The sequence below is a fragment of a genome, unplaced genomic scaffold (assembly GCF_019419815.1).
Source record: "Pyrus x bretschneideri cultivar Hongxiangsu unplaced genomic scaffold, Pyrus_bretschneideri_v1 Contig8, whole genome shotgun sequence".
Classification (NCBI taxonomy): domain Eukaryota; kingdom Viridiplantae; phylum Streptophyta; class Magnoliopsida; order Rosales; family Rosaceae; genus Pyrus; species Pyrus x bretschneideri.
The window spans coordinates 7173198-7235575 of NW_025999820.1; the positions used below are offsets into that span (position 1 = coordinate 7173198).

Genomic DNA, 62378 nt, shown 5'->3' on the forward strand with positions numbered 1-62378 from the left:
TCGAAACGACGATGGTGCTAGCTTGGTTTATGGGTTTCACTGAGAGGAGATGAGAGAAAACTAAAATGGGTTTAGAGGTGAGAGGGAGCAAACCAAGATGGATGAGAGGGCGGAAGAGTGTTCGAGAGAAAAAGGGAGCAGTGTGAGGTGATGATCTGGGCGGTGATGCTCGCCGAAGTTGGCGAAATCGACGGTGGGTGTGCTTCACAGCTGGTGGGAGGAGTCCGGTGCGAGAGCTCTTCAGGAGAGAGAGAGAAATGAGGTGGCAGTCATCTAGTGGGGGATGAGATAAGGGGATTTGAAAAATGAGAGAAAGAGTGAAATGAGGTGGCAGTCATCTAGTGGGGGATGAGATAAAAGGATTTGAAAAATGAGAGAAAGAGTGTCCCGAGAGATAGGGAGACACGTGAGTAGTGAAGGAATGAGGCGTGGGCCCCATATGTCTCACAAAATAATTCAAAATATCTTTTAAAATGGAATTACTAATACGCCTTTACAATCGTAGTTCTGTAAAATTTTAACCTAAGCTTCGATTTCGATTCCGCTTGCGTCTACGTGTTCGTACCATCGAGAACTTTAAGAATATGGTAAAATAGTAGCTCGTACGGTCACGAAATGACGGTTAACGAAAGTCAATAGTCTCATCACTAGGGGTATTTTCATCACACATTTAAAATTACTAAAATTGTAAAATTAGGAACAGGTTGTCACAAAAGTGACCGCTACGACCTATAACTACAAACACTAACCTTACACAATCAACACCATCAACACCACCACAACCATAACCACGACTGCCATCACCGCCCCATAACCACAACTGCCACTACCACCATTGTCACCACCATCATTGCGCCACTGCCACCACCAGCATTACCACTGCCCCTACCACCATTATTATCTCTACACCCCAACCACCACCATATAACCACAACCACCACCACATGTGCCACCATTGCCCCTAACACCATTGTTACCTCTACAGCTCAACCGCCACATCCCACCTCCATTGCAACCACCATCACCACAACTGCCATTACACCATCGTCCCCACTACTGTTGTCGTCTTTACACTAAAATTTATTAAACGATTTTACATTACTTTTCTTGTGCACATCACTTATAAAATACAATTAACCAAACACTCATCGAGTTTATTTTACAACTGATTATTCTTAAAGGATGGCAAAAACAGTTTTTCAAAAAAGCACATCAATCCCAAACTAACCCTAAGGCTCCCATAATGATATACATACTACATGGTCAAATATTCAAGTGGTTAAAAAGTAGAAATATTAAATCCCTCTTTCAAGAGATGGCCATTTACATAATACAGTAATGTTTAGTGGCACTTTTTCCTCCCTCATAGTTCTTTTGATGTAGTTTTCTTCCAGAGCCACGTTCTTTTCTATGCTTCCTGTATTAGTTTATTTACTTAAAAAAGAAAAAAAAAAATCTCAAGCTAGCAAGATCTCCCGGCTGCTATTAACCATACTTACATATAATTTTATAATTTCAAGTACAATTTTAGTCCTGGATCTTAATTAGATTGTTGACCAAGCTATATATAAACTGCTTATGGCCTATTTTTTAAGGAAAATTAATAAAAATGATTCGAAAACTTTAAGTTTTAACGATAAGGATAAAATAAAGAATAAAATGAATAGTACCAAGATTGACTTTTTAGTGTAAAAATATGAATTTTTTTTTAAGTAAACAGTACCGAGAGCTTTTCATTAAAGTTCCTTATTTTCTAATTAATAAAGTTGATTAACCTTAATTAGTATTGATTTAATTTCCACCCTTTATGTCCTAAGCTACTGACATCTTCTGAAGTTGCTTTAGGCAGATTCAACTGTGCAAATAACTCCTATTCAAGTGATCAAATTGCCCATTAGAAAATTTTAAGTAATATTTGCTTTTGATGATTTGTAAAGTCACACTTAGTTTCTTCAAATAGGAAAAAGGGAGTTGGCATGCATCATGAAAGGGTCTCCATGAAAAGAATGATTCATGTATCACATGAATAGCGTTTATTTGAAAAAATTATTGTGCGCATTGGTTATAATTTTTTTTTTTATCAAATCAGTTGAACTTACATGCACATTGATTCATTTGTGCCACATGTATAATGTTTATTTAGAAAAGTTGTACGCGTTGGTTATATAACTTTTTTTTTTCTTCCAAACATGTTGAACTTACATGGATTCTAATTTTGTGAGAAACACTTTATGCATAACTTGTGCATACAAGAAATTTTGGAACTCTAAGTGAATCATGAAAGCATATATTTCAGGACTGTCACTCATTCTTAAATTTAATATTAGGTTGATTAAGCATTCATACGTTCTAGTTTCTTGGGTGGTCAGTGTTTAGTGAATTTGTTTAACAGATAAGCACTTGTATATCCATCACATGTCCAAACACACTTAGCATGACACCATGCTAATCTTAAGGCGATATACACCGGCCTTTTTAGATAGTCAATGTCGAGTTGACTTTCCAAATGGCTAGAAACTTTGTTTATGGACTAAATGACTATGGAATACAAGTCTCTCCCCCATAACCTTGTTTAGGACATTACTTCCATACCTTGAATCTCATGGACTCATTCATAGTATATTATATCTATAATATAAAAACCAAACTTATGAATGAATTAATCTTGCCCTATATTAATTAATTAATTAAAATTATTTTGTTATATAATATCCAATATTACGAATTTGGCTTTAGGGCACAACTCTAATAGGTTAGCCAATCCCAATTCGTGTTTGGGTTGGGTTGGGTATGCGGGTTTATTCAGGTTCGGGTTCAAAATGAGTTCGATCTTATTCGGGTTGAGTTCGGGTTTGTTCAACTTTATCAAGTTTAATCTTGTGACACATTATTTTATAAGATAAATCTCGAAATTTGAAGCAAATAACGTCAAAGCTATTTAAAATTCAATTTTACACATCATCACTCATATTAAAGGTAAATCAAATAACATGGAACACATTTCTAAACCTTGAATCATGCAAGCTTGAAATTAAATTAAAAGACAACACCAAAGTTAAAAAAAAAAAAAAAAAAAAGGGTAAACAAACACTATCTTTCATTGTTCAAATGAAACAAAAAAACAGACTTCAAGTACAGACCTCTCAAACTTGTACCTAGTAGATAAAATATAAGTGGGATGGGTAATCTGTGCATGCAATTTAGGCTAGAAATCGGATTGAATTTGGGTTGACATAGGTAAGCAAAGCATCAACCCGATCCAATAAATAATTGGGTTGAGGTCGAGTTGGGTTTGAATGAACTTTTTACTTCATTATAACCCATCCAATTAGGTTTGAAATTGGTTGAACAAGAACGGATTCGAATTGACCTAATCCAAATTGCACCCCTTTCAACAGGAGTAGGATTATTTCCTTTTTTTTTCCCTCCTCTTCTCTCTCCTCTTATCTGAACGGTCACAGTTAAGCCACATTAACATCTTATATTGATTTTATATAGAAAGAGAAAGAGAAAGACAAAATAGAGAATGTGAGAAGAGGAAAGGGAAATGAATGAAAAAAGGACGAAAGAGAATCATAGTCCTTTCAATAACCCATTAAAGAAAGAATTTACTAGGAAAATCTTGTTTATTCAATGAGAACTGAAGCATTTCATACGCCATTTATTTAATAGGCAATAGGTAATAAATAAATGGTGACAGATAAATCTAATATAATAGGATACTCTCCAAATCGTTTTAATGAACATCTTAGGAATTCGTGAATTATGTTCATTTATCGTATATTATGCGGTCAATTTTTGACAAGTACAGTTTATGTTTAATTTTAAATAAAAAATTAAAATAATTCATGACCGCACGATGTACGATGAACGGACACAATTCACTGATTTCGGGATCCTCATAAAGAAAATCCAACGAGGATCTAGATTCAAATCTAATCTAATCTAATCTAATCTAATCAACAATTAAAACTATGGAAAAGGATCCTTTCCGGATCAATTTTGTGGGGATCCTAGGATCCTCACATCGTAATCATTTATCGTATATTATGCCATCAGTTTTCATCAGATACTATTTGTATTTAATTTTAAATAAAAAAATCAAATGATTTCTGACCGTACGATACACGATGAATGGCTACAGATCCCCACAAAATGGATCCGGATGGGATTCATTCCTAAAATTGTAATCTAAACTCACGAGAAGAGATCCCCTCCGATCTCTCCCACCAAAGCTACACAATTAATTAATCCGAACCCTTAAAATTTAATTCAACGGTTAAAATTATTATAATTTTTAAAGAAATTTTCTATTTTTAGCTATTAAATTAAATTTTAAGGGTCGGATTAATTGATTGTTTAGCTTTAGTGGATTGAGGGGAGATTTCTTACCTATAAACTCACCAGCCACACCACCGCTTCAAATTTTAACTTTTGAACCAGGTGGCAGTGGCGCACTACATACGACACTAATTGCCTTCACTTGCATGTCGTACGATGCGCCAACAGCATACGCACATCGGGCAATAGGATATGAAGTTGACAGGTTTCGCAGACCTTTTCTGTTTTTGTGCAATTCAGTCCAACGGGCGGTCACGATTTGCTTTCCCCTTTCCCAAAAAGATCAGCCCCCGTGACGTCATTCCTAGACGGTGACACGGACGCGCCGTTTCGCAATTGAGTGGCGGCATGTAAGGCCCACATTCCTGAACACGGCGGGAGCAAAATAATAAATTTAATACGTGGACGTTCGTGACAGGCTGTTGTTGAGTAGCCGGGTCCCATGCTAAAAGGAGGGTCTAGGTTTATAGTAGGGTTTTTCTTTCCTTCAAGATTTCTAATTTTCACTTTTACTTTTATAAATTTGATAAGTCCCACAACTCTCTATTTTGGAAGGGAAAGAAATTTTAACCTGGCTTTGTCACGATTATTCATTCTTCATGAGCCGAGAAGAAGTTTCAAGAAAACTTGGGTTTATGCCTTTAACTTTAAATTATGTCTCGTAGTATTAATTAATTTAACATAATTATCTTATTATTTGTCTGAACTTTAAACAAAAATCACAACTTTGAAGCTTTTGATTCAATTTTTGTTAAGCACCTCCAAGTCTTGTGTTTTGAATATATTTGACGGTTAAATTTTTGATTAAATGATATAAATTAAGTGACGACATAGGTTGGTACTATAACACCCGTAGGCACTCTTGAAAATTACTTTTTAGGTCATCTTCAACCGAGGGCTGGCAAAATAGCTTGTTTTAACCCTCTGGTCCTCCAATATATTAATATTTTAATGAACAGCACATGACCATATTTGCCTCCATCTCCAACCGAGGGCAATAGCGTCCGTTTTAGCCCTGTTACAAAAAATCGTCTCCAACCGAGGGCCAAACATAATTTATTATTTAAATTTAAAAACTACTACAACTTAAATTCAAATCCAACGGCTAAGTGACGTCAAAAAATATAGGAAAAAAATAGAATTTAAAAAAAATATATGAACCAAATTTTGTAAAATAGAAGTTATAGGAAAAAAATAGAATTTAAAAAATATATGAAACAAATTTTGTAAAATAAAAGTTATAGGAAGTTATAGAAAAAAAATAGAAGTTATAGGAAAATTTTTGTAAATGAAAAACATTAAATAAAACTGTAAAAAAAAAAATTCAAAATTAATGGCTAGCTGACGTCAGCTAGCCATTGGATTCAAAATTTTCTTTAAGGATTCCTGTCGAATATAACCGACAGGAAATCCGACAAAAAAATAAAAAATAAAAAATTATGGCCAGCCTAGGGTTGGCTGGAAGGGTCCAGCCCTTTGGCCCTTTGAGATTTCGTTGGGCCCACAAGCCCTTTGGCTTAGCCCTCGGTTGGAGACGGTTTTAGATTACTTAAGAATTTCAAAATAACGGAATTTTATTTTTTATAATTTGTGAATTTTCTTGATTAGTTAACTTAAAAGAACAACAAAATTTGAATACGAATTTTTGACTTTGGAACTATCACTCATAAAAATTTAGAAATGACACTCATTTACATGAACTTAAACTTCGGAATTAGAGATCCCAAATTATGAGTTTTTTTTTCCACACTAAAATTCTAATTTTTTTTTCCACAAGAAAATTGATTAGAAATTGTTTATGAAATAGACAAAAATATGGTCCCCCAACAACTTTTCGAGTGGGGAAATACATTTATCTAACAAGTTTACCTCACCGTAGTGTCTTATGTCACTGAAATATCATAAATGTCTGTGGATAGTGTAATAAATTGTTTCTTATAAGTTGTAGAAAATGTTAAGAAAACTATCTATTTGAATTATATAACGTGATTGTTGAATAAATTATTACTTAAATATTCATAAATATATTTATTTGATCATATAATTTACAACTATAAACTAAAAATTTATCCATGTAACATATTCTCTTTGAGATTTTAGCTTCTCCTCCTTTCCTTCGTTGTATTTAAAAACAAACAATAAGAAAAACAAGGCCATTTTACACACTTCACGCTCGTAGTTTACTCTCCTGTCTCTCACACACACACACACACTCTCTCTCTCTCTCTCTCCCTCTCTCTCTCTAGCTCTCAGCAAAAACCAAGTTGTGATCCCGTTGTTTCTGGACCTCCAGTGTTGTGTATGCACTCCTCTCTCTCCCTCTCACCTCGCACTCTATAAAGTTTCAGTCTTTCACACCTCGAACTCACTTTCCTGCTATTTTCTGATCCTGGGTTTCTGTTTTTGTAATGTGAGTACAGTGATTTCCGGTTCCTTTCGGCCGGAGAATGGCATATATGTGCGCGGACAGTGGAAATCTAATGGCGATTGCCCAGCAAGTCATCCAGCAGAAGCAGCAGCAGGAGCAGCAGCAGCAACAGCGCCACCATCACCACCAGCCGCCGCTCGGTGCTTTCTCCCTCACTCCATGGCCCAACAACAACCACCACACTCTCACTCAAAGCCCCAATTTGGGCTTCGGGTTGACCGGGTCGGGGTTTTCCGACCCGTTTCAGCTTCCGGGAAGTTCCGACGCCGGTGGGGAGCCTGGGTTTCCGTTTCCTAACTTGGATCACCACTCCGCCGGGTTTAGGTTTTCGGATTTGGGCGGCGGTGGCCCGGCCGAGTTCGACTCGGACGAGTGGATGGATAGCATAATAGGCGGTGGGGATTCAACGGATAGTTCTAACCTGCCTTCTGCTTGCGACACGTGGCAGGGGAGCAATTCTGATTTCGGTCTCTACGGCGCCGATCCGTTTCGACCCCACTGCCCGAGTCGACTCAGCAATCCCTGTTCTCCGCCGTCAGATCTCAACCGAGTCATATTCTCCGAGACTCAGAACCAATTGCCAGCGTGGACTTCACCGCTGCCACAGCAACTACACCAGGTTTCGGTAAAGGAGTCCAAATCAACCGACCCTCAGTCACTCCCAAACGACGCCGTCGGAGTGTCGTTAAGGTCGCCCGAGATCGAGTCAGAACCGCCGCTGCTAAAAGCCCTCCTCGAATGCGCCAGGCTAGCCGAGTCCGACCCCGACGGCGCTGTCAAGTCTCTGGTTCGACTCAGGGAATCGGTCTCGGACCACGGGGATCCAACTGAAAGAGTCGCCTTTTACTTCGCAGAAGCGCTGCAAAATAGAGTGTCGTTTCTGCAATTAGAGAAGAGCTTTACGACTGCGTACGACACTCCTTGCGAGGACTTCACGCTGTCGTACAAGGCCCTAAACGACGCATGCCCGTATTCCAAGTTTGCCCATTTAACGGCGAACCAAGCGATACTCGAAGCGACGGAGAGAGCTACCAAGATCCACATAGTCGACTTCGGAATTGTCCAAGGGGTCCAATGGGCGGCACTGCTGCAGGCTCTCGCGACCCGGTCCACCGGAAAACCGGTCAGTATTCGGATCTCCGGCATACCCGCTCCTTCTCTTGGGGATTCTCCGGCGGCCTCGCTAATTGCTACTGGAAATCGACTCCGAGAGTTCGCGAAGCTTCTGGAGCTCAACTTCGAGTTCGAACCGATTCTGACTCCGGTTCACCAGCTTGACGAGTCGTGCGTTCGGGTGGACCCGGACGAGGCCTTGGCTGTGAACTTGGTGCTCCAATTGTACAACCTGCTTGACGAGAAACCAACAGCAGTTCAATCTGCTCTGAAGCTGGCGAAGTCTCTGAACCCTCAGGTTGTGACTTTGGGCGAGTACGAAGCGAATTTGAACCGGGTCGGGTTCGCCAGCCGGTTCAAGAACGCATTGAAGTACTACGCTGCGCTGTTCGAATCGTTGGAGCCGAACATGATCCGAGACTCACCGGAGCGGCTGAAGGTGGAGAGGCTTTTACTGGGTCGACGAATTGGCAGCTTGGTGGGGCCGGAGCAACCGGGAACCAAAAGAGAACGGTTCGAAGACAAAGAGCAGTGGAAGTATCTGATGGAATGCTCCGGCTTTGAGCCGGTAGCCCTCAGCCATTACTCCGTCAGCCAAGCGAAAATCCTGCTCTGGAACTACAACTACAGTTCTTTGTATTCTCTAAGGGAATCTCCACCTGGGTTTCTCTCTTTGTCCTGGAATGAAGTTCCTCTCTTCACAGTTTCTTCATGGCGTTAATGGGTTTTGCTTCGATTTCGAAATCGGGTTATGGGGTTTTCGCCAGGTCTTTTTGTTCTGGGCCGGAGCCTGTTAGTTTCAGTACGCCATTGACGGAAATCAGAGATGGAACTCAAGACTCTGCCTTAGTAAAAACCTTAACAGTTAGTAGTTACCATCAGTGTTAATTTTGAGCTTTTTGGGTGGCAAATTGCTTGTTAATTTCGTAGTTTGGTTCTAGGTTTTTTCAACTTCCTCTGTTTTTTGGCTTCTTGGTTGGGGCTTTTCTTACAGGTTTGACGTTTAAAACTATGAAATATGACTAATTGTAAAGAAAAAAAAAAAAAAAAAAAAAAGGGTAATTGAAATGAAAGGGTAAAAGGTTGTTCTCTGTAATTCTGTCTGTAAATTTGAAGCTTGATATTGAGTTTAGTTTCCATTTGATTTCAGCTTAATTCTTTGAGTAGTGATTTTCACTCTCGTTTTCTCGTTTTGGACCCGTTTAATTTATTCAATTCAAGACTGGAAAATAACGACTAATCATACTTGTACACTCACTAGTGAGTATTTATTTTTTTAATTCGCTCAATAATATTTAACGCTTGTATTATTGTTTTAAAATATAATGGACATGTTTAATTTTTCTTAAAGACTTAAAAAACAAGGAACATGCCAGCGGACAAGTTTGAACCGGGGAGTTGAGAGTCGGTGATTTTATTGATAATAATTGTTGGGATAGAAATCATCTGATTGAAGTTGTTGATCAGGACATTGTTAGAAAAATTTGTAATATTCTTTTATCCTATGCAAAATCCAAATGATAGATTTGTGTAGGGTGCGTCAACTAATGGATAATTTTCAATTAAGACTGGAACTTGGTTAATGGTTACAGAGTCATAACCGACGGGATGAGAGTGGACAGAAGTTACTAAAGAAAATGTGGAAACTATTGATTCTCCCAAAGGTGAAAATGTTTCCTTGGCTTCTAATTCACTTATTTCTTAACAGCCAATATGCAAAAACTGTATGGAATTCATTTGGAATTCTACATAAAAGGAGGAATTATGTACCTTAAGTAAGGTTTTCTTTAAGGGAGTAAATTTGGAATGCTCGATGGAACCTGAAATCCATTATTGAAGACATAAAATGGCTGGGCTCTGAGTTCAATTGTATTCAGTGGAACCATGTGAACAGAGAAACAAATTTTGTAGCTGACGCCTTGGCATACCATGGTCTCACCTTATCGTACCTTCACTTTTGGGAGCATTGTTTACTGGCTTTAGCTCATATTGCTTTTAATTTTTATTTTATGGGAAACGGTTGTACAAGAAGTTTTAAGCTTTGAATGTAGCTCATATTGGTTCCTTAACTGTTGGATTATTGGTTGCTTATTCCACGCTTCATTCATCCAGCGCATGTCATATTATCAAAAGGTATGGAGTTGTGGTGGTATCCTAAACTAACATCACCCTAAACCCTAACTATCACCGCGTTGCTCTATGTCTCAACTTTCTCACATATATATAGAATTGCATATTAATTTGAGATACACAACGACAATGATTTATTCGGTGTAGGTAAGTCTCCCTCTCACAGTAGACTCGATATTTTACCTCCTTAAATTCTTAACTGGTGTCCACATTAGGGTTTTTCAATGCTTATGCAATAAGGCATCGGATTTTTCATTTTTGTGACTTGCAGAAGAAGTAAATGATCAAATCTGACAGTTTTAATTGCTTCAGTATTTACCAGGTTGTGCCTGTAAAGTGTCCTTCCGAGGAGGACGACCTGTAAGCAAAAGCAATCTGCTACAAAAACCTTTCTTCTCCTGCAGCGGAAACCTTTCCATATTCAGAGGCTGTTGCTTTCGGGTTTTGTAATCAATTTTCTTAAACCAGCGCAAAGACAATGACTTGGACTTCAAACTTCAAATCCATGGGTCCAAGTTATCTTCTCGATTTTAATATTAATGGCGGTCCCTTATAGTCTCCGATCAATCCCTCTCTCCCTCTAGATCTCGACCTCTCGAGCGAAGAGAGAGAGGGGGATTGAAGCAGCTGGCGAGGAGAAGCATTGCCTTTCCTGGTCAGTGTACAAAATCAATGGGGCCAAAAGCATGACAAGGAATGCAGTGGACTGCATGACAAATAATGCTGCTGCTTATGGTCCTAGCGATTGTGACAATTCAGGACTCAATTGTAAAAGGAAACGTTTGAGTTTATAGAAATTTGATATTTTGCCTTAAGTTAGGGTCCTATTATTGCTAAAAATCACAAATGTGGGGTTTGGTATAAGTCTCTTTCAATCTTTTTGCTCAGTTTACTTGTAGAACACGAACCCCTTCTTGAATTGTAAAAATGGACCCTTATTAGCCCGTCCACCCTGCCACTACAATGTGACATATCATTCTCACAAGTGGCGAGGAATGATCAAATGGTTGTTTGAAACTTAGAATTTGTATCTTCGAGCAAATGTGAGCCAGACTAGTTGATCATCAAAGTAATGTGTCAGTTTCGTAGCATTCAAAATACGATTGGTTCTTTTTGTAAATTCAAATAGTTTGAAATATCGCGTTATAAGTAAAACAAAAATAAGCTGTTTTTTATCTTTCTTAACTAATTAATTTAATTAGTCCAACAAATTGCAAATGTAGTGGCTCAACATAGTAAAATTTTTGCTGTTAATTACTTGAAAGAGGTATGTGTTCATCACTAATTGTCCCCAAGACCACCTGATTTGGTAACTTGACAGCTAAGGCACTGGTTAACCCAGTTATAATCTGAATGTCATGAACTAATAAATGGTGGAGTGGAAGTAATTGACAAGAGTTACCAGAGGTTATTTTTTTGTTACTCTATAGTTTATACAGTAAAAGGGGACTGGTGTGTGCGTGTCAAAGAGAACTCTTCTTGATATGCCGTGGCCGTTCAAACATTGTTATGTGACATGTGAATTTTCCAAAACGGCTAAGTGAAAGAACCCAAAACTTGGAAATTGGGGGTGCAATTTCTCCAAGAAAATGCCATGTGTGTATATTGTATATTGCACCTAGACATATTTACTGATTAAGTACATGTCGGAAGAATGCGTATACCTTATTACTATTGTTTAAGCTCAAGTGATATCGTCGTACAAACTCTCATAAATGTTTGGCTTCATGTGATTAGAATTTATTGTCTTAGCACAATAAAACATTGAATCTAGTATTTCAATCTATAAATTCTAAAGATTTATAAAGTACTTTAGTATTTAAAACAAAAAAATATAGATTTTTTTTTTTGAACAAAGATTTTTTCTTTTAGTTGGGATATAGATATAGTTGGGTTTAAAAGTTGAGAACTTTAGACAACGGTAATGGAATAGTGCAAAGAAGATTGAAGGGTTTAGTCAAAACCTTGACTGGTCTTTTGCAGCCAACAGCTGTTGATAATATAGGAAGCGTTTGCTTTGCAGTTTGCAATTGCACGACTCTCATCCGATCAAATCATACTTTTCACTACCCAAATATGAATGGAACTTCGTTGCTGAACAGATCAACAACAACCCCTTACAACCAATCACAGTCGTTTACAATCAATCACGGTTAGATATGTATTCAAGTTTTATTTTTAATCAAAATTTGAATACGTGTCTAGCTGTGATTGGTTGTAAGCAACAGCCAAGTCCAATTCCTCAAATATTTTAGGGTTTGGTTGGTCGTTCGCAAGAAGGATTTTCTTCCTTCTATTTTTTAACTCATTTCCTCTCAATTTTTAACACTTTTTTGTTTTATTTTTTTTTTTTTTAAAAGAAGTTAATACAAAATGTTAATGTCTGAATCTTATTTGTTCGGTTATGCCTTTGCTTACTCACTCACTGAATTCCAACTAAATTTTAAATTAATTATGACCTTTTAATTGAATGAATAGAGAAGGTGAGAAGAAAAAAAAAATGAACTCGACTGCTGCTGAAAGATCAGCAGCAGCGAAGTTCGATAAAAAAAAAAAAAAAAAACGAGAGAATCCTACTTCGTCTTGCCAAGGCTGGATTTTAGAATGTGCGGAGATGATGACATCATGCATGCTGCAACGGTCGTATGGGACCACCTTCCTTTGCACTTGTTGACTTGTAGTAGCATAAAAAAGTGACATGTCATCGATATGCATTGGCTTACTGGATCATGACTCATATTTAGTACCACTGCTGCCGAAAGTAGAGAGACTAAAAGGTTGTCATCGACGATATCATCTTACGTTTGAATCGACTGCAAATTGTAGTTGAATTCTATGGAATGTCCACACGGCATGTCTCATAATTTCCCTCCCTTTCCTGTAAAACTAGGTAACCCAAAGATTGTGGCTCTACTATTTTGCTGCAGCTGTGACGTAAAAAGTTCCCCGGTGAACTATTTGGTCACGTGAGTTTTTCGTATTTTGATCTCTTCTGATTTCACGATGTTCCAACTGTTATGAGAAAGTTGTTTTTTGTGGCAAACCAACTTAAATCTTGTGGATGAGAAGACTTTACGTGCACCTTTCAAGAATCGAAAAGAAGACCAAAGTTTTGAGTAAAATCTCAAACAAGGTGACACGATATAATTATTTTGGAACACTACGGTGACAATATGACAGTAGCTGGTTTACGTAAATTCTTAGTTCTGGTTTACACTCGCACACTACAGTGACGCCAAGGCAACGTAATAAAAAACAACTTTCTGTTGGGTTTAAAGGGTCCAGTTGGCGGTAGCCCATAGTTGTCAACAGTGGAGGTTATAGGCTGCGTTCTGGGCTGGAAAACATTGGGCTTTTTATCCTATAGAATGAACAACGACACCGACTCGTCTAAGCCCATACAATTTGTGTGGGAGCAGTTTTTTTTGTTTGTTTGTTTGTTTGTAGGCATGGGTTTGTTAACATGATAGATGTGAGCCACTTAGTACTACGGTCTCATAATATTTTTCTTCATTTGTAAGTGAGAGATTTTATATTCGATTCTCGTCAAAGATAAATTTTAACCATATTATTATTAGTCTATTGTGAGACTAATACTACAAGACTGTAACAGTATCAAAAGAATCAACAACCCAACTATGAGCTACGTGGGTGAAGTGATAATTCAGTTGTTGCTTGTATCATTAATTATTTCATTTTCTTAGGGTACGAGGAACTTAACATGAATTCATTGATTCCTGCCGCTTCTGTTATTGTTGCTAGGTTGGCTGCCGAGCTTGCGTTTGGCGGTATACTCACTGTAGAAGGGATCGCGATATAATTAGAGGCGGTGGGAAAAATCTGAGGTACTTTATTGCTTATCCAATAAGATAAAGCTACGCATGCTATTTTTTATTATTTTATATACTGTGGTGTGAAACCTTTCTTTCAACCAATAAAACCTGCCCATGTCGTTGCTCGTCCGTATCCCTTATCTTCTCCCGGCAAAAAACTGTGTCAAGATTCAAATATGTCAGTGCCGTGCGCACTTGAATGGCTACGTAAACACTTTTCTCTCCAAAATTCGATACGTGTCCCCACATCACCACGTACCACGACGTAAGAGTAAAGCTTCTGGTAGCATTCCTACAAGAGTCAGAGAAATCTAGTGACTTCCAAGATTTTTACACTGCGTGAGTGCATAAAACAACTCAAGTTTCAACCTCTGTGTCTAAATAGCAAAGGAGCGCAAATTTGAAGATGCAGAAGATGATCACCGCGATCAGATTAATTAGACCACAACCGCCAGGTTTGATATTCACGCCACCGCTGCCGTCAAACTTTGGCCGGAAAGCTACTGGAGTCCGATTCAAGCAGGCTGCAAGTGTTCACGTTTCTAGTGAGAACAGTAACATGGATGAGCAGCAGGAGGAACCTACTCTGAAAACTGGGTTAGTATATTTTCTTTTCTTTGACATATACTTGTATTTTTTTCAAATTCATGACTAGAAAAGATAGAACTTTGTGTCGATAACGTGGCTAATGTATCAACAATATGCCGATTATATCTTGGTTGATTTTAACATATTATTTATGGAAATTTTGGTTCTCGTCTTTTGATAGACTAAAATTTTAGGTTGAAAACTTTGTTAATTTGAATACTTTGATTAAAATATCAAATTTCAGTATTAATTAAAATTTTTAATTTCAGAAATTATTAAATTATTCTTAAAATCATGCACAGGTTAATACTGAATATGAATGTTTAATTGTTAAAAGTAAAATGTTTATTTTTATTTTTAAATAGTGGTGTGTGTTAAATTAAAAAAAGATACATTTCATTTCAAAATATGCGTATATAAATAAGAAAAAAATGAATAGATTCACTTTCTAAAATAATAAAATAGGTACCTTTTACATAATATATTTTACGTATATAACAAAGTGGTACAGTCGGTAAAAATAATAGAATATTGAGTTTGCTGATTGAAAATATTTAAAAAAAAAAGTCCAAAATCAGGAGAGGTGTACGTTCCTCAGTGGCAAAAACTTTGAGTGTCAAAATTGGTGGTTAAATCTGTTGACTAAAGTGTTTGTATATGAACACTATCAGAGACATTTTGTTGGAGTCTTTCGGGGTCGGGTATGCATCGAGGTGCGAGGACGAAGGATTTGGTGGGACATACGGGGCTAAAACGGAGCAGGCTCAGCTGATCCATGACGACCATCCGGCCAACGACAAGTCGCCGGGAAGTGAAGTGAAGGAGAAGGAGAAAGCCCGACACAAGACGAGTGCCTCTGCATAGATAAAATACAGCACGCTGCATCTGCATGTGTCGTTTGTTTTTTGAAGAGCAAATGCCAGACTCGTGTGAGAGTCTGGTTCGAGTGGTTAACTACTTGTCCTCCTTGTAATTTATTACTCAGCTTGTTGTAGGTGTATGTAAATATTGTGTTAATAAATAATTAATGTCATAGTTTTCTCGTCGTACGGCTGGACATAATTCACAATCAAGTGAATGGTTACAACACAGTGAAAGATTTTTTGCTACATAAGCAAAGTAAAGCGGTACACACTAGTACAAAAAATACTTTGGGTGACGTAGGTCCTTCGTCGTGCAAAGTCAAAAAAACGTCGCGCCAAAATTTGCGTGACGAAGCTTCGTCGCGCGACAGGCGTCACGCCACACCTGTGAAAGAAGGTTTTGCGCGACGAAGAAGTTCCATGCGTCACGCAAAGTGGGCTTGCGTGACGAAGGTGTGCGTCACGCAAAGTGGGCTGGCGTGACGAAGGTGTGCGTCACGCAAAGTGGGCTAGCGTGACGTATGTGTGCGTCACTCAAAGTGGGCTTGCGTGACGAAGGTGTGCGTCACGCAAAGGTGGTTGGCGTCACTTAAAGACACTTTGCGTGACACATACCTACGTCACGCAAACCCAATTTGCGTGACCTATGGAACTTCTTCGTCGCGCAAACTTTTTATGTTTTTATTTTTTTTTTTAATTTTTTTGACAAAAATATTTTTGATTTATTAATATTTTTGATATAATTTTTAATAAATATTGTAATTATTCTAAACAATAAACAATAAACCAAAAAAAAATTTAATTATAAACCATATATATGAAAATGTGCATACAAGATGTCTAAGCAAAAAAAGAAAAAACTACAACAAGTAGTCTTCTAGGTTTGAAAACTACTGGGTATCGGGTAGGTGAGGTGGCTGGGAGGTCGAAGGTGGAGTAAGATCAGGTGCTGGCAGCTGGATTTGGAGACCGGACACCACTAAGGCCTGTACAATCATACTCATCTGGGCCCTCATCTGTCCGTTCTCAGCTCTCATCTGCTCGTTCTCCGCCTTTATATGCTCGCTCTGGGCCCTCATCTGCTCACTTTGGGCCTTTATCTGCTCGTCCTGGGCTGCAAGCTGACCTTTAAGGGTTGTCACTTCCTCCTTCAGGGCGTTGACCTCTCCTGTGGTCGATTTAGAAGAAGAGGCACCCGTCTCACGAACCCGCGCCTTCCCCATACCCCGAACAACCTTGCCATGACGACGACCGTACTTTTGATCCAGGACCTCAGTCATGATCTGAAAACCTACATCCTCGGGTAAAGTGACGTCCTCCATCGGGGTTTCCAAGGGAAGTTGCGATGTTGCTTCTTGGATAACAGCATCGCCCTTTTCCACCATAGTAGCCTGTAATAATAAAGAAAAAACGTATAATGGTTAATAACAAAATATAAATAATATTTGAACGATTCATAAATATAAGAATAATAACAATTACATCTACTTACATGAAGCTGCTCAGCGATCTCATTGCCAGGTCGAACGTAAACGTCCTTGAACACGTCGATCTCTGGGAACTTAGAACCCTCCTGAAAAAAAAAAAAAAACCATTAGGAAAATTTTATTAATCAATAATAAAAAATAAATTGTATAAAATTTCAAAATTAATATACTTTTACCTGACGTCGTGTCTCAATCCTATACGAAAAGGGCTTCGAACCGGAATGGTGGAGAAGTGTCTTAGAGTCCCGAGCTTTCTTGCCAGCAACAGATTTCTTCTGTTAAACACACAATATACATGTTAGTGCGACTATTTGAAAGAAATTATTTTAAAAAGCTTAAAAAAATAACTAAAACTTTAATGAATTATTATTAAAATATTAAGTACATACCACAAATTTTGAGTCCGTAAAATGGTTGCAGAGCCATTCCCAATCCTCTGGCCGATCCTTCAAGTCGGATGGGCAACCCTGTAGGCGAGCAACCTCTGGATCATTAAATTTCTTAAAATGCGCATGAAGATCGCTCTTCCAATTTTTGTACCGATTTGCGAAGGTCTCGTCTAAGTAGGTGATGACCTCAGGGGATATGTCCTTAAAATCAAAATTGACCTACAAATAAAACAACAAAATAATAGTAAGAAATTTAATAATATTAAGATAATATACTTTGGTTTATAATATTTGTAAACATAATTAAAAAAATGATAAAAGGCCAAAAATTAATATACTAACCGACAACTTGTCTCGCACCAGTATCTTCGTCTCCTGAGGAATTTCTGCCCAAGTCTCCCACTGCATAGGACAACAATCCCGAATAACACAACCACAGCTAGTAGCGACGATGCTATGTTGCTGTGAGGTAGCCGCTCCACGATGTCGCGAGTCATATGCAATCTTGATCAAGGAGGCAGACAGACGTACATTCTGTGCCGTCTTCAGCATTCGATTAGGCCCCCTGGTTTTTTTTTAGCTATCCAAAAAAACTTAAATGGTGAAAATCCTAAGCTTAAATTTCTATACAAAATTTTGCAAAACCTCCCCTAATAGTATATCATTTCCCAAAACCTTAAAAAAGTAAAATAACAGTAATTCACAACCCACAACAAATTTTCACAATCATAAAAATAATAGTTTTAAAATGAAAAAAAAAATACAACGTAGTGAGAATTAGGAAAAATAAACTACCTGGCTGGGAGCCCCCATCCTCAACTCTGGATGATGAAGGCTCCAAATCGCGGCGGTGCCGATGAGGCCGCCGTGCACTGTGCGACTGAACCGACACTGATGACGTCGATGATACAGGCACCTGGGATGCCGTAGCAGTAGACTCAGTAAGGGGTGTAGTCTCCCCATTCAATGGAGCACTCACGGATGGAGCAGTAAATGCTGATAATGCGGGAGGCGCATTGGTCACACTCCTACGACGAGCGATCAACTTCGACATCTATACACTTTTTGAAGAAAGCATTCAACTCAACATCATTTGACAGACAAACTTATCAGTAAGAAATTTAACAAAAGAATAGAAAACAAAAGGCGAAAGCATAAATCTTTTCTCGCTAAAAAGAAGGTAAATGGCTTAAAAGCATGCCACACAAAATGCTGAAAGAATACCTTTTCAGCTTTGATAATATTTGCTTAATGGAATATAGGATTTCAAGGTTCAACCACCAAGTTCTTGATGAGAAATACCGGCAAACCACCACAAATGGTAGAATCATATCATCTCCCTTTAGTTTTCTTTAAGCCAATAGCACAAACTAAACAGGAATTGGACCCACTCACCCTCAAACCTTATAAGGAGGTGGTGTTATCAGACTCAAAATATCACACATATCTTATTATCCTTGGTACTTACTGTTTTTAGATTGTCATGAATTTAGCACAAAAAGTTATCAGCTTGCGCCTCTTTTTCTATCACATACAAATAATGAGGGTATACAAGTATGAAATATTTGGTTCCACTTTAATCAACAACCAAATTAGGATTACAAAAGGTTAGAATATAAAGGTCAGACATCATATGTTCGTAAAAGCCAGGTTAAGCACCCATAAGTTCCTTTTACAATTGAATGATTTTATTGAAACAGTGCCTAAGGGGCACAACTGATTAACTCAAGGCAAAAGATGATGCTTAACTTGTAAAGCTTATTGTCATGTGTTCGAGAGCAAATAAAGAGTCAACTAATGGATTGGGAAGTTGTAAAGCAGAATAGCTAGGCTCATAGCATGCAAAGGTCTAATTAAACCAATGTCATAACAATGGAACGAAAAGTTTCACATCCCGAAACTGAAACACACACTACACTGCTACAACTTAGAAATTAAAATGCCAATCATCTAAAGTTAGTCAATTCTACTTCACATATCACACATCACAACTTAGTCAATTCTAAAGTTAGTCAATTATCTAAAGTTAGTCAATTCTAAAAACTTCACATATCACACATCACATATCACATATCACAACTTAGTCAACTTAGAAATTAAAATGCCAATTATATAAAGTTAGTCAATTCTACTTCACATATCACAACTTAGAAATTAAAATGCCAATTATCTAAAGTTAGTCAATTCTAAAAACTTCACATATCACACATCACATATCACATGTCACAACTTAGTCAACTTACAAATTAAAATGCCAATTATCTAAAGTTAGTCAATTCTACTTCACATATCACAACTTAGAAATTAAAATGCCAATTATCTAAAGTTAGTCAATTCTAAAAACTTCACATATCACACATCACATATCACATGTCACAACTTAGTCAACTTACAAATTAAAATGCCAATTATCTAAAGTTAGTCAATTCTACTTCACATATCACAACTTAGAAATTAAAATGCCAATTATCTAAAGTTAGTCAATTCTAAATATTTCATTACTTTGGCCAGATTTTTCCTGGCCAGCGATTATTGAATAAACGACTTGAATTCCATCTAACATGACAGAACAATAATGATTTATCACTCTGTCAAAGTTGTGATCATCGTTAAACTTGATTATCAATTAAAACCCCACCCCCATCCCTCCCGAAAAACAAAAAGAAAAAATATCAAACATTATTAACCACACAAATGAAATGCCATTTTGAGTAGGACAACAAAATTTTGGTTCAGCTGGTATATGTTTAAGTACAAAAATCAAATTCTTCATGACAAACATGTGTTGATGTTTATATACAATCAGGGATTTTTTTTAATTTTTTATTTTGGGACAAGTGGAAAAAGCCTAAAACAACTAAGTAACAACTGGGATCGAGTGCAGGCCTATCCCGTGGTCATGAATAATCGGACATAAACACTCGAAGGCTACTCCAAAAGCTACGAAAATGTCTCTTTAGGCCCAATTTAGCAAAAGCAACACTCTACAACATTTTCCCATTTAGTTAGGTTACGCATGAATGTGTGATTATTTAGTGACAAACAAAAAATGGAATGAGTGGTGTCATTAGAGACTTAAAGACTAATATCCATACCAGTCATCCGCGCACAACAACGACCATACATCATATTTAGGCTTTGCGCATAGTGTAGGCATATTTAGTGACCAACCTCAGATTACAGGTACACCCAATTAGTTTGTCCTCTTATGCCAACACCCAGGGCCCAAAGACAGGCCCATGCCCAAGATGCCTTTTAAGGTTTTATTTCAGGTTAAGGAAACTGCTCAAGTAGGGTTAGGAATAATTAATATTTGCCCATCTTATAGAGCAAAATGATAACCATACCCAAATTTTCTTCTCATGTACACTCATGATTAATTTTAATCATAATTTTTGTTTAATCAATTCAGTTTCGGTGACTTAAATAAAAAGAGGTGTGTAGGAGAGAAAAATTAATGATGTGTGGTTATCATTGTGCAAATATGTTCTAGGCCTGCATTTGCTTTTACCAATTGTGCAAAGATCTATATCATGAAATAATAAAAAAATAAAAAAAAAAATAAAAAAAGGTGCACGAATACCTTTCTCGGCTAGTGTTGAAGTGTTCTTTTTCTTCTGGTTGGAAAAGTTGAATTGTTGTTAAGTCCAGAGGGATTGAAATGTCCTTCTCTCGACCTAGAACCTGAGGAAATAAAAAGTGAGATGTCAAAGTAATTCTTGTCAACCAAGAATGCCATATGTCAATGAAAAAAAACTATGCCTGCGCAAACAACAAGAATGAAATCAAAAGAAGAAAGCATTACCTTAACTTCCCGGTAGTGGACGAGAACTATGTGTTGCAGAGCCCTGCAGCAATGACCAAGTAAGTCAGACGTGAAAAGAAAATTTCACAATAAATTACTTGAATCATTAGCATGTGAGACTAAATGTTAACTGCATTTGGGTTTTCTTTAATTTTATTAGACAGGTATTAAAATGAACAGGCAGCCGTGGGTGCCTGCTTGTACTTGCAAACACATCCACAAACACTGCTAAGGCTTGAGAATAAAAATCTTTGATAGATTTGTAGCATATAACTCACTCTTCAAGCATCCAATAACTGCGCCTTTGGAAATTTTCATTTTCTTCCAGCCTGAAAGGATGTTCAATTATTATTCCTCTCCTCTCTCTTCCGCTTCCTTCTTTAGTGCATTACGTAGCTGCAGGCAAACATAAAAGAACAAATAAATAAAGTGAGAGTGTTCTTTTCCTCAGCCAACTTATATATTGCAAAGCAAAAAGAAACGCAACAGTCAATATAGTGCTTTGAGCAAATGTAATACTCAAGAATATGAATCTAACAAGCAACGGAACAGCTGACCTGGCGCTCAGCAAATGCAGCCTCCAAATCAAGTTCTTTAACGCTAGTTTTCTGCGTACAAAAATGAAGAACAATCAGTGAATGTCATATCATATATTCATAGAACACACTGCAATGTCACTGGAGAATCATTTACCAGAATCACTTTCGGTACTACAGTTTTCTTGTACTGGGCTGTTGTATATTCAACATTGTTTTTTTCATCGTAATCTTCAGGATCAGAACTCTGACAGTTTTTTGCCTTTGTATTTATCAGGATTAGCCTCCAAATCATTCAAAATCATTTGCTCAGCAACATGTATCTGCCACAACTGCATCAAGACGATAACGCTAGTCAATGAGTAGCATGATGGTGATAGTGAAAACTCAATTTTGATTTGAAGGACTCAAGACATACAAAGAATATCCATATACACAAACAAAGAATAGATTTGTGCATAATAGCAGTGCAGCACATCAACGCTTCCAGCCTGAAAGGATGTTCAATTATTATTCAACCACTTTGATTGAAAACAAAGGCTTTGTCAACAAATTAACTCTTGACACAAGCCACAAAAACTTGAGAAATATTTAGCATCTAATTGTTACCACCTACTTAATGAAATTCTAAAACAAATTTCTTTCCACCTCTGCTTTCTTAAGCAGCAATTTTTATTCAATGAGCTTTTTCCTTGACATTGGTGTGTCCTTGTACTTAATTTTGGAATTAAACAAGGGGGCTGACAGCCCACATTTAAGAAGCATTACGAATTCAACTCTCAGAAGGATCAATATATATCCTTTCCTTAAAATCTCCATTCAAGTGAAACCCTGCTTAATGTAAAGATATTTTGGAAGAAGGTGTACGTCACGCAATTCAAATCAGCTATTCAAATCAAATTTAAGAAGCATTTGATTCTTTATACTGCATTCGATACTTTCTACTGCATTTGATTCTTTCTACTGCTATTCAAATCAGCTATTCAAATCACACATTTAACATTTGATTCTTTCTACTGCACAAAGGCACTTCACCCATAAAATTCTAAATCGAAAGATATCAGGAAACCGAAAAACCAATGTTTGAATTCATCCGTATCGAATCAGCGTAATAACAATTCCTCACCAACCCATCAACAATCGAGTGTGCGTGCAGCAAAATCATAAAGTGAAACCCTACACTGAACTGCAATTTCACCCTAATCCCTAAATAACAAAAACCCATCGCAAATCACAAACCCTTACCTTGATTTTGGGACTTGATTCCCGTTGGCTTCAACATTCGTGTGGCTACCCGTCGTTAGAACGAGAAGGAAGAGAGAAGTCTATGGGAAAGAGAGAGGAAGACCGAGAGGAAGAGGATAAGAGGAAGAGGAAGAGGATAAGAGGAAGAGGAAGAGGTCTGCAATTTCCAACCAAAACCGAAAGTCTGCAATTTCCAACCGAAACCCAAAGTCTGCAATTTAAGCAAAACCGAGAGGAAGAGGATAAGAGGAAGAGGAAGAGGTCTGAAAAGAGGTCTACGGAAAGAAAAACCGGGAGGGAAAGAGGATAGGATATATGGTTGGAAAATTTGGGAAAATTGAAAAAAAAGCGCCTATTTTTTGTTGAGGACCGCCAAAATTATCAACTGGCGTGACGCAGTTTTACAATTTGACGTCACGCAAAGTGGTTTTGCGCGACGATTAAAGCGTCGCGCAAGGTTTTTTTTTTTTTTTTTTTTTTTAAGTATTAAAAAAATTACCAAAAATGTGACTTTACTCCTTTCAAGTTCAATTTTTATTTCACATAAACACCACAATAATATATTATTCTAAAAAAAACCCATAATAATTTTTTTTACATATATATCATTCAATTTCTTAAGTGTTATAAGTAGAAATTAAATAAATTAAAATCTACTTAGTAAATTCATATACCATTGCACTTGATGGGAAACACATTGTACGAAACTAGTTTCAACGATCCAACCGTCAAACTTGTTCGTATATGCTTCGAGATCGCATACGCCAAAAATAGGAAAAAAAAAACATTTAGAGATCAAGTAACGCGACAAAACTTTTCGACGGTTATAAATGAAAAATAACGATTTAACGGTAGTTTTAACTCCGATTTTGATGATTTTTTACAGCTACACTCCTTGACCCTATATGAATACAATGAACTAATTCGATCGTCAATTTAATGTACTTACACAAGTGGATACCACAAAGTCTTATGTTATACTTAATGAAAGTATTAATAAACTCTAAGTGTTAGTAAATCTACCATTTTGATGGGAAACACATTGTACGAAACTAGTTTCAACGATCCAACCGTCAAACTTGTTTGTATATGCTTCGAGATCGCATACGCCAAAAATAGGAAAAAAAAAACATTTAGAGATCAAGTAACGCGACAAAACTTTTCGACGGTTATAAATGAAAAATAACGATTTAACGGTAGTTTTAACTCCGATTTTGATGATTTTTTACAGCTACACTCCTTGACCCTCTATGAATACAATGAACTAATTCGATCGTCAATTTAATGTACTTACACAAGTGGGTACCACAAAATCTTATGTTATACTTAATGAAAGTATTAATAAACTCTAAGTGTTAGTAAATCTACCATTTTGATGGGAAACACATTGTACGAAACTAGTTTCAACGGTCCAACCGTCAAACTTGTTTGTATATGCTTCGAGATCGCATACGCCAAAAATAGGAAAAAAAAAACATTTAGAGATCAAGTAACGCGACAAAACTTTTCGACGGTTATAAATGAAAAATAACGATTTAACGGTAGTTTTAACTCCGATTTTGATGATTTTTTACAGCTACACTCCTTGACCCTATATGAATACAATGAACTAATTCGATCGTCAATTTAATGTACTTACACAAGTGGGTACCACAAAATCTTATGTTATACTTAATGAAAGTATTAATAAACTCTAAGTGTTAGTAAATCTACCATTTTGATGGGAAACACATTGTACGAAACTAGTTTCAACGATCCAACCGTCAAACTTGTTCGTATATGCTTCGAGATCGCATACGCCAAAAATAGGAAAAAAAAACATTTAGAGATCAAGTAACGCGACAAAACTTTTAGACGGTTATAAATGAAAAATAACGATTTAACGGTAGTTTTAACTCCGATTTTGATGATTTTTTACAGCTACACTCGTTGACCCTATATGAATACAATGAACTAATTCGATCGTCAATTTAATGTACTTACACAAGTGGATACCACAAAATCTTATGTTATACTTAATGAAAGTATTAATAAACTCTAAGTGTTAGTAAATCTACCATTTTGATGGGAAACACATTGTACGAAACTAGTTTCAACGATCCAACCGTCAAACTTGTTCGTATATGCTTCGAGATCGCATACGCCAAAAATAGGAAAAAAAAAATATTTAGAGATCAAGTAACGCGACAAAACTTTTCGACGGTTATAAATGAAAAATAACGATTTAACGGTAGTTTTAACTCCGATTTTGATGATTTTTTACAGCTACACTCGTTGACCCTATATGAATACAATGAACTAATTCGATCGTCAATTTAATGTACTTACACAAGTGGATACCACAAAATCTTATGTTATACTTAATGAAAGTATTAATAAACTCTAAGTGTTAGTAAATCTACCATTTTGATGGGAAACACATTGTACGAAACTAGTTTCAACGATCCAACCGTCAAACTTGTTCGTATATGCTTCGAGATCGCATACGCCAAAAATAGGAAAAAAAAAATATTTAGAGATCAAGTAACGCGACAAAACTTTTCGACGGTTATAAATGAAAAATAACGATTTAACGGTAGTTTTAACTCCGATTTTGATGATTTTTTACAGCTACACTCCTTGACCCTATATGAATACAATGAACTAATTCGATCGTCAATTTAATGTATTTACACAAGTGGATACCACAAAATCTTATGTTATACTTGATGAAAGTATTAATAAACTCTAAGTGTTAGTAAATCTACCATTTTGATGGGAAACATATTGTACGAAACTAGTTTCAACGATCCAACCGTCAAACTTGTTTGTATATGCTTCGAGATCGCATACGCCAAAAATAGGAAAAAAAAAAGGGGAAACTTGATATAGGTCCAATTTTTTGAGCCAATGGTAGGAAAAATCCAATTCCTTAAATCTTATTATTTTATTATCAATAATTATCTCTTAAATTATAAGATTTATTATAAAAATCAAATTTCTTCTTAATTATCTCTTTGATTTTTTTTTTGTTCTTTCTTGTTCTTTATCCCTTTTTAAACCCCATTTATAGATTTTATTTTTTATTTTTATAATCAACCTATATCACAGGTTAATTATATTTATCTACCTATGATAGATTCTTTTTTATAATCAAGTAAGATTCATGTGTCTTGCTTGTAGATATATTATGTTTTTTTCTACCTTTTAGTTAAGTTTCATATCTTACTTATAGGTATGATATACATTCATATATTTGTTACTTGAGTTAGGGTAGAATGGTTTGCAGATAGATTTATGTCAATGTATTTTTTTTTTTTTTGTTATAAGATATTAATTATATTTTTTGGGGTTGAAAATTCATAATATTAGAAGATTTTAAGATTTTTAATATTTTTAGAAAATATAAAATGAGCATTAAAAAAATAAATACATATAATTGACGATCAAGAAAAATAAATACATATAATGGACCTGAATCTAAAAGTTCAAAAAAAAAAAACATTTAGAGATCAAGAAGCTTCATCTCAGATGACTTTGAATTCGGATCCACCAACAACCACTCAGCGATTCCAATCTCCAAAGAAGGTATATTTCTTCGTATCCCCGCGCCCCCTTTCGATTTCAATTTCAATTTCGTATTCCGACGCCGAAATCGCCCATTGAATAGAACCACTCGGGGATTTGATTGATTTGTGGAGAATCTAGGGCCCTCGTTCCATGCATGTTGAATCAAATCATCGCCAATCGCCGATTGCTTCCCCCACGTCGCCAGAGCTGCTTCCCGATTCCCATATCGATCGCCGTCCTCAATTCTAGGGTTTAGGATTCGTCGCTGCATTGGGAAATTATGTTTAAGAAAATCATCAAGGGAAACAAGAAGCCCTCGAAATCCGAGACACATGATCCTTCTTCGTACGGGTACGGGCAGCCCGAGACCCGCAATTCTGGGGCTGTCTCGGCGAATGTGGTCGTAAACCATGCCTCCCGCTCTGGGCCGGCTGCTTCCGGCACCAACGCAGTTGGCGCCGCAGGGATTACGGCGTTACCGCCTTCTGGAACCATCGAGCCTCTCCCTTCGTTCCGTGATGTGCCCGTCTCGGACCGGCAGACCCTGTTCCTTCGCAAATTGCAGGTTTGTTGCTTTCAATTCGATTTCTCTGATACCCTTAAGAATCCTAGGGAGAAAGAGATTAAGCGTCAAAGCCTTTTGGAATTGGTTGATTTTATAATGAAATAAAAGATACTGGAACTCCGGAGAGTGACTACACTACTTCCATACTTATAGATGGACCGTGCCATCAATCCGGTCTGCAAGATGCAGTTTCTTTCCTCGTGGATGCTGAAAGAACGGAGACTGGGCCTTGTGTTGTTTCTTTCAATATCATCATGTCTTGGTCCTGTAAATTGGGTTTTGTGGATGTTGCAAAGTCCTTTTTTTGTATGATGTTCAAGTATGGACTTGTTCCTGATTCGTACAGTTATAATATTCTGATTCATGGGCTATGTGTAGCAGGTTCATTGGAACAAGCATTGGAGTTCACCAAAGACATGGAGAGGCATGGGGTACAGCCTGACACGCTAACTTACAACATTCTCTGTAAGGGGTTTCATCTACTTGGTTTGATGAGTGGAACTCGCAAGGTCATTCAGCAAATGTTGGTTAAAGGGTTGAATCCGGATCATGTTACATATACAATTATGATATGTGGCCACTGCCATGTTGGCAACATTGACGAAGCCCTTAAGTTGCGGAAAGAGATGATTTCAAGAGATTTTCAGTTGAGTGTCATTGTTTACAGTGTACTACTCAGCGGTATGTGTAAAAGTGGACGGGTAGAAGAAACATTGGGATTGTTATATTCAATCCTCATTCAGGGTCTATGCAAGCAACGAGATGTACAAAAGGCTAGCGAAATATATAGAGGAATGTACAGGAAGAGAATCATTCCCAATTACTCTGCAAACCGTGGTATTCTGTTACGTCTGCGTGAGAAAGGGGATATTTATGAGGCAAGGAAGTATTTTGATCATCTGACGACAAGGAAGTATAATATTATGATGGATGGGTATGTAAAACTAGGTAGTGTTGCCGAAGCCATAAAATTATATAAACAAATAATTGAGAAGGGAATAAATCCTAGTACTGTCACTTTCAATACTCTTATTCATGGTTTCTGCAAAATTGGGAAGCTAGTTGAGGCTCGAAGGATGTTGGATACCATTGAGCTGCATGGATTGCTACCAAGTCCAGTTACTTATAATACTCTTATGAATGCTAACTGTGAACATGACCGCGTAATGAAAAAAGCACCACAACAAAATGACTTGATGGGAACTGACAAATCGAATAACAATGAGAAACCAAATCCATGAATTTGAAGATACAAAGAAACTATACAACTGGATGAGAAACAATTGTGTTCTCCTTTGGTTACCTTCTTTACAATCTTGTTCACACTTTTCTTTTGCTTTAATTCAACTGCAATGGCCAGTAAGTTTGTTGATGACTTTGAGTTCTAAAACAAAAGGAGTACAGAACATATATCAGCATTAAAATCCGATTTCTTACAAACCTAATTAAATATCCTTCGAGCTGCCTAATCAAAATTGAAGATTATCGCTACAATTAACACAGAAACAACGGCTTACCTTTTTGTATTAGGGACCTCATAAAGGGTTGCATTAGCAAGTCAAAGTTCTTGGAAACCATTCCTTTAGGCAGTGCTTCAGTTCCTTCAGGCCTGCATTGAGCCCAAACATGCAGGAGAACATCAATCACAACTACAAATTTTAACCATTGTACATATAAATTATAAATAAGACTGGTGCACCATTTAAGAAAACCTGGCAACTTTTCGAAATTGTATGTTGCATAGCATTAACTGATCCTTATGCTAAAAACTTCTGTGAATGAAATGTCTAATTAGTACTAAATATGCCAAGGAAAACATATACATATAGTCTTCATGCCGTGAGTTTAACAGCACTTTTTGCAAAATGTAGTCAATTAAGTTTGTCGATGATATCTTGACTATATCAAAATGTAGTCAACTATATTAGCAACTGTAGGTCGAAGTATCAACAATATCAATCATATGAACAACATATCCACGTTTTTAAAAAGTTCAGTTAATATACAAGTATGGTGAATAGTACCTCTTAATCAGTGACAACAAACTGCCTCCGAAAGAAGAGAACTGCAGAAAGCATGGCAATGGTAGAAAGGAAACTGCAACTAAAGAATCTCCTTCTTGTTGGGTCCTTGTGAGAAATCTGAATGCAAGAGGAAATAACAAAAACAAATATAAACCAAAATAATTACAATTCAAAAGGGTATGCATTCATCATTCTCTGCTATTAAGATTGGACATTAAAAAGCCACATAAACTTTGTGTTAAGAAAAAACCACATAAACCAATTCAAAAACCAAATTCTGCTGCATCATACAAAGAATGTGAAAAACTGGACTTGAGTAAACCAAGGGAAAATCACCGCAAAAGGAGAAAACAACAGTGTGAAAATCACTGCAGGAAGATCAAGACATGGAAGCAAAAGATGTAGAACCATCAAGGGCATGCTTGAATTACTTCAAGACATGGAAGCAAAAGCTGTAGAACCAACTCATGTATCTTACACGGTAGTTATTAAAGGACTTTGCAAACAGGGGAAGCTGTGGGATGCTGTTCACTTAGTTGAGAAAATGTATGCTAAGGGCCTAACCCCGGATCAAATCACATATAATGCTATCATCAAATGTTTCTGCAAAGCTCAAGACTTCGAGAAAGCTTTTCAGTTACACAACGAGATGCTGATACATGATCTTGAACCTACTCCTGTTACATATAATCTCTGTGTATATGGTGACCTAGAGGATGCTGACAGGCTAAAAGCTGAGATAATTAAAGCAAAACAAAAAGCTGAAAACCGAAAAGAGAACAACACTATTCCATGGTAGCAATAAAAACTGAGATAATTAAAGCAAAAAGGATTTCGCAACTAACTTCTTCATGTCAATGTCAGGCATGTCACTCCCTGCAGCCTTCTCCACAGTCACCTGCATGGGGCTGAAATTAGAAGAGAGTATATACACCGAGTGCCTAGGAAGTAAACCTAATTGGTGCAGTGAAATTCTCACTGGTATCCAATCTGGCTTTGTGTTCCTCAAATGACAAGCATCCAAACGAAGACGATGTCGACATTGTTCTCACCTCCAAAGCCACCTGAACATGTATCAAAAGCATAAGCGAAAGAGAAACAATTGTATTCCATAGTAGCAATACAAGCCAAGAAAATCAAAGCACAAGATAAATGGCTACTAACTTCATCTTGGTCATGGAAGGGATTTGACTCCTTGAAACCTCCTTCACAATAACATGAATTAAGACTCAAACTCGAACAGAGTATATCCACTGAATTCATAGCAAGTAAACATAATTTACTCGGTCAAATGATTACCTCCTCCTTCACTCCGACATTCCACATGTCCAACAAACCAACTGGCCATTTGCACCGATCCAACCTGGGTCTTTTCCCTCTCTTTTTTGACGGACTTCTTAACTAGTTTCAAAGGCATAGATGAAAACGGAACAATCATTTTCCGTTACAGCAATACCAGTCAAGAAAACCTAAACTACAAGGGTACAATAATATATAAGGGACTTGTACTCCGTTTCAAATTACATAAGATAATACATTGGTCTTTGTGCATTAATGTAATTAACATCTTCCCTAGGCACTCCAGACTGTTCTAAATCCTTTTCAATGCAGAGAATAACCCCAGCCCCTGTTTCCAAGGACATTAATCAAGTAATTCAAATTCCACAACTTGATGTAATTCATTGAAACAAAGTGCAAGGCGAATAAAATTATTCACACAAAAAGCATGCTATAACGACATTAGTCATACAAATATTTCCACATAATGTTCTTTCATAATGAACCTCTACTAGATCAACAGAAACAAGTTGCCAAAAACTTCTTGGTTCCACAGCTCAACAAAAGAATGTGAGAAGCGTAGGAGTGAGATTTCCAAAGATAACGCATATTACCATCTGCGTGTGGCTCGGTCATGTGCTAAGCATCACATGTGAAGCTTCCACCAAGGAATTCTGCATAAATAGTTGCACCTCTTTTCTGCAATAAAAAAAAAATCGATGAATTAAATCCTCTTTTCTGTAAGATAGAAATGAATGATTAGAAAATGTGTTTGTGAGACTATAGGGGTAGCAGCAAGTTCAAGAAACGTAACAGAAAGCATGATACGGATTAACTTGAGGGAACCACAGGATACAGAATGTCCCTACAGACTTTGCACCTACAACCTTACAGTTACAGATGATGTGATCCTACACAGAAAGAAGAAAAAAGGATATCCACACACACACCCAAGTGCCATTGCCAAGGTCAAAGATTTAGAAAATACCTTAGCATGTTCGAAATCTTCTAGAAGCAAAGCGCCAGCTCCTTCCCCCATAACAAAACCATCACGATTCTGTCCAATAACCAAAAACAAGATTTCGTTAAAAACAACTAGTAGGTAAAAACAAGATTTCGTTCATCAGCATACCATTACTTTCAATTTTGCATCTAAACTACCACTAAATTACCTCACGTTGTAGGAAAATATTTTGCATCTAAACTCTACCACTTAATATGATTAGCAGAATACTTACTGCTTCACCTCTAATGATATGATTAGCCGAATTCAAAATACAGAAATTGCTTGTAGCACAAGCAGTAGAAATTGAATAATTTGGGCCCATCCAACCCTGCAAGTGTAAGAGTAACTATCAGTTAAATGGACAAGTACAAAATCTCAGCGGTCATCACAAACTGTAAGAGTATGCATCAAATATGTATATATACACACACACACACATATACATATATATACATATATATATATACATAGATACATATATATATATACACATATATACATATAGATACACATAGATACATAGATATATATAGATATACATACATACATATATATATACATATGCATGCATACATACATACATACATATATATATATATATATATTAATCTCACCAGATCCATTGCTAGCATGGCAGAACCCATATTTGTGGTTGCGAAAGGTACACAGAAAGGGTTCATCTTCTTATAGGAAACCCGTAAAGCTTCAATTGCATCATTGAAGATCTGTTCAATATCAAAACGCAAAATGGATTTATCAAACATGACCGAAGCGATGAAAAACACATGAGATCTTGTCCCAAAAGCAGATTTTGTGGATCATTGTGAGACTATCTGGCTTGGAATTTAATTTTTGTGAGCTGCGTTTACAAGATGTTACTACAGGAGAGAGATACTGATACACTGTCTTAAATTAACAAATAAAGAACATAAACAAGTCCACTTCTAAAATCAAATAAACTAGTTTTCGTGCATCTCCACCAAAAATGACATTTGGAGGATGCGACATAACATTACAAACTGTGATTGTATATAGCCACGGTAGTGAGAATGCTGAATTTGTTAAAATTGTACATATACTTATGGAACGTATATACATATAAACAAGATATAAGTATAAACGTAATGTAAAGATTATAAGACTCACATCAGGATAAGAAAGTGCTACCTTCACCCCCTTTAAGGCCTTTTTAACCTGTAAGTAACCGAATGCCAATCAGTTTCCAGGACAAATATCTTTAAAAGTAACCATTTGTGAACAAACATAAGTAAATACATAGAACTCTGAATAATTTAGCCTATGTGGACATATACACCTGATCCAAATGAAGTGAATCCAAAATGAACAGGTCAATTCATAATAAAAGCAAATGATTACATGCTAAAACAAAATGCAGCTTCAAAACCGAAGAAGCATGAATACTAGCATATTTGCATAAATATAACCTATAATAAGTGTAAATAACTTCTACTTCGTTGTTCAGACTGGTAAAAAATAATTACAAACTATCAACATTGTATTTTATTTATATAGCTTAACTTTTAGATAAGTTGCCTATCAAAACTGCATGAAACAAATCGAAGTAAAAATGGAGAATACCTTCAAACGATCACGATCAGATTCTTCCCGTGCTTTTTTTTTAGTTTGACTTTGCCTCTCCTCAATCTCCTGGTTTTTCCTTTACAAGTTTATATTAATCCTCATCTGAACTACAATAATAACTCTCGCTATCCTCACTACTATCATTTTCGGATTTCCATTCATCCTCATCTTCATTTGCCTCTTCCGGTGCATTGTATCGTGGCAGATCACCAAGGTCAATTGAAATTGACTCTATTGGTATTTCGAATTCGGGAACTCCAGCTACTTCAAACGGTTCTTGGACAACATTAGTATCTCGGAGTGTTTCTTCACCAATATTTATCAAAGATGATAACTGTTGGTCAGCGATGTTGTCGTCGTTGTCATCTTGATTTAGTTCTGGAATATCATATAGCCCTCTTCGATCAATCTTCTGAACAACTTTCCAACCATTGCCGGCTTTAGGGTCGTCTAGATAGAATATTTGTTTCGCCATAGTTGCCAAAATGTATGGGTCTTCATCGTACCAACGTCTGGTAGTGTTTACTGATAGTAAACCATGGTCTCGCTTAACACTCGTTCGGTTATGTGGGTTTGTATCAAACCAAAGACACTTAAATAGTATCACTTGACACCTGTCTTTGTAAAGCAATTGTACTACACTAGTTAGTTTACCATAAAAATCAATGTCTTCACTGTCGCCCGCACCCGGGACGTGGACACCACTATTTTGAGTAGACGACTTGTCATCACGTGTTGCCCCCAAGAACTTGATCCCGTTGACATGACAACCTGAGAACAATTCAACGTGAAGCGGTCCTCTTGCCAAGTTATATAATTCTTCATCGTAAGCGGGTGAATTCAATTCCTTCAATTTGTTCATCTAATATAACATATACAAAAAGTTAACTTGTTAGTGTAACCAAATTTGAAGACGGGCATGAACAAGTTGGAAAATATGCTGAATTCAAAACACATACAACTTACATGTTCGTGAAACCACGAAGGAAACAATTCACGGTGCTTCTTGGCATATAAATGTGAAGGATGTTCCCGCTTCATCAACCGTTCATGCTCTTCAAGGTATGGCAAAACCTCATCACAATTGTTGAGTATGAACCAATGCGCTACCTCCATGTCTTTTTTGGTAAACGATTCGCCTTTTACAGGCTCGCCAAATGGTCGCGCAATTTGGGCAAAAACATATAGTTTCTCTTTTCTGACACCACCGTCATTATTGCGTTGAGGACGATTGAAAGCTGTCTCAACATCTTGAAGATACATTGCACAAAAAGTAAGTGACTCATATGCGACCCATGCCTCCACAAGTGATCCTTCGGGCTTTGCCCTATTTCGGACACACTTTTTCAACTCACCAAGATATCTACACAAATAAAAGGTATGCTACAAATTATTCAAAGCGTTCGTTGATCATTAATCTGTTATATATATATACGCTTAATTAAGTACCTTTCTATTGGATACATCCATCGGCAATTGACTGGTCCAGCAAGCAATGCCTCATCTGGCAAGTGAATCATCACGTGAATCATACTTGTAAAGAAAGCTGGAGGAAATATCTGTTCGAACTTGCATAAGACGTTCACAATGTCGTCCTGCAATTGTTTAACATCCGACTTCCGCAAACACCTTGCAGTCAATTGTGAAAAAAATCTAGACAACAACACGATTGGTTTCACCACATCAAGAGGCAATAAGTGTCGAATACCAACCGGTAGAAGGCGTTGGAGTATCACATGACAATCATGACTCTTCATGTTTGAAAATTTACACCCTCTCACGTTCACGCAACGTGAGATATTGGAAGCATACCCATCTGGAAACTTTACAGAAGAAACAAAGTTGAAAAACTCTTTCTTCCCATTCGGATTAACTGTAAAAAAAGGATGGCCTTTCTTCAATGTACCACCAACTTTCTTCATCCACAAGGATGGCCTAATGCCCATTCGTTCCAAATCAAGGCGAGCTTCGACCGTGTCTTTCGTTTTTCCTTCAATGTCTAGAATTGTCCCGACCAAAGTATCAAACACATTTTTCTCAATATGCATAACATCGAGGTTGTGTCTCAATTTTAACTTTGACCAGTATGGGAGCTCAAATAACATACTCTTGTGTGTCCAGTTCAGATGTGTAGTTGGTCTGGGCTTACTGACTCCTTTGCCAAAATGACCAAATTCCAAACGGTTTAATTGATCCAAAATCTCATCTCCAGACCATTCTCTTGGTCTTGGTCGAGTCTCTTTTGTGCCATGGAAGGCTTTATCGTTCTGACGCCACTCGTTGTCCCAAGGGAGCCATCTACGATGACCAAGATAACAAACTTTTCTCGCATGCCAAGACGATGTTACGTTCTCCTTGCATATTGGACATGCCAAATAACCCTTAGTCATCCACCCAGAAACCATTGCATACGCGGGAAAATCGTTTACTGTCCACATCACTGCTGCTCTCATGGTGAACATTTGCCCAGTATACTTATCATATGTACGAACACCGTTTTCCCATAAATCTTTTAGCTCATCTACCAACGGCCGCAAATAAACATCAATGGACTTTCCTGGATCTTCACTAATTAATAGAGTCAACATCATGTATTCTTTTTTCATGCACTTCCAAGGCGGCAGATTATAAGGAAACACGACGACCGGCCAAGTGCTGTGGATTTGGTTTAGAACCCCAAACGGATTAAATCCGTCGGTGGCAAGTCCCAATCTGATGTTTCGCGGGTCAGCTGCAAAATCAGGGTACATTCGATCGAATTCTTTCCATGCTTCTCCATCTGCAGGATGCCTCATAACATCGTCATTTACTCGTCCTTCTTTATGCCATCTCATATCGGTAGCGGTGTGCATCGACATGTACAATCGTTGCAACCTAGGCTTCAATGGAAGATAACGCATTACTTTTTGTGGAATCTTGGTCTTTCTATTTTGTGATGTCATTTTAAACCTTGGCTCATTGCATACAGGGCATTTATCCAACTGTGTGTTCTCCTTATAGAACAATATACAATTATTTACACATGCATGAATTTTTTCATACCCCAATCCAAGACCCTTCAACACTTTTTGGGCACTTTTATGATCTTCAGGTAAACAATTGTCCTTTGGAAGCATCCTCTTGATAACTCCTAAAAAGTAATCGAAACACTTGTTTGACAAACGAAACTTGATCTTGCCATGCATCAACTCCACAATTGCTGTGAGCATCGAAAAGTTTTCACACCCCGGATATAATTCTTGCTTGGCATTTTTCAATAGTTTTTCATAGTTTTTGAATGCCTCACTATCCATGGTTGGACGACCGTCATCTCCCCCTTCCTGATTGGTGTTGGTTGTAGCATATGGATAAACATCATTGAGAATATCCATAACTTGTTCATTAGGATCCACATTACATTCAACAGTCTCCACTCGTGTCATGTATGAAGACGAAGCTTGGTCTAATCGTTCTCCATGATGATACCAAGTAGTATAGGTCTCCATCATCCCATTTCTTACTAAATGAAATCGAACATTTTCGAATGTTTCCCTCATTAAGTTGTTACACTTCCTACAGGGACATCGAATATGAGTTGAACCTCGCTTGTGTCTAGTTGCGAATTCAATGAAATCATTTATTCCATCCAAGTACTCGATAGCACATCTATTATGATTCTGTATCCACTGTTTGTCCATTTTGCCTGCAATCCCAATAAAAGTACAACAACTTCAACTATTGTCTTCTCACCTTATTCCTCCGGTAAGGGCCTATCCCATTCAAAAATACACAGTTATGTGCCGTAATTTACGATTCCAATGGATTAAATTTCGACATGGGCAAATTTCGACAGCATCTCCTTACAATTCTTCAAGTGCACGCAGTAGATACATAATATCTACTGTGTACTCGAAGAACATTAGGAAATGTTACCAAAATTTCCACTATCGAAACCTAATCTATGAACCGCAAACTACAACACATAACTATGCATTCCCAAACTGTCCAAAAAATGGGACAATTCAATAATTAATTGGACCGCAAGCATGCTTTTGCATCCATGCACAAAATCCAACTAACTCATAAACGGGAAACTAAGCTTTTCTTGAAAAAAAAAAAAGTGTACGAAGTTAAGTTGTATTAACTTCGTACAACACAAAACAATTTTGTAAATGATGTACAAATATATGTGCATACAAATAAATTAAATCACAATAATTAGTGAAACTAAATAAAATAGATACAAAATATTAATCCTTGTAAACTATAATGTTGATGGCCTTAGTTTTTATTTGTTTATACTAATTATATCATAGAATATACATATTCTAGTTAGTTACACTCGAGTAATTTTGGTGGTGAGATAAATGTATTGTTAGAATATGAACACAAGTGTAAGTGTATTTTGGCTAGATATTGGTTTTAAAAAATCTTATTGAAAGATGTTTTGGTTGTCTTCAAGTTTACAAAGGATTGAGACTAAAAATGAATCCTAAATTACTTACTTGTATTACAATTGGAAGATGATATTGAGTTTCTACAAGGATTTAATAAGAGAATCATAGCCATTGTTTATCTACATAAGTATGGCATATGCTCACAAAAATCAACCCGCTCATTATTGAACTAAAACCTATTGTCTTAGCATTGAGAATTTAATAGTGATGATAAGATTAGCTTTGAAGATCATGGCTTTTGTAGGTTTTCTATATAATTCTTAGTTGCAACACATTGCATTTACCCTCAATTCAACCATATAGCACAAATTAAGGAAATTTCAAGGGGACGTGCATGATCAAATTATGGCTTGTCATGGATTGCGTTACACCTTGTAATAAATCACTTGAACACTTTAGACTATGCGTTACATATATTTTAGGCAATCATTCCATGTGATAAAGCTCAAAGCCAACCTGGACTTGATGGTGGTTTTCAAAAAAAAAAAAAGATAAATACGGAAACTAAAACAATCTTACAAGCAGTGCAAGGGAATCCGCCAAATAAAGCTACAGGTCGAGAAGGAGCAGTAGGGCAAATCCACTTAATCTGTATAATAAGTTCAACAAATACAGATAATAAATTCTATTAACCAAACTTGGCAGCATATTCTATAATAATAGAAGGTTTAAGGCCGGTGATGAATGTTGCATAATGGTACAATGAAACTTAAAGTTACCATCCTTACATTAGGAAGAGGAAGGCTTTCCAAGAGCTGGGACCAACTGCAAAACAAAGCACATAGTGGGAAAATCCAACTTAGTCACTACTCAGTACTCACTAACCAAACTCGTCAAATGAGCAAAATCCGAGCTGGAATAACATAGTATTTTGAGTCCAATAAGGTTGGTGGCACACTTCAAATTTGAAAACCAATACAATACAATTTAGGAAACACTTCTTAAAATCATATACAAAATAATTTTCGGAGCACATATAATCAACATAAGCATAAAACTAATCAATAATTGTAGAATTCTGATGCTTTCAAATGTCCTAGCTCAAAATGGTCCAATCATCCTTCGTTAAAACGAATATTTGAGATTAATTAGTCCTGAATTAGTACTATGTCAATTATTAATTAGTATATTTCAACTTGATTATCAGCTTAAAGGGCAACTAATCTAGTGAAAAAGTGGTCCCCTATTCTTGTCATTGGAATTTTCAAATACTTGATTCAAGACTTCTCCATCGGGACTTAGAGTGAAACGAAAAGGAAGAAAAAGACAACTAATCACATTGTACTCAGGATTCAATTAGATTCTAATTGCAACAGGAGTTCAAGGAATTAGTTAAATAACAGACTTTTCCAGATCAGGACAAAGACATTGACATTGTCCAGCTTCCCCTCCTTTGTCTTTTATGTGCAACAAACAAGTCCACCATTCTCTTACAAGAATATGCTCATTTAAATGGAAAAGGAATCACACTCACGCCAAGTGTTTCATATAAAGAAGGAATATCAGGCTTATATAGATGACAATTATAAAACTCCGCATTCTTAACATCATAACTATTGATCCATGCACGTCCGCAATCCATGACAAGCCACAATATATCTACAATCTCACTCCTTTTAATAGGTAAAATTAATAAAGATTACTTCAAAATTCAATCTCACAAAACTCCACCATTACCAAAAAAGGGCATACCAAGTAAGCAAAGGTACATATACAAAAATCCCATATGCAATATGAAAAAAATACCTTCAAATTCGTTCTTCAATGATAATTGTATACAAAAATCCTGTACAAAATAAGTTTAGTACTTTTAGTTTGAATTCTCAATTAAAAGTTGCATATACAAAATCAAATTGCTTACCGGATACAAATAGATTAAGGAACGGAGAGAATTGGAGAACGTTTAGAACAGAGATGGGGGATGTTTAGAACAGAGATGGGGGAGGGAGGTAGTTTCTGCAACTAGTTTGCAGTTTCTACCACCCAAACTGATTAAGCAAAGGGAAAAAAAGTCGTCGACTTTGCGTGACGCATATGGCGTCGCGCAAAACATCTTTGCGCGACGCATGTGTACGTACGTCGCGCAAAGATGTTTTGCGTGACGCCATATGCGTCACGCAAAGATGTTTTGCGCGACGTACGTACACATGCGTCGCGCAAAGATGTTTTGCGCGACGCATGTGTACGTACGTCGCGCAAAGTCAACAGAAAAAGCGGTAAACCTTACTTGGTTTAGCGCCAAAATTTTGCGTGACGCCACATACGTCACGCAAAGATGTTTTGCGCGACTCATGTAGCCCTGCGTCACGCAAAGTCAACAGAAAACGTCGCGCAAATGGCGTTTGCGCGACTGCACTTTGCGCGACGAAGATTGGCGTCGCGCAATACCGTTTTGCGCGACGTAGGTACCCTTGCGTCGCGCAAAGTATGTTTGCGCGACGCCAATCTTCGTCGCGCAAAGTGCAGTCGCGCAAACGTCATTTGCGCGACGTTTTTTGTTTAGCGTCACGCAAACATACTTTGCGCGACGAATTTAGCTGCGTCGCGCAAATTTTCGTCGCGCAAACATGTTTTTGTACTAGTGACACGTGTAGTGTAGTGTAACACGAGACATATTAATCTAGTTCACGATCAAGTGAACGGTTACAACACAATGAGAGATTTTTTAATACATAAAGAAAGTAAAGTGGTACAACACATGTAGTGTAACACGAGACATATTAATTATGTTGTATACTTTATTTCTTTTACAAATAGTTGATAGACCACGTCAGTCTGTGACTCTCACTTCCGAGACTTCAGGAAGTTGTGATCAATCTAAACTCTTATCCATGAAGAGTTAGCTTAGGTTACAACTCCCACAAATGTTTGTTGGTTCTCGGATATATATCTTTTCTCCAGTTTGTTGTAATCTTTGAATTTTGAAAAGCCTTGTAAATAGGGATTGCTTTCCCTGGTGTACTTTGAAATGAATATAAATACATGCAGCCTCTCATTAAAGGTGTATGCAATTATCGTAAACTCTTGAGCATTCTTAAGTTTTACATGGTATACGAGCCTTAGCAAGTCCAACGACACAGATCCAATTTTTTTTTTTCCAATGGCTGATAGTTCCAACGGTGCTGCAACCACAAACATCTCCAATCCCAACCCAGCATTACCTGCTATGAACTCCTTCTCGTCCATGACGACAGTTGTCAATATCAAACTGGATCGAACCAACTATCCTCTATGGTTGGCTCAGATTCTCCCCATTCTCAGGAGTCGTGACTTGATGGGTTATGTGGATGGGTCCATTGCATGTCCTCCCAAACAGCTTCCTGGTGCCGCTGATATCAATCCTGCATACACAACCTGGGTTCATCATGATCAAATGATATTGAGTTGGATAAATGGCTCCCTCACGCCATCTGTGCTATCGGTTGTGGCAAGCAAGAGATGCTCTCGTGATACCTGGGAGGCTCTCGAGCAAAGGTATGTTTCCTCGTCCCAAAATCGTATCTTGTTCCTTCGGAATGAACTAATGCAAACCAAAAAAGGAGATATGGCTATTGCAGACTATCTTGATCGCATGAACTCGATTTCTGACAACCTTGCCCTTGCTGGGCAACCAGTGAATGATGATGAGCTTGTCCAGATTATCCTGAACAATATGGGTCCTGCTTATGAAATGACTGTGAGTGCTGCACAGGCACGTGACACTCCAATCACGTACCCTACACTTGAGGCTCTCTTACTGACAACGGAGAGAAGGATGGCTGAGCAAACTGCTCATACTGTGGAGGTTGCTCCTGTGAATGCATTTGTGACTACTCGAGGTCGTGGTGGACGATTTCGAGGTAATGGACGTGGTGTGTCTCCGTCTGCACGTGGTGGTGGTGCTGCCAACCAGTGAGGTTTCTTTCCTCGCAGTAATACTCAACGGCTAAACTCGGCTTGCAATGGTGAGAAGTTCACGGCTACAGGTGAAAGACTCACTTGTCAGATATGTGGAAAACAAGGGCATCCTGCCCTGGATTGTTATCAACGGATGAATGTCGCATATGAAGGGCGCATTCCAGCTAAGTGACTTACTGCTATGGCAACATCACCCGTCACCATCAACAAGCAATCTAATGGACAGTGGTTGCTTGACACCGGTGCTAATGCACATGTCACTCCAGATCTTCAAAATTTGGTCAATCCAAAAGAGTATCATGGTAATGAAAATGTTGGTGGTGTAGGTAACGATACTGGTCTCTCTATCTTTCATCTTGGTTCAAATACAATTCAAACTCCGTCTTGCTCATTTGAATTACAAAATATTCTAAGATGTCCCACTGCATCCACCAATATTATTTCTGCCCATAGGTTTACCCTAGATAATAATTGTTATTTACTCATATTTCCTCATTTTTTTTCTTGTTAAGGACCTCAAGACCCAGAAGACGCTTTTCCACGGGAGATGTGAGAATGGCTTATACCCATTTTCTGGTGGCGGTGGACAGTCCAATTACCCTATTTCAGTGTGTGTAGGCATCCGAGTCTCGGCCCAAAAATGGCATTCACGCCTTGGTCACCCTTCATCGTCTATTATTAAGTATTTAGTTTCAAATAAGCGAGTACCAATTCATGGTACTTCTGATGCAATGTTTTGTCAATCATGTCCATTAGGAAAGAGTACTAAACTCCCCTTTCGTGCTTCTGAGTCTGTTTCCCAATTTCCTTTGCAAATTTTACATTCGGATGTTTGGTGTTCTCCGGTTGTTTCCCATGAAGGTTTTAAATATTATGTCTTATTTGTGGATGACTATTCTAGATACTCTTGGATCTTTCCCATTAAACATAAATCTGAAGTGTTTGAAGTATTTGTCACCTTCAAATCTAAAGTGGAAAATATGTTCAATACGTCCATTAAAATTTTTCAGTGTGATGAAGGAGGAGAGTATAAGAGTCGTGTTTTTCAAACTTTTCTTGCACAACATGGCATTTCTCAAAGATTTTCATGCCCCAAACATCCTGAGCAAAATGGTATTGCAGAAAGAAAACATCGCCACATTGTCGAAACTGGAATTGTCATGCTTTCTCATTCTCATATTTCCAACAAATATTGGCCTGATGCTTGTTCAACAGCCACTTATTTAATCAACAGGCTGCCCACTCGGCTTTTGTCTTATCAATCACCATATGAAAAATTATTTGGCAAACTTCCCAAATACGAGACATTTAAGGTCTTTGGTTGTAAGTGTTTTCCTTGGCTTGTGCCTTATTCCCAAAATAAACTTCAACCCAAGTCAAAACCGTGTGTGTTTCTAGGGTACTCACTGAACCATCAAGGGTACAAATGTTTGGACTTGTCCACGAGGCGAATCTATTTGTCTCGCCATGTTCTATTCGATGAGGACTCATTTCCATTTAAGGAACTCACATCTCCACTGGAAAACGTTGATCCAATAGGTATTGTTACATCTCCTGATCTTTTGTTCACTTTTCCTATTTTAATATCTTCCACCAACTCACTGCCTTCATCCCATACCTTAGACAGCTTGCCTCAATCCAATCTCGCTGCTACTCCTTTGACCAACCCTCCCCAAAGTCCAAACCTATCACTACCTACAAACCTGCCACCTACCTTGTCTTCACCTAACCCTATCTCCACTCCACCTAATTTAAATGAGCAAGCAGCAGTTTCTGAACCACACCTCCATCCACCCGTATCATCTTCAGATACTGCCCATACTCAGACACGTCCTCCCTCTGAGCCAATGCGCATGACCACTCGTTCGCAGTCAGGAATACTCAAACCTAATCCCAAATATGCATTGCATGTTTCTACTGATTTGTCTTTTGTTGAACCCACGTGCTATAGTCAAGCAGTCAAGACTAAAGCATGGCGTGATGCCATGGTCCAAGAGTTTAATGCATTGCAACGTTGTGGTACGTGGAAACTTGTTCCTTATCATCCTAATATGAATCTGTTGCCAAATAAATGGGTGTTCAAGATAAAAAAAAAAGGCAGATGGCTCGGTGGAGAGGCACAAGGCCAGGTTAGTTGCCAATGGATTTCATCAACAGTTTGGTGTTGATTACACAGAGACCTTTAGTCCTGTGGTTAAGCACAACACTATTCGACTTATTCTCAGTTTAGCAGTTTCCAAAAGGTGGCACATACGACAACTGGATGTCCAAAATGCATTTTTGCATGGTTTTTTACAGGAAGATGTATATATGCGCCAACTTACTGGCTTTGTTGATCAGCAGTATCCTAATCATGTGTGTAAATTACAAAGAAGCATCTATGGCTTGAAACAAGCTCCTCGAGCGTGGTTCACTCGGTTTTCAGAGTTTCTTCTTCAATTAGGGTTTCACGGGTCAACTTGTGATTACAGTTTATTTGTTTTCAATCACCGTGGGGTATATTTGATTTTGTTGATTTATGTCGATGACATCCTGTTGACAGGAAATAGCCCTTGCCATATGTCGAGGTTGATCAAGAAATTGGGTACTTTATTCTCAATGAAGGACTTAGGTCCTCTACATTATTTTTTGGGGGTCGAAGTTCATTATTGTGGTCAACAAATGCATCTCAATCAAGCCAAGTATGCCTTGGATCTGCTAACACGAACAAATTTTTTGGATGTAAAACCAGTTTCTACTCCAGTTCCTAGTGGTCACAAACTTAGTGCCTATGATGGTGAGCCACACAACAATCCAGAGATGTACATGAGTGTTGTGGGTGCCCTACAATACTTGACTATCACGAGACCAGACCTTTCCTATGCTGTAAACCAAGTATGTCAGTTCATGCAGTCTCCCAAAACTTCACATTGGCAGGCAGTAAAGCGGATTCTTCGGTATGTAAAGGCCACATACAATCATGGCCTTGTCTATAAACCTGGTTCTACTAATCTCACGGCTTATTCTGATGCTGATTATGCTGGAAATCCAGATACTCGACATTCAACGGGTGGTTTCTGTATTTATTTTGGGTCCAATCTCGTGTCCTGGAGTTCGAAGAAACAAAAGACTGTTAGTCGGTCCAGTTCTGAAGCTGAATATAGGCAGCTTGCTTACACTGCTGCAGAAATTTCATGGCTCAGGGCTTTATTTCGAGACTTGTACTTGCATCTTGACATACCCACAATTTGGTGTGATAATATTTCCTCAATTGCTCTTACATCTAATCCCGTTTTTCACTCCCGGACAAAGCACTTGGAGGTTGATTATCATTATGTTCGAGAGAAGGTGGTACGTCGTTAGTTACTTGTTAATTATATTTGTTCTCAAGATCAGGTTGCTGATCTGTTCACAAAAGGATTGTCCTCAACAAGATTCAAGCTTCTTGTTTCCAAGCTTTTCGTTGTTCCTCCACCTGTTAGCTTGCGGGGGGATGATAGACCACGTCAGTCTGTGACTCTCACTTCCGAGACTTCAGGAAGTTGTGATCAATCTAAACTCTTATCCATGAAGAGTTAGCTTAGGTTACAACTCCCACAAATGTTTGTTGGTTCTCGGATATATATCTTTTCTCCAGTTTGTTGTAATCTTTGAATTTTGAAAAGCCTTGTAAATAGGGATTGCTTTCCCTGGTGTACTTTGAAATGAATATAAATACATGCAGCCTCTCATTAAAGGTGTATGCAATTATCGTAAACTCTTGAGCATTCTTAAGTTTTACAATAGTGATGTTGATATCATTAACAGATAGGAACAAGTACAAGGGTTCCCACATTTGTACATTCTTTAGACCAATTCAATGGTCTACAGATAATTCGCACAAACAAGCATAAAGATAATCCTCCTAATTTGGCTACCACAAGCATTATGTATTAGCACAAGTGCGCAAGTTTAGCTCCGTCACAAATACGGCAGACGCAACGAACCTAATTAGACACATGTAACGTCATTACTAAAAAGCGAGACCACATCAAACCATCGCTAACAAGCAATCACATTACTCGCTAGACAAGACATTACCCGCTAAATGCGGTACAAACAAAACCTAACTTAAATTGTAATTAGAAAGTGGAGTGTGCGGTGTACCATTATTCACTACAATCCGTTTAGTTCTAGTTGTGATGGGCGAATTGAACTTCCGAAAGAAATCAGGATCTCCGTCCCGTAGAACCGGACATACTTGCCACCTGGGGACTTGACAATTTTTACCCGCATGTATTTACTGGTTCATCGTCGTAAGTTTTTCTTCATGTATATATAGCAGGCAGTAAAAATTTTGTAAGAACGCAAAAGATGATTCATGCAGTAAAATCACTCAGAACCCAAATCGGAGCACCGTCAAACTCGGGTCGGATCGCTTCCGGAGTCGTATTAAGGCAGGCCACAACTATTTCTAGCGATCCAAACAGTAAACACAACATGAACAAGGCAGAGTGTCCCGATCAGAAAACTGGGTTAGTTGCTCATTGCTTTGTGGTAATCAAAATTTTCTAGCTTTTGTGTGCAGGTAATGTTATCTTGACATGCTCATGCTCGAGGATGGATTCTTTTTCGAATGTGTTTTTTTCAAACAATTTTGTTCGTGAACGATTTTGTTGAAATTGATGTTATAACTTATAAGCAATACTACGAGACTTATAATAAGAAATCAAGTAGTTCTTGACAAAATATTTTTCACTAACTTTCTAATAAAAAAAAATCACAAATACTTTCTCTGCCAAAAATTATCACGAATATTTGTTTTTTTTGTGCCTTAAAAGCGTTTTTAACTGTATTCTAAAAGTACTTTCTAGCAGACATATTGTTTGATATATGATATATTTTCCGTAGTTTGAGATGTACATTCAAACAAAAATTATCCTATTAACGGTCAAGTTTAATCACACCTAAACTTTCACTTGAATCAGCGTTTAGATTCATAAAGATCCTTTTAAAAATTGACAGTCTTACAATGTAAGCAATTTATGTTGCTAGACAGTTCAATGAAAGTTCTGTTTATAATTAGCAGCTAAATGTAATCAGTTATTGTATGTTCTTATATAGAGATGTGATGTCCCAATCATTTGGGGAAGGGTACGCGACGAGGTCCGATGAAGAAGGATTCGGAGGAGTGTTTTCGGACAACCAGACTTTTCCGAAGACGGAGCAGGATCAGCTGATCCATGAGAACCACCCTGCTTATGACAAGACACAGGGAAGCGAAGTCAAGGAGAAGGAGAAAGGGAGATGCCAGACCCAGGCCAATGCATCTACAAACTAATTAAGCAACCAATGCCAATAGCCCTAATGTCTCTACAGAACGACTGCATGGATAAGTGGCTGTTTATATAGTTCCTTTTCATTTTTTATAAAGATCGCATCCAAAGTCTCAGTTTTTGTTATGTGTGTTGATCATCAAGAGTGCATGGACGCTTAATTTGAGTGATTGAACTATAGATTCTTCTTGGTAATCCTAGCTATACGTAAGTATTAATGCTAATAAGTAATCATTCTTTGCTTGATTTTTCATTCGGATTATCTTCATAATTTGTGTGTGTTAATGTTAACGTTCGTTAAAGTTTAAAGCAACTTGCATCCGACCCAGCATGGATTGAATTGTGAACTTTACATCCTGGTTCGATTTGTTAAACCTAATAGCAAACATTTTTAAGATACGCGTAAACCCTAAAAAAGTTGAATGCCAAAAGTGGTGTAAACTCAAATGCCTATGAGAGCAGAAGAACCATCAATTTGGACGGATTGGATTAAGTTGTTAATGTCCTTTCAACGATCAATCAGAAGGAGACCTGAAGCCAGATAGAGTTTCTTATGGCCCAAGGAACAAACCCAACCGAAAGTGAAAATTCCTTCAAGAACAAAACCCGATCAAAGCTTGCAACGTACTAAAAACAGCCAAGGGAACCAAGTATAAGCAAATTACGAACAAGCAACTTTTTTATTTTTTATTTTATAAATACATCAATATTTTTTACACTAAGAGGAAGGAAGTTCGGCTAAGCCATACAATGGGTAACCTAAGTTGGTATCGAATTCGCCATCCACGAGATTCGAACGTAAAACCTCTCAAGTGAAGAGAAATACTACAAAACCACAGTACTAAATGGCACAAACAACCTTTTTTTAATACATACAATATAATCTATGCTAATGGGTGGGAGTGAGGTAAACCTCAAAATGGAATAGCTATAATATTTTGGTTCGAATTTACCTTTGATGAGAATCAAACCTAAGAAGTATCACTTACAAGTAAAGAAAAATACCACCAGACACATAAAAAACCAACACTTTAACAAGGGGCATTGGAAACAGGTGATAAGTACATAAGTCACACAATAAATTAATCATAGTTACATAAGTAATCATTCATAAGACCCTGTTACAAGTACGCAAAAGCCTGTAATTTCGGGCTTGGGCCATATCACCTAATACTCTTAAGGCCCAATGAAGAAAACATCAGCCCATATATATCGAATAATCTAGAACCAACCAAAATTGTAGTAATCAAAACAAAAATGTTATTTTTACAATTTATTTGTATCATCTTTCTAATAAAAATAGAATTCGATACATTTGTGAACCCTATCTCGACAAAATAGATATTTGTATAAAATCGAATCCAATTCCCACCACACAACCTATCGAGGCGGCCAAATCAATTACATGTCGTGTTTGATATGGTCAATAAAATGAGGCGTGCTTTCTCCTGTCTCCAGCGCATCAGAGTACGTGTATGGTTACGCCACCGCCAAGTCTACCGAACCACAGGATCAACACCAGCCGTCGATCACGATGATAATTAAGCAATCCCAGCTGTCTATCCAATTTATCCTCTTATAAATACGTTAGGGTGCCTGCTTATCAACCATTCAAAGTTCACGCCACCACATATTCTCTCTCGCCTCTCGCAACCTCATGCGCCTCTGGAGTTCTTCTCCAGATTCACGCTACATGGATTGTTTTCTATGTCGATTTCCATCGGATTCGCGTCGATCGTGTCGAGATCTACGCGTTGATGGTGGTATGAGATTGTGAGTTGATGGTTTGAGCTGCTTTTGAATTCAGCTGGTTTTACCAGCTTGAGCTTCTGTGTTTGTCGATGTTCGATTCGGGTTTACAGGTTCGTGTATGTTTTGGATTCGTTTTACTAATTTGGATATGAATTTTTGTATCAAATCGTTATTGTTTTAGCTTTTTTGTTTAAACTTTATTAATTTGCAATGAATTTTAGCTTTAGTGTTTCTGCACCCTATAGATTCTGATTGATGTATGTTTTGGCGTCCAAACAGATTTCGCAGACGGAGTTCTAACCAAATCGGAAGAGATTACAAGTATCCGGCGGCGTTTCAGCAGCTGATCCAATTCGATCCAGTGGTGGCTGAAGCATGTTTAATCTTAACCAAAGGGTCATGGTTCATGGTTGTAATTTCATGAGAATGAAGCTTTTATATCGTGGGATCTGAGTTAGGGTTATGGGTTGAATTCGGATGGATGTATAAGATATCGGGACGAAAGGCTCGGTGGAAGGGCCGAGTGCTGGACCGATCTTTGTCATCCGGCCTTTGCCATGGCAGGTGCGCTTGCATGGCAGGTCAAAAAATATCTCAATAAAAAAATAACGATTTTTGGTTCGGAGGGGAGACGGCATGGGGTTTATTTTTGCCCAGGGTCTCCCCTCCGGTGTGTGGTGTGCGCCCTCTGTCCTTTCTTATTGTTTTGTCTCTTATTTTTGCTCGCCCCCAACTGCAAACAGTCGGACGTGGATTCTGGACAACCGTGACCGCATCGATATCTCGTCGCCAAAGGTATTAATCTATCTAAATCTATTTCAATTGATTTTCATCGATCTAATAATGCTAAATAAAGCCTGCCACTCGCACACAATTGATTGGTAATTGATTAATAATGCTTGTTGACAGTGCTTACAATCTGTGGAGTTGTTCAATCAACCTCAAATTATTCCAAATTGTTTTCAGTCATTGACCTTAAAGGGAGCAAATTTATTTAATCTGTTGATTGTAAGATATAAATTACATTACTTAATCACAAATAAAAAGTTCCAACCGAAAGATCCAACCACGAATCAAAACTTTGTTTGATATAATACTTATTCATAAACGTACTTCTGTCATTCTACTAAACAATTCCCGAAACCCCGATTCGTTCCTGCTTACTTTTACAAGTCAATTCTTATGATATCAAACCCTCTTCTGCTTTTTATTGCCTCGTTATTAATGTTAATGGTAGTAGAAATTCTATGAGCTGAGGATGAGATTTTCATTTAATCTGTTGGCCTTTGCCTTAATATTTGTTGATAACGGATGTTATTAGATATTGTGAGATCTGTTGGTTCATGGATCTTTGTAATATTATGTAATTATGTTGGTTTTGGATTCCATTGCTGCAAGCCTTGTATTGTATTCCTATTAGATGATTCTAGGGAGGTTCGATGCTGGAAGGGTACTTCTCGACGAGCCCGAATCGCCAGAACGAAGCCTCTCATCACAATTACAAGTTAAGCGGAACTTCGGCTCAAATACAAGCTGCTTGGTTGTGGGATAGATCCAGAAGTTCTTTTCGTGACAAACTCTTTTCTGAGGATTTGAGGCAACAGATGAAACGAGTTGAGCTTCGCATTCCTCCGTCTCTAAAGCTTTAAGTATTGGCAAGTAATGTTTTCGGTTAATTTACGTTTTGTGAATTAAGTCATTGCAATTGATCATTTATTTATTCTATTCATTTGTTTAAAGAGTTTAGATTGAATATTTTCCCGTAGTTTTGTTTGTTGTATTGAATTGCGGAGGAATTATTGTTAAACTGGTGTCGTTTTTATAGTACATGGATGATAGATCAAATTGTGGTCTGTTGATAGAGTTTTCATCGTTTATAGCCAAAATTTAGTCTACTTTCAAAAATATCAATTTTTATGTTATCTTTCAAATATAGCAGAAAACCAGCTTGAACAGACCTAAATACACTTAAAATAAAACCCATTTACAAAAGTGAAAACCTGTTTGATCTTCTGTGTTTGTTCAAAGATGGATTCTTGAGTTAAACAAAATGAAAATAGACAGAGACTGCAGAGGCTCCGCCTCTACATGTTCCGCCGGTAAATACTTAAGTTAATAGGATAGTAATTAAAAGAGGATTAACGTCTATAATTTTTTCGGTTCCATATAAATTATTATTTTTTGGTTCCATACAGTTATGAGTTCGTATATATTGGCGGCAGTTTCTTGCAATTGTGTTTTAACTTTTAAGATGTATACGTAGTTTTTTGAGTTAAAATTCGTCTTTTCAATTTGATTGGTATAATTCAGCTTGGATTCCTTAGTTTTATGTTCTAATTTCTTTTCTTTTATTGCTATTTCGTTATTGAATTTCAATTTTTAGTGAAGGAATCATAGTGTGGTTGTTAGGCCTTAGTATCTACAGTATAATAAAGTAATATTATTTTGTAAAATTGTTTAACCCAAAAGGAAGTTCCCATCAGGCTACCTGCAAATTAGGAAGAAACCAAATTAGGAAGTAGATGAAGAAGATGAAGGAGCATCCCAATAACACGAGTTCTAATTTTATGGGTATTAGGTCAATTCAATCAGATTTTCGGCTATATTTGAAAGAATTTGTAAAAAACTGACGTGTGAATTTAGAGGGTAAATTTTGGTTAGAATTGATAAATACTCGTTGATATTGCCTGATTCATGATTAGGAGTTATGATTGTGGTTATTTTTCAAACAGCTCCGCGTAGTCGTTCTATGTTTTGTATTCTGTAGTTTCTATTTACAATTACTTACAGAAGGTGGTGCTTTGTTCATGATATCTTCCCTTATATGACGCACGGGGTTTTAACTAAAGCCAAAAAATAGCTGGAAGCATATGTTGCTATAAGTTGATTGTAAAAATGAAACAGCTGAATTTGTTTGCTCTTGGGCTGGGGAATAGTTGCTCTGCTTAGAACACTTGTTTTTTTTTTTTATGGCCTCGGAGAAGTTATTTTTGTATCTCTATATCATACGAGAGAAGGGATGCCCTAAATATTTTAGGGACCTTAGGTTTTATTTTTTATTTTTTATTTTTTATTTTTTTGTTAAACGATAGATTTTGTTAGATTAGTCACCGACGAAGTTTGAACTCATGTTATGCAAATGCTAAACATCTTTGTACTACTATGGTAAATGGTCACTTGTCTTAAATTAACACCAAGTTAATTACCTTAGATTTTAAAGCCTGGTTGAGGGTTCGCTATTCTACCGGTCTAGTGGCATTCAACTCATGGATGCGAAGTATGTATAATATCTCTACAATGTGTATTACCTAGAGTTTCTTTCTTCATATATATATATTTTTTTTCAAACTAGTTATTGTTGGCTTATTGCGGGGCTATCTTTTTATTCGGATAGAATACTGCCCCCATTTAAAGAGACGTACCCTAGTTACTTAACATAAGTCGACAAGTAGTTGCTTGTACCGTAAATTTCTTATTGAAAAGAACAAGCTGGAAATTTCAGAAAAACTCTGTTGATCGATTTCTGCCTCCTGCTCGTTGCTTGAAATGAAGATCTGTAAGCTCAAAAATGGTAGAGCGCTCAAGGTCCTTGACTGGGCTTTTGAGAGGTTGGTGGTTCGAATCCATCCAGATTTGCTATGAATTTTTCGTTAGATGATTTGGTGTGGTCTGGTGATTTTTGGGTATGCATTCTGTTTACCTTTTTGCTCTGTTGTTTTGTTCTGTTTTTTGTGTTTTGATGCAAAATTATATTGTCCAGCAAAAGTTGGAAAAATAAATAGGTATCCGTCTCACCATTTACAACAAAATATTTTTTAATGTTATTCTAACAAGTGATCTTGTAACACAGTAGTGTAAAGATATTGAGCCTTTACATTAAGGCATGTATTCAAACTCTGTTGATTATTAATTTAACGTTTAATTTGATAGGGCGTGTGGGCATAGGGTATGGTGAGTGGTTAGGATAGGTTGTAACTAATTAAAATGGACTTGAGTCTTGGTCTTTAATTTTTTTTTTTTTTTTTAATGTGGGCTAAACGTGATTGGATTATAAATTCACAAAAAAGTGGGTTATATAACCACTCGTTAGATATGGGTTCATGTCTTGTCTTACAAAGCTTACCTAATTCCTATCTTTCCAATTCTATTTTTAAGGTTTAGGGGGTGTATTCAATTAGGAGTTTGAGAGGTTTTAATTATTTTAATGAATCTAAGGGTATTCAATTAGAATTTTAAGTAATTCTCTAAAATTTAATTGTGTATTCAGTTAGAATTTTAAGATAGTTTATTAAAATCCTTAGAAATCCAGATGTATTCTATTAGAATTTTAAAGAAGTTTATAATATTTCAGGTGTATTTAATTATAATTTGATTTTAAAGAATTTGAAAAAGTTGAGGAAGTAGAGGGAATTAGAGAGATTTTGTAATGTATTTTAAGCATCCATAAATCTCATCTCTTTCCATGAGATTTCAAAATAATTGAATTAAAATTTTACATGAAATTTCTATAAATTAACTAGATTCTATAAAAATCTATGAATTTATAAATCTATTGAAATCTTTTAAAGTTTGGTACTGAAATAATTTTATAAAAAAGTGGGTATAAAAAAAAACTGAGCTCAAAAAGGTGTTTGGTAAACATTTAAAAACAGGCTTATTTTCATAGTTTTGGATGAAAAAAAACTGAAATTTTGAAGCAACAAAAATGAGCCTATTTTTACAGTACAACAGAAGCAATTTTTCTTCAAGTTATAACAATACAAAACCAGCCTCGTTCAATCAAATAAATAGGTAAATTTCAACTGAACAAGGACCCGAAAAAAGATGTTGGGCCTCGAAATGTAGCCCAGTAGTACCAGCCTTTTTATGGCAAATACAAGATTCTAGAAATATAATTAAGAAAGTTGGCGCGGGGAGTACCTAATTATAGTAGATAACTAATACGCGCACGTACAGGATTCCTACTCCACCTACGAAAGCGGCAAATTAACGCGTCCCATACGGACCGTCGATTTCAAACATGATGGTTCAATCTTAAACCATTCAATCAACCTACCCTCGAAGCTCGCTCGCAGGCTCTCTCTCTTTACAATTCTATGCGGCTCTCTTCTCAATGTTCTCATGCAGGTCTTTTCTGCATTGAGTGAATTTTTACATGAAAATGTAAGTAAACATAAAATAAGATTATACAAAAATTAATTTTAAAATTATTACAGAAAAAAAAAACAAAAATTTATCAAATAATAAAGTTGATGGTGATAATTATAAGTTTAATTTTTATTTGTTTTAGTACATCGATATTTTTACAATAAGAGAAGGGGAAGTTCGGTAAATTCACATAATGAGCAACCTAATTTGGTATTGAATTCGCCATCCACGATATTCGAATGAATTAAACTTACGATCTCTCACTTTTAAATAAAAAAATATATCATCAGACTGAGAATTAAAAATACAAAACAAAACTCTTGAATTCAACCTTCTGTTAGAGATAAGCTAAATGCTCTGAAATTCCCAAAGGGATAAGTGCCAATCCAACAGGATCCTCTCCGGATCATTTTGGTGAGATTTTTGGAGATCCTTGAATTATATTCGTTCATTATACATTATGCAATTAATTTTTATCATGTATTATTTATGTTTAATTTTAAATAAAAATATTTACAAAGAGAATCTAACGAAGAGAATCTGACAAGGATACAGATCCAAAGCCGATGGCCCAATATATTCTTATTCTGGTCAAATAATTGATAAGATTGTTGAAATAAAGAAATTGTGGGGTTAAAACCTAATTATCGTAAAAAAAAAACAGCTATAGTGACCTTTTTACGGTGTATCGGATTCCCAAACAAAAAGGAAATCCATGGGCCCACCTGTCCCCACCCACAAGGCGGCAAAATAACGTGGGTTGGATGGTAACGTCCAGCTCATGAATCACCAACCACAACGCCCCATATGAACCGTCCATCTCAAAGATGAGGAGTCAAATCCCATACGTCCATCGCATCTCTTATCCCATTATAAAAGTACGTTAGGGTGCCTGGCTCTCAACCATTCAAAGTTTCAACGCCACCAATCTTCTCTCTCTTCACGACTCTATGCATCTCCTCCTTATTTCTTCTGCAGATCTACTCTGCATGGATCGTTCTCTCTGTCTAATTCTTGCGGATTCGCGTAGATCGCATCGAGATCTACGCGTTGATGGTCGTTTGAGATTGTTAGGATGATTTGATATGCTTTTGCACTTCAGCCGGTTAAACCGGCTTGCGTCTGTGTCTTCGATTCCAAATTCACAGGTTTGTATGCATTCGATTCGATTTTCTTATTTGTTTATGCTCTAGGGCTTACGCTAGCTACAGATTCTGATTGTTTGTTTTCGATCAGATGTAGCTACGGAGCTCTTGCACAATCTATGGAGGTTTGAATCCTTATGTTTCCGAGCTTGATTCGATGGCGTTGTGAATGCTACAATTGTAATTTGAGTCTTATGAAGGCTGAAGGTGCTCTAAACCGAATCGATGGCTATGTGAATGCTACAATTGTAATTTGATGATTGGGAATCTGAGAGATGGGGGTTTATGGGGTTAATTGGGTTCGCATCGGATGTATGAGATGTCGGGACGAAAGGCTCGGTGGAAGAGCCGAGTCCTGGACCGATCTTTGTCATCCGGCCTTTGCCATGGCAGGTGCGCTTGCATGGCAGGTCATAAAAATCTCAATAAAAAAAGTAACATGTTTTGGTTTGGAGTGGAGACAGCATGGGGATTTTTTGGCCCAGGGTCTCTCCTCCGGTGTGTGGTGTGCCATCCTTTCTCTGTTGTGTTGTTTGTTTTTGCTCTACTGCTCACATACGCATTTGAAATCGGATTCAGCACAGCAACGACAACGGCATATCTCACCGCCAAAGGTATTATCTGACTACACGCCTATTTCAATTGATATGAATCTATCTAATCATGTTACTATCATATCTCCGGTTACACAGCAAACCCATATTAATTGATATGAATCTATCTATCTAATCATGTTACTATCATATCTCCGGTTACACAGCAAACCCATATTTATTGTGCACAATTAATTTGCCTCGTGCTCAAACCACTTCAACTTAATTTTGGGGATTAGTCATATTTTTATTGAGTAATGGGAATAAATTTTGGAACTTAAATGACATGCAACCTGATGACGTTGATATTAGTGCTTATTTTGTAAGAAAAATTAATGAAATTGGTTTGAAATTTTTTTAATTTTAACGATGATAAAATAATAAAGTAGAAGTTAAATTGAATAGTATCAATATTGATTTTTTTTAATGTAAAAATATGATTATTTGTTAAAGTAAACAGAATCAGGATTTTAAGTTTGTAAATTTAATCTTTTTGACATTACTCATTTTTATATGGTCCGATATCTAATCTTGTTTTAATTCTGAACGGATGAAACCAAATATTAGTGGGTTTTTTGACAGTAGAGATTAAATTTGTATATTATGTTTTGTAAAATAAAACATGAAAAATAATTGGCTTATTACTTAATATGAAGTAATGTGTTTATTTTTTATTGTTGATGTATTATTTAGTTTGTAAATTTAGTTTATAAATTTGATCTGCCTAATATTATTAAATTGCACTGTTCTCTCAAACCGCTAAACTGATTTTCAAGGTGGTAGGGAGTTATAAGACGGTAGATACAGTTGTTATTCTCCAATTAATCTGTTACACTAGGTGGATCTAAACCTAAACGGGTATGGATTTTTACCATATGTCTAGTTTAATGTTTCAGATTAACCTAGAATGTTGGTAAATAAATTTTAATTTTGTAAGGCATTGGTATTTTGATTCACCTTGCATCAATGATCGATTGTGCCCCGTTTATATGCCATCACAGTAGTCGGTACTCTCTGCTTGCGAATCTCACATGCGCTTGAGCACTCGTTCTATAATATTAACCTGCGTTGTTTTTGTGAATCATATTTACAATGCTGTTCATGCTTGCAATCTTTTCCAGTATCGCCTTGTGCTTTTGTTACGACACTGGTGTATGAGCGGAAATTTTCATTACGTTTGGTTGTGTGAGTTGAAACTGAAGTTCTGTTTTGTATACTAATTAAGGGTATTGATTGCGATCGATGTTATGATGTTTTCTTGGATCGGATGCTGTATGGATCCTATGTAATTTTATTGCCTTGGGCTGCTGCAACTTTCAAGATTTGGAAATTGTATACCCATTCAATGGCATTAAGGCCGTCTCCGATCGGAGGAGGGTGAGTGTGTTTTAGCCTTATTGTTGTTGAATAAAGTAATATTTTAATAAACAGTGTCAGGTTCAATTGAAGGGTTATAGGTTAATTATAGTCCTGTTGCAAAAAATCATCTTCGGTTGAGGGGGTTAAGGGACACTGTATATCAAGGGACAGTATAAAATGTAAAGAATTAAAATAAAATGAGGTAAGTATGAAATGATGTAGGAAAAAATTAGAAATTAAAAAAAGAAGTTGGCGTAAAAAAAACGAAAGAATTAGGCAAAAAATATCGTTCAAAAAAGAAAAAATGATTGGGCAAAAAAAAATGAGCTGGGAAAAAAAAACCTCAAAAAAAGTAAGGTTGGCTGGGCAGAAAAAAACATGGATTGGTTCGTGTCCTTGTAGCCCATCTCCTGTTGTTGCACCCTTTTTTTTAGGTTTTTGGGAGACTTTGTCCTGTCTATTATTTTTTTTCAGCCTATTTGTTTTAGTTCAGTCTACATTTATCTTTGTATAATTTACTTTTAGGAAAACTAATGAAAATAGTTTTAAATTTTGAGTTTTAATGGTAAAGATGAAATAAAAAAATAAAGTGAATAGTATTAGATATGATTTTTTAGTGTAAAAATATGATTTTTTATTTAAGTGAATAGTACTTGTAGTTTTCCGTTTTAACTCTTTTTATTCTTCTTCAAATTTTTTTTTTAATTTTTTGAGGAATTTTTTTCTTACATCATTTATAACTTACTTTTTATCACTGTATACTACTTTACCTTATTGCTAATAATCTTTCCAAGTTTGAAAATTTTGATATGGTAGTTTAATTTAATTAAAATAATAAATCATGTTTGGCTTATGGATCATTCAATTGGAGATGGGATGAAATGTGGTCTTGCTTATTAAAATATAATTTCTTGAAGAGCTATAGGACCAAAGAGAGCTTGTTGATCCGTTTTCGGTTGGAAATGTCCTAAGGAGTTGGCTTAGTGGGCTACCAAGTTCCCTCTTATCTATGAAGCCTGAAGCCTAAATGTTTCCTTTCAATTGCAATCGATTATATACCTGCTTGGTATCGATTATATACCTGCTTGGTTGTAGAAATGATGAATTCCTGTCTGCAATCTCTACTTGGGGATCTTGAGGTGAATAATGAAATGGGTTTAGCTTCCTTTGTCTTCTACAACTTATTAGTCTTTGGTATTTTACAATTACTGAGGATTACTTGATTCAAACATTTTTTGCCAAGATAAAGGATTTTGGTATGTTAAATTTTAAGTATATTATTAATGTTAAAGTTTTAGGCCAGCGAAGAATTTTGGTATGTTAAATTTGTGAAGTTGCTCTTTTTGGAGAGGGTTTTTAGCATATTGAGAACATAATATAGCCACACTAAACGATAGAGAGGGATATTGTACTATTGTTATGTGATAATAAACAGCTGTAAATTAAAATTGTTTAGTGTTTGACTAGCTTTTATCTGTGAATTTTTTAAAATGAAAACTAATGAGAAGGATTTGAAAACTTTGAATTTTAAAAATACGGATAAAATAAAGAGTAAAACAAATAGTACTAAGATTGATTTTTTAATGTAAAAATGTGATTTTTTATTAAAGTGAACAATACTGTTGGTTTTTTGTTAAAGCTTATGTTTTTAAATGACTCAAAATAATAAAATTTTAATGTGATCTTACATTTCCATTTTAATTCTCATTGGCAACAGTTAAAAAAAAAACACACCCATTTGATGTTTTAGATTAATAAACTATATTTTTTCAAAAGCACCATAATTTCAAGTCAGTCCTTATTTTTATTGTGGTCTTTTTCTTTCCGAACTAAGGTGCTGGGTTTTTACCTCTTCAGAATTTCTACGTCGTATGCCACTTGAAAAATAATTTTTTTGGCTTCTGCCACAATTTTTTTGACTACGATAAAAATATCAAATGAGGGACTCGGAACAAGTTTGCATTAATATTATTGAAATTTGGTTTAACCAATGGCTGCGCAAAGTTGCTTCAATTTTTTATTTTTTCACCTAAACAAGGTATGCTCGTGTGTTGACTGAATTTCTTGACTTGTTTGAAAAGATCTGTAAGCTCAAAAATGGTAGAGCGCTCAGAGCCCTTGGCTTGGGCTTTGGGAGGTTGGCGGTTCGAATCCACCCAGATGCTACACTATATTAATTTTCAAACGTTATTTATACAACTATTTTTACCTTCCCATCTTGTTAATTTTTTGTCGTTGAATTTGTTTGGTCATGATGGTCTGGCCCTTGGTTTGTTTAAGGGCTGCTCTATTTTCTATTTGGTACGCATTTATGTTCGCTCCTCCACTTGTTATTAGGGGACACTGGTAGTATGGTGGATTTTTTTATTCCTGCAAATACAATTTAACACCGTATTGAGAAGTAATCATCTAAAATCATCACGTGGTGGTTCAATAGTTGATGAATTATAGGCTTGAATTTCGTGCGGCACGTACTAGGTTTGATTTTTGGTGTTGGTGAATCGCACGATAGTGGTTAGGAGAGGTTAAAATGCCTCTATAAGTCTTTCTGGCATCCGGAAAATTGAACTATCGTGATGAAGCCACAAGCTGGTCTTTTTTTATTTATATAAACCAAGTAATCATTTAAAATACAGAAAAACATATTAATTTTTCCATGCTTGTCCAATTGTTATTTGTTGGAAGATAGGAGTACCTATTTCTAGAGTGCACTTTTCTCACCGTCTTAAGTTAATGGGTTCGATTTAATCTAGTTGATATACAATTTCAAATGTAGGATTTTATTTTTGGGACAATGAATGGCAGGGGGAGCAAGAATATTCTTTTTCTTCTCAAAGGAAGGAGACAAAGTTTTGTCGTATTGAAAGTGGATTTCTTTCTCGAGTATCTTCAATGGCGACACTCAAAAACCACATTTGTCTCATTTACTTCTTTACATTTTACAGCTAAACTTCTGAAGAGCTTTTCGACTAAAAAAATATATATATAAAATACACTACAAATTGAAAACTAGGATTCTTTTGGGCCAATTCTTGTACGTCGTATGTGTGTTTTTGTCGTTAGTGACAAAGAAAAGTAATTGATATTGTTTGACAATTTCTATAGAAATAATATTTGGATATCTGTTTTAAGAAGGTAAATTTACTCGACTTACTTTGCAACTTAACAACTACCTATCAGACTAGATACCTGATTCAGGCATCTCGAAATGAAGAAGAAAGCACTAAAAGACTATGCTCTTGGAGGAGGACAGGCATTTGGGACCATTGTCGATAGAGATTGAACTTAGTGGTAGGCCTCCGCTTTCGGTCTGGCCTAGGTGATGAAACTGAACTTACTTTGGTTAGTCATTCTGTTTGTATTGACTTTCGTCTGTCTCTCTGTCCTTGATCCTTTCAGGCATAGAATGAAGCAAGTGGGGATTTCGAGGTTTCAGTTGCTTTCTTTGCTCTTTCAGAGGATTGGTTTGCATCTTCATAACAAGGTAGAAGGACAAAGACAAAGAGAGTTGGCAATGAGTTTAGAGTTTATTTAGCATTTTCTCTTTATACAAATCCATGCGAGGATGAAATTCAAGCTGTAGTGTGGAGGAGCATATCCATTGTAGCCAATGTGACGGCAATTTTTTCTGTCTTTAAACAATGCTTATTCAACTCCCTATTTCGGTTTAGTGATCGTTTATTCGTAGATTGTCTTTGCTTTGTTGCTTAGCTTTGTATCCCCTTGGGGACCAGGGATAACTCAGTTGCACGAGATTTAAGCTACGTTAGTAAGAAATGCATTGCAAAATATTAAAAACAAGAATAAAAAAAACTAATAGATTGCGAGGAATTCTGAAGAATTTGTAAATGACTACTAAAACCTTTTAATGCTAGCATAAATCTCCTGGTACTCGGAAATTCTTAGTTCAAAACATTTTTTCATGTTTAATGTCTAATTTATATCTTGCTTTGATTTATTAAGTATAAAAGTGCATTCAAAAGGAATTTACCAGCTCTTCCATTTAAGACTTGTCCTTCATCTTCTGCTTGCTTTATATTCTGTCATGTGTTCTACTACTTGTTTGTTTCTAATCTTGACTCGGTGCCTATCTAAGGTGATTGTCTATTGGTCTCTGACGTCATGGTTGCAATGTCTCAAATTAATTATAAGACATCATGTGGTAAAAGCAAAACACGCAGCCATGCATGATACATTTAAGACCATTGTTCAAAAAATTCTTGTCTAGACGTTAGGCAGTTGGTCACTGTCTCGATTAATGCCTAGGCGCATGAAAATTAAGAAAGGATGCCTAGACTTGCTGAGAAGCCTGCCTCGACCGTCTAGGCACCCGCCTAGCCCACCTAGATCTGCGTAGGCACCCGCCTAGGTTGCGACTCACATAGACAGAAAATAGATAAATTTCATTTTGCATATTAATTTTTTCAATAAATTGTAAGAGAGTTGTTGAATGTTGAATACTTAAATGAACATACATTATATGTTTGTTCCCTATATTTTCATTATATTCCAATACTTAATAATATATATATATATATTATTCTATATTATATATATATATTATTCTATATTTATATATATTCTATGTTGTAGTTTATATATATTTTAAGTATAAACAGACACTTATTTACATGAAATATAAGAAATTTACTTAAATCCACCTAGTCTACCTAGGCCACCACCTAGCCATCTAGACGCTAGACCCCAATCTGCCCCTCGACTAGCGTCTAGTGTCTTTTAGAACCTTGTTTAAGACACCGTCTTTTTAACGTTCACGTTTCATGTAAGTCTCTTTGTTTTTTGGCTTGTTGCTTTTATTTGAGGAGGTTAGTGTGTCGTGTAAGTGGAAGTGAAAGTGATGGTGTTAGGTGAACTTTGGCAGTTATTTGTAAGCTGAAGTCGGAAGAGTAGTAGGGCAAGTAGTTGTGGCTTTGAGTTGTTTGGTTGTTGGAATCCATCCGTACCTCTTAGTAATATGGAACTGAAAAATGAAACACTTCGTAAAATTATTTAATCTGAAATAATTGCCAATTTTTCAAGCCATTAGAGAAATGCTGAATATGTGGTCACAAATTGACATTGAGATTGTCTCCGGATTTCACATTCTAGAGATTGGAGATTGAGGAATCTGAAGCTTTCAAGAGAGAGGAGATATATGAGCGTTGGGAGAGATTGTTTATAATGTGGACCAGTGAAATGAGCTAATAAAGACTGTAAGATTTAAATTGAATGATCCGAATTGCTTGGTTGCAAACTGAACTGTTAGATCAGGAGAGGATCTTGATCCCATGAACTGTGATCTAAATTTGCACCTCAAAAGTGCATTTTACCAAAGTTAATGCAAGTGTATTAGTCTAGCTAACTTTTTATTTGGTAAATTCCATTGAGCTTTGGGTAGTTCCACTGTATCAACTTCAGTGTGGTTATTGGTTTTCATGTATGGAGTGTTCTATATATTTACTTACAATTCATAAACCGTAAACCCTAAACTCTAAACTCAAGAAAAAAAAAAAAGTTATCAAACTTCGTTGAACCGGCCCTTTGTAAAAATCGCAGGGTGTGGATTGAAACTGCAATGACTTGAACATTGTTTTTGGGTGATGTCATCTTCTTTGAGTTTTTTCATCCATTGCTAAATTAATTTTATGACAGACGTGCTTATTTCATAAGGTACAACCTTAAATTAAAGCATGTTGGGTCGAAGTCACGTTGAATTTTGGTCCCAACCCCACCAACCTTAGTTTATGTTGGGTAAACTTAAATTAGGTAAGTAATCATATTTCACTACAGCTGAAGTCAACCATATGTTACATACTTTTGAGCATAGAACAACTCTTACGGTAAAGTGACACTATAACGGCCCACGCACATTAGTTTAGAGAGTTGTGTTATTATGCGACGCCCTTATTCAAAAATCTCTCCTTTATACTTGACATTTTATGATGGCATCATCTTGATTTAAACCCCAAAGA

The 62378-nt window shown here is 36.7% G+C and overlaps 7 protein-coding genes and 2 long non-coding RNA genes across 13 annotated transcripts; 7 read left to right on the forward strand and 2 right to left on the reverse strand.

Annotated features, from left to right (window-relative positions):
• Positions 1-6491: 6491 nt before the first annotated feature.
• LOC103941523 (SCARECROW-LIKE protein 7) lies at positions 6492-9037 on the forward strand. The gene is made up of 2 exons (XM_009351730.3): positions 6492-6640; positions 6762-9037. Exon 2 carries the CDS (start codon positions 6789-6791, stop codon positions 8601-8603), a length of 1815 nt encoding a protein of 604 aa, XP_009350005.2. The 5' UTR covers positions 6492-6640; positions 6762-6788; the 3' UTR covers positions 8604-9037.
• A 4988-nt stretch (positions 9038-14025) lies between these two features.
• LOC125473087 lies at positions 14026-15482 on the forward strand. The gene is made up of 2 exons (XM_048575387.1): positions 14026-14442; positions 15105-15482. Exons 1-2 carry the CDS (start codon positions 14252-14254, stop codon positions 15295-15297), a joined length of 384 nt encoding a protein of 127 aa, XP_048431344.1. The 5' UTR covers positions 14026-14251; the 3' UTR covers positions 15298-15482.
• A 617-nt stretch (positions 15483-16099) lies between these two features.
• Positions 16100-23052, reverse strand: LOC103960391. 5 transcript variants are annotated; one of them, XM_048575405.1, is made up of 13 exons: positions 22759-23052; positions 21932-22004; positions 21671-21845; positions 21535-21585; positions 21256-21373; positions 20978-21020; positions 20756-20856; positions 17968-18233; positions 17515-17752; positions 17173-17391; positions 16960-17058; positions 16789-16869; positions 16100-16687 (listed from the first exon to the last, which is right to left on the reverse strand). In XM_048575405.1, exons 9-13 carry the CDS (start codon positions 17722-17724, stop codon positions 16187-16189), a joined length of 1110 nt encoding a protein of 369 aa, XP_048431362.1. In that variant the 5' UTR covers positions 17725-17752; positions 17968-18233; positions 20756-20856; positions 20978-21020; positions 21256-21373; positions 21535-21585; positions 21671-21845; positions 21932-22004; positions 22759-23052; the 3' UTR covers positions 16100-16186. The 5 variants fall into 5 exon arrangements, with proteins under 5 accessions (XP_048431362.1, XP_048431361.1, XP_048431358.1 ...); XM_048575404.1 differs by lacking the exon at positions 21932-22004 and having other exon boundaries at positions 17968-18226; XM_048575401.1 differs by lacking the exon at positions 21932-22004.
• A 3535-nt stretch (positions 23053-26587) lies between these two features.
• Positions 26588-29695, forward strand: LOC103930212 (putative pentatricopeptide repeat-containing protein At1g13630). Its single transcript, XM_048575226.1, has 3 exons — positions 26588-26872; positions 26998-28035; positions 29312-29695. Exons 1-3 carry the CDS (start codon positions 26588-26590, stop codon positions 29693-29695), a joined length of 1707 nt encoding a protein of 568 aa, XP_048431183.1.
• A 3178-nt stretch (positions 29696-32873) lies between these two features.
• Positions 32874-36204, reverse strand: LOC103930210. Its single transcript, XM_009339499.2, has 4 exons — positions 34890-36204; positions 34232-34781; positions 33749-34145; positions 32874-33644 (listed from the first exon to the last, which is right to left on the reverse strand). Exons 1-4 carry the CDS (start codon positions 36202-36204, stop codon positions 32874-32876), a joined length of 3033 nt encoding a protein of 1010 aa, XP_009337774.2.
• A 5092-nt stretch (positions 36205-41296) lies between these two features.
• Positions 41297-44673, forward strand: LOC125473012 (uncharacterized mitochondrial protein AtMg00810-like). Its single transcript, XM_048575227.1, has 3 exons — positions 41297-41441; positions 43658-44445; positions 44491-44673. Exons 1-3 carry the CDS (start codon positions 41297-41299, stop codon positions 44671-44673), a joined length of 1116 nt encoding a protein of 371 aa, XP_048431184.1.
• Positions 44674-45227: 554 nt separating this feature from the next.
• Positions 45228-46649, forward strand: LOC125473065. The gene is made up of 2 exons (XM_048575338.1): positions 45228-45608; positions 46198-46649. The coding sequence occupies exons 1-2, from the start codon at positions 45448-45450 to the stop codon at positions 46412-46414; spliced, it is 378 nt and encodes a 125-aa protein (XP_048431295.1). The 5' UTR covers positions 45228-45447; the 3' UTR covers positions 46415-46649.
• A 1155-nt stretch (positions 46650-47804) lies between these two features.
• On the forward strand, positions 47805-49886 carry LOC125473120. The gene is made up of 2 exons (XR_007255027.1): positions 47805-48271; positions 48441-49886. It is a non-coding gene; the product is annotated as an uncharacterized LOC125473120 (long non-coding RNA).
• Positions 49887-53980: 4094 nt separating this feature from the next.
• Positions 53981-54967, forward strand: LOC103939199. The gene is made up of 2 exons (XR_666087.3): positions 53981-54457; positions 54546-54967. It is a non-coding gene; the product is annotated as an uncharacterized LOC103939199 (long non-coding RNA).
• The last annotated feature ends 7411 nt before the right edge of the window (positions 54968-62378 follow it).

What these genes read in the sequence shown, in the direction of transcription:
- LOC125473012 (XM_048575227.1), top strand. Translation starts at nt 41,297, where the DNA reads ATGGCAACATCACCCGTCACCATCAACAAGCAATCTAATGGACAGTGG. An exon ending in TGAAAATGTTGGTGGTGTAG is followed by an intron (nt 41,442 to 43,657) that starts GTAACGATACTG and finishes TCCTGTTGACAG; the next exon opens with GAAATAGCCCTTGCCATATG. An exon ending in ATTATGTTCGAGAGAAGGTG is followed by an intron (nt 44,446 to 44,490) that starts GTACGTCGTTAG and finishes TCTCAAGATCAG; the next exon opens with GTTGCTGATCTGTTCACAAA.
- LOC103941523 (XM_009351730.3), top strand. Translation starts at nt 6,789, where the DNA reads ATGGCATATATGTGCGCGGACAGTGGAAATCTAATGGCGATTGCCCAG.
- LOC125473087 (XM_048575387.1), top strand. Translation starts at nt 14,252, where the DNA reads ATGCAGAAGATGATCACCGCGATCAGATTAATTAGACCACAACCGCCA. An exon ending in GAACCTACTCTGAAAACTGG is followed by an intron (nt 14,443 to 15,104) that starts GTTAGTATATTT and finishes GAACACTATCAG; the next exon opens with AGACATTTTGTTGGAGTCTT.
- LOC103930210 (XM_009339499.2), bottom strand. Translation starts at nt 36,204, where the DNA reads ATGACACGAGTGGAGACTGTTGAATGTAATGTGGATCCTAATGAACAA. An exon ending in TCTGAACTGGACACACAAGA is followed by an intron (nt 34,782 to 34,889) that starts GTATGTTATTTG and finishes GGACAATTCTAG; the next exon opens with ACATTGAAGGAAAAACGAAA. An exon ending in TGGATGTATCCAATAGAAAG is followed by an intron (nt 34,146 to 34,231) that starts GTACTTAATTAA and finishes TTATTTGTGTAG; the next exon opens with ATATCTTGGTGAGTTGAAAA.
- LOC103960391 (XM_048575404.1), bottom strand. Translation starts at nt 17,724, where the DNA reads ATGCTGAAGACGGCACAGAATGTACGTCTGTCTGCCTCCTTGATCAAG. An exon ending in TTACGGACTCAAAATTTGTG is followed by an intron (nt 17,059 to 17,172) that starts GTATGTACTTAA and finishes TGTGTTTAACAG; the next exon opens with AAGAAATCTGTTGCTGGCAA. An exon ending in AGATCGCTGAGCAGCTTCAT is followed by an intron (nt 16,688 to 16,788) that starts GTAAGTAGATGT and finishes TTATTATTACAG; the next exon opens with GCTACTATGGTGGAAAAGGG.
- LOC103930212 (XM_048575226.1), top strand. Translation starts at nt 26,588, where the DNA reads ATGTTTAAGAAAATCATCAAGGGAAACAAGAAGCCCTCGAAATCCGAG. An exon ending in TGTTCCTTCGCAAATTGCAG is followed by an intron (nt 26,873 to 26,997) that starts GTTTGTTGCTTT and finishes GGAACTCCGGAG; the next exon opens with AGTGACTACACTACTTCCAT. An exon ending in CTAACTGTGAACATGACCGC is followed by an intron (nt 28,036 to 29,311) that starts GTAATGAAAAAA and finishes AGAACCATCAAG; the next exon opens with GGCATGCTTGAATTACTTCA.
- LOC125473065 (XM_048575338.1), top strand. Translation starts at nt 45,448, where the DNA reads ATGATTCATGCAGTAAAATCACTCAGAACCCAAATCGGAGCACCGTCA. An exon ending in TGTCCCGATCAGAAAACTGG is followed by an intron (nt 45,609 to 46,197) that starts GTTAGTTGCTCA and finishes GTTCTTATATAG; the next exon opens with AGATGTGATGTCCCAATCAT.